The following is a 72,089-nucleotide window of genomic DNA, read 5'->3' on the forward strand; positions in this document are numbered from 1 at the left end:
CAGTTCTATCATACTATGATCACTGGTCCCTAAGGGTTCTGTTACCTAAATTCCCTAATCAATTCCAGTTCATTGCGCAACACCCAATCCAGAATAGGGTAAACAACAGGAATTCTGCAGATGCTGGAAATTCAAGCAACACACATCAAAGTTGCTGGTGAACGCAGCAGGCCAGGCAGCATCTATAGGAAGAGGCGCAGTCGACGTTTCAGGCCGAAACCCTTCGTCAGGACTAACTGAAGGAAGAGTGAGTAAGGGATTTGAAAGCTGGAGGGGGAGGGGGAGATGCAAAATGATAGGAGAAGACAGGAGGGGGAGGGATAGAGCCGAGAGCTGGACAGGTGATAGGCAAAAGGGGATACGAGAGGATCATGGGACAGGAGGTCCGGGAAGAAAGACCGGGGGGGGGGGGTGACCCAGAGGATGGGCAAGAGGTATATTCAGAGGGACAGGGAGAAAAAGGAGAGTGAGAGAAAGAATGTGTGCATAAAAATGAGGAACAGATGGGGTACGAGGGGGAGGTGGGGCCTAGCGGAAGTTAGAGAAGTCAATGTTCATGCCATCAGGTTGGAGGCTACCCAGACGGAATATAAGGTGTTGTTCCTCCAGCCTGAGTGTGGCTTCATCTTTACAGTAGAGGAGGCCGTGGATAGACATGTCAGAATGGGAATGGGATGTGGAATTAAAATGTGTGGCCACTGGGAGATCCTGCTTTCTCTGGCGGACAGAGCGTAGATGTTCAGCAAAGCGGTCTGCCAGTCTGCGTCGGGTCTCACCAATATATAAAAGGCCACATTGGGAGCACCGGACGCAGTATATCACCCCAGTCGACTCACAGGTGAAGTGATGCCTCACCTGGAAGGACTGTTTGGGGCCCTGAATGGTGGTAAGGGAGGAAGTGTAAGGGCATGTGTAGCACTTGTTCTGCTTACACGGATAAGTGCCAGGAGGGAGATCAGTGGGGAGGGATGGGGGGGACGAATGGACAAGGGAGTTGTGTAGGGAGCGATCCCTGCGGAATGCAGAGGAGGGGGGAGGGAAAGATGTGCTTAGTGGTGGGATCCCGTTGGAGGTGGCGGAAGTTACGGAGAATAATATGTTGGACCCGGAGGCTGGTGGGGTGGTAGGTGAGGACCAGGGGAACCCTATTCCTAGTGGGGTGGTGGGAGGATGGAGTGAGAGCAGATGTACGTGAAATGAGGGAGATGAGTTTAAGAGCAGAGTTGATAGTGGAGGAAGGGAAGCCCCTTTCTTTAAAAAATGAAGACACCCAGAATAGGGTGATCCCCTAGTGGGCTCACCCATGAGCTTCTCCAAAAAGCCATTGCATAGACATTCTACAAATTCTCCTTCTTAAGATCAGCACCAATCTAATTTTCCCAATCTACATGCATATTGAAATCCCCCATGACTATCGTAACATTGCACATTTGACATGTATTTTCTATCTCTTACTATAGTTTGTTCATCTTTATTGCTGTTTGAAGTTCTGTACACAACTTGCTTCAGCGTCTTTTACAATTGCAATTTCTTAGTTCACACCCACAGTAATTCTACACCTTCCAATCCTATATCACCTCTTTCTAATGATTTGATTACATTTTTTATTAACAGAGCCACACAGCCCTACTGCCTCCCCTTTCGATACAATATGTATCTTTGGTTGTTAAGCTCCCAGCTATAATCTTATTTCAGGCATGATTCAGTGTTGCCCACAACATCATACATACCAATCTGTAACTATGCTACAAGTTCATCTACCTTATTCCATACGCTGTGTTCCAATATAGCACCCTTCAGTCCTGTAATCATCACCCTTTTTGATTTGCCCCCCCCCTTTTATATTGCAACTTATCCCGTTCACTGGCCTTTTTGCTCTGTCATCAACTTCTCCTTGATAGCAGTCTCACGAAACACTGTCTCTGCTTGTAAACTAACTACCCCATCCTCAGTCCTATCACTTTGGTTCCCATCCTCCTGACAAATTAGTGCAAACCCTCCCCAGCACCTCTAGCAAACCTGCCAACAAGGATACTGGACCCCTCAGGTTCAGGTGTAACTTGTCCCTTTTCAGTATTCATTAAAATTCAGAAGAATGCGGGGTGACCTCTTTGAAACCTATCAAATGGTGAAAGGTCTTGATAGAGTGGATGTGGAAAGTATGTTTAGTATGGTGGGAAAATTTAAGACTGGGGAAACAGCCTCAGATTTGAGGGGCATCCTTTTAGAACAGAGATGAAGAGGAATTTCTTTAGCCAGAGTGGTGAATCTGTGAAATTCTTTGCCACAGGCTACTTTGGAGACCAAGTCGTTATGTATAATTAAGGCAGAGTTGTTAGATTTTTGATTGGTCAATGCATGAAGGGGTATGGGGAGAAGGCAAGAAATTGAGCCTGAGTGGAAAATTGGATCAGCCGTGATGAAAAGGCAGAGCTGACTCGACGGGCCAAATGACCTAATTCTGCTCCTATATCTTATTGTCTTGTGGTATTGTGGTCTTTTATACAGGTCATGCCTTCTCCAGAAGAGATCACAATGATCCAGAAATCTGAACCCCATCACCTGCACCAGTCCCTTAGCCATGCATTCATCTGCCAACTCATCCTATTCTTACCCTCACTGGTGCATGGCACTGGCAGAAATCCTGAGATTGCTCCCTTGGGGTGTCCTGCTTTTCAGTTCTCTACCTAGCTCCCTAAAATCTCTCTTCAGAACTTTCTCACCTTTCCTACTCCAATAACCTTTCTTCTAACAAAAATTGTTCTGATTCCTTTCTAGGGTTTTTGTTCTTATTCTCTGGCTTTCCTAATTTCCCCTGAGCAGCCTTTCAAATCTCTCAAATCTCACCATCATTTGTACGATCTCCGCCCCCCCCCCCCCACCAAACCTGACCCAAATTTTGCTGGTCTCCCAATTTCATTACTTTACTGAACTCTGACTAGTTTGACGTCCAACACCTCTCTAACCCTCCTGATCCTTTTGATTTCACTTCTTGTGATTAATGGTTTCACTAATACCTTTTTGTCTCTCTAATCTCCCTCTTACCTTAACCCTAAAGATCTCTCCACCTTCCCTACTTTCTGTCTTGCTCCCTTCTACCATTGTCCCTCCATTCTCTGAATCTGGTTTTCCATTTTCCTCACCATATCATCTCTCCATAATCTTCATCCCTTCCTGCTTTCAGCAGAGGTTCAGTTTTGCTTGCCACAAGTAGAAAATGGAGACAACATTGCATATTTATGTCCCCTGTTAACTATCACTCAGATATGCCACTAAACTTGATATAACCTATTTCAGATTTCCCTCACATAAAACATTTCCCTTCTTCCTTCTCTGCCTCCCCTTGAGTATTGATAATACTGTCTACCTATTAGGCAATTTTCCATTGCATTTCAAATAGTTCCTCAGGTACAAAGTGTGGAAGCAATGAGTTCGAGAGACAGGATGTTTTGTTTCAGTTTTATAAAACTCTAGTTAGGCCATGTCTAGAGTATAGAATTAAATTCTGATCATCCTATTATAGGGAGAAAATGAAGGTTTTGCAGAGGGGACAGAAGAGATTTACCACGATGCTCACTGGATTAGAGACCAGAGGCTATCAGGAAAGTCTGGACAAAATTGGGTTGTTTTCTGTGCAGCAGGAGAAGCTAAGTGGAGCCCTGATAGGAATTTATAGGATGATGAGAGACATAGATAGAGAAGTGGTATCTTTCCTCGGGGTTGAAATGTCTAACACTGGATGGAATACATTTTAATTGAGTGGGGTTAAGTTTAAATGAGATCTGCCAAGCAAATGCTTTTACATAGAGAGTGATAAGTGTCTGGAATGTGCTGCCAGGGGTGGCAGTGGAGAGAAAGACAACAGAGGTGTTTAAGAAGCTCTGAAATAGGCAAATGAATGTTTAGAGAATGGAGAGATAATTACATTGTGCAGACAAAAATGATGAATTTGGTTATGCATTTAATTACTAGTTTAATTAGTCCAACAAACACTGCACACCATGGGCTTGTTCCTGTGCTGTACCTCTCTATGGTCTAGATTCTTAATGCACAGAGATTCTGGTGAAGGAGAAGAGTCTAACCATAGAAGGCATGCATTTAATGTGAGAGGCGTTAAGTTCAAAAGAGATGTGCGAGGCAAGTTTATTCCACGCAGAGAGCAGTGTATGCCTGGAATTATGCTACCAGGGGTGGCAGCAAAGAAAATATGATAGAGGAGTGTAAGAGTCTCTTAGATAGGGAATGGAGGGATAATGACATTGTGTAGGGATTCATTTAGGCATTAATTACTAGTTTAGTTTGGCACAATACCATGGTCCACAGGGCCATTCCTACGCTGTACTGCTCAGTGCTCTATGTTCTAGATTCATTCTTGTTCAAACCTTGTTCAAATTTCAAAGTTCAAAGTAAATTTATTATCAAAGTAGATATATGTCACCATATACAACCCTGAGATTCATTTTCTTGTGGGCATAGTCAATAAATCTACAGAATAATAACCATCACAGAGTCAATGAAAGACGTCCATCTTGGGTGTTCAACCAGAGTGCAGAAGAAAACAAACTGGGGAAATACAAAAAGAAAGAAAAAATAAATAAATACATACATACATACATACACACACACCCAGAACATGAGATGAAGGGTCCCTTAAAGTGGATCTGTTGGTTGTGTTGGGTGAGGGGTAATAGCTGTACCTGAACCTGATGGTATGAGTCCTGGGGCTCATGTACCCTCTTGCTGATGGCAGCAGTGAGAAGAGAGCAAGTCCTGTGTGGTGGCCGTCCCTGATGATGATCATGGTGGTTTGTACGTAAAATTAAATATTCACATTCAAACTTATGTTTCTTATTTGGTTATTAGAAAAATGCATGGAAGAGAGAAAGAGCAATGAGGAATATTTATTAAAGCGTTTCCAGCCCATTTGAAGGCTAGGAGGAGCCTGAAGTGGGTTTTGTTTTTCATTGACATTATTACATATGTGTTAATACCTACTGTGTTTCAACAAACAACTCACATATTTTACATTGGTGAACAAGTTCTGTTTATCCCATTGGACAGGCCTTGGGTAGGGTAGGGCTACGCCAGAACAATCATAAGACTTTACTATGAATGTTTCTGCATCTGTAAGCTCAATGGAGATATTTTTCAAAGGGTTGTTTATAAAATGCTGAGTTTAGTTGGGCATGCTGATTCAGAGCCAAGTTTTCTGTGGCAATCTAAAATAGCCATTACCAACCTCTCCCCTCCTGGTTGCAAATGTAGGACACCTAATGTTATTTTTGACAGCCACCAGAGAGCGTTTGAAATGGTCTGATTAAATTTTGGATTGAATATTGTTCCAGTGTCATTTACATCCATCTCTGAAACTAGACCTTGTATAAAATAGGCACAAAGATATCTATTTTCTTTTCCTTATACTGTACTGCTTAAATATTAAGCTGCTTTAATATATGTCACAGTTCTAACCTCAAAGAACAATCCTCTTCTCTGCAGAATTCGAAACAAATTAGAATTGTTTTGAGTTATGTAGGTACAGATGAAAAAGAAGAGTACATCAAGATAAAGTGAAGTATGAAAGCAAGGACAAAGTATCAGGAACAAGTCTTAAAATAGCCACAGGTACTGTACATGAGTGAAAGATGATGCAGAACTCGAGAGTTGAGGTTACTGAGCCAAACTAAGCTTATCCTGCCTAGCTCTATCTCAATAAGATCAGTATTCTCCACTCTGGCAGTAGCTGCTATCTCACAGTGCCAGACATCTGAGTTCAATCATAGCCATAAGAGCAATAGACATGGGAGCAGAATGAGACCATTCGTATGACTGAGTCTGCTCTGCCACTTCATCATAGTTGATCTTTGTTCCCTCTCAACCCCATTCTTCTGCCTTCTCCTCATAACCTTTCATGTCCTAACTTAACAAGAATATATCAAATTCCTCTTTAAATATACCCAAACAGTTGGCCTCCACAGCCACATGTGGCAACAAATCCCACAGATTCACTGCTCTCTAGCTAAAGTAATTCCTCCTCATCTCCATTCTAAAGAGAAGTCCCTCTAGCCTGAGGCTGTGAGCTCTGGTCCTACACTCCTCACTATTGGAAACATCTTCTCCGCATCCACTCTACCTAAGCTTTTCAACATTTGATGTTTGAATGAGATTTCTCCTTTATTCTTCTAAATTTGAGTGCGCACCGACCCAGAGCCATCAAACTTTTTTCTATGATAACCCTTAAATTCCCAGAAACGTTCTTGTGGACTCCCTCTGAACCCACTCCAATGTCAGTACATCCTTTGTCAGATAAGGAGCCCAAAACTGCTCACAATACTTCAAGAGAGACCTCACCAGTGCCTTATAAAGCCTCAACATTACATCCTTGCTTTTATTTATCAAGTCTCCTTGCACCTCGGATTTTTAAAATTTTCTCCCTATATAGAAAATAGTGTGTGCTTATATTCCTTCTACAAATGTGCATAACCATAAATTTCCTGAAGATGTACTTCATCTGGAACTTCATTGCCTCTTCTCCTAATCTCTCTGGGTCCTTCTGCAGCTTTCTTGTTTTCTTGACACTACCTATCCCTCCAGCTTTCTTCATATCATTTGCAAACTTGGCCACAAAGCCATGAACTCTGTCATCCAAATCATTGACATATAACATAAAAAGAAGCGCTTCCAACATTGATCCAAATAGCACACCACTAGTCACTGGAAGCCAGTCAGAAAAATCTCCCTTTATTCCCGCTCTTGCCAATCAGCCAATCCCCTACCCATGCCAATACCTTTTTTGTCATACCACGGGCTGTTATCTTGTTCAGCAGCCTTATATGTGACAGCTTATCAAAGGCCTTCTGAAAATCCAAGTACACAATATCAACCGATTCTCCTTTGTCTATCCTGCTTGTTATTTCCTTAAAGAATTTCAACAGATTTGTCAGGCAATATTTTCCTTTATCACGTGTCCCCAAGTACCCCTAAACCACATGTTTAACAGTGGACTCCAATACTTTCCAAACAACTGAGGTTAGGCTAACTGGCCTATAATTTCCTTCCTTCTGCCTCCCTCCCTTCTTAAAAAGTGGAGTGACATATGCAATTTTCTAGAACCATATCAGAATCTAGTGATTCTTGAAAGACCATTACTAATTTCTCCTCAGTCTCTTCGGCTACCTGTTTCAGAACCTTGGGGAATAGTCATCTGGTCCAGGTGACTTTTTTACTTTCAGGGCTTTTAGCTTCCCAGGCACCTTCTCCCCAGTAATAGCATCTGCACTCACTTCTGTCCCTTGACTTCCAGCTTACCGCTAGTGTCTTCCACAGTGAAGACTGACTAATGCAAGACACTTATTCAGTTTGTCCATAATTTTATTGTCCCCATTATTACCTCTCCATCATTTTCCAGCAGTCCAATATCTACTCTCGCCTCTCTTTTACTCTTTATATAGTATATCGAAAAAAACTTGTAGCATTATCTTTGATATTATTGGGCAGCTTACCTTCATGTTTCATCTTTTCCCTCCTTATGGCTTTTAATAGCCTTCTGTTGATTTTTAAAGAGCACTATTTTTTGCTCTATTTTATGCTTTCTCTTTTGCTTTTATATAGGCTTTGACTTCCAATGTCAGTCATCCTGACTTTAAAATATTACTTCTTTGGGATGTACTGTATCTATTTTGCTCCCAGAAACTTTAGCCATTGCTGTCCTGCTGCCATGCCTGCTAGTGTCTCCTTCCAATCAAGTTCGGCCAGCTCCTGTCATGCCTCTTTAATTCCCTTTGCTCCATTGTAATACTGATAAATCTGACTCTAGCTTTTCCCTCTCAAATTGCAGGGTGAATTCTATATTATGATCACTGTCTCCGAGGAGTTGTTTTACCTTAAGCTTCCTAATTACAAGCTACTCCAAAAAGCCATCTTGTAGACATTCTAAAAATTGTCCCTCTTGGGATCCAGCATCAACCTAACTTTCCCAATCTACCCGTATATTGAAATCCCCAATGACCTGTAACATTGCCCTTTTGACATGCCTTTTCTATCTTCCTTTATAATTTGTAGTCCACATCCTGGCTACTGTTCAGAGGCCTGTATATAACTCCCATTCAGGGTCTTTTTACCCTTGCTGTTTCTTAACTCTACCCACAAGGATTCTACATTTTCTGATCCAATGTCACATCTTTCTGTGGATTTGATTTTATTTTTTACCGACGGAGCCATGCCATCTGCTTTGCTTACCCGCCCATCCTTTAGATACAATATGTATCCTTGGATTTTAAACTCCCAACTATGATCTTCTTTCAGCCACGACTCAAAGATACCCACAACATCATACCTGCCAGTCTCTAATTGCACTGCAAGATCATCTACCATATTCCACATACTGCATACATACAAATATAACACCGTCAGTCATGTATTTGTCATCCTTTTTGATTTTGTCCTCATGTACCTCATCCCACTGATTGTAATTTTGCTCTATCAACTGCCTATCATTCCTGACAGTCTTGCCACACACTGCCTCCATCCACTTATATACTAACTAACCGATCCACAGCCTTATCACTTTGGTTCCCGGTCCCCTGCCATATTAATTAAAATCCTCCCCAACAGCTCTAGGAAACCCATCCGCAAAGATATTACTCCCCCTTGCGTTCAAGTGTAACCCGCCCCTTTTGAATGGGTCATACTTTCCCCAGAAAAGATTCCATTGATCCAGAAATTTGAAGACCTACCTCCTGCACCAGTTCCTCAGCCATGCTTTCATCTGCCAAATCATAATATTCTTATCCTCACTGGCACATGCCACAGGTAGCAATCCAGAGGTTATTAGCCTGGATTTCCCCCCCACCTTTTAGCTTTCTACCTAACTCCTTAAATTATTTCTTCAGGATTTCCTCCCTTTCGCACCTATGTCATTGATGCCAATATATACCAGGACTTCTGGCTGATCACCCTTCCCCTTTAGAGTGCTGTGGACCTGACCTGAGACATCCCTGACCCTAGCACCCAGGAGGCAATGTACCACACTGGTGTCCCTTTCATTTCCACAGAATCTCATGTCTCCTCATTGAACTATAGAATCCCTTATCACTACTGGAGTCCTCTTCTCCCCTCTTACTTTTTAAGCCCCACCAGCCTCAGTACTGGAGACCCAGTCGCTGCGGCTTCTCCCTGTTAGGTTAACCCCTTGAGCAGTATCCAAAGCAATATACTTATTATTAAGGGGAATAACTACATGGGTACTCTGTACTAACTACTGGTGAAGAGGTTGTATTGGACCAAATAATAGGGAATATAGATGAGCATATGAATGAAGTGTTAGTGGAAGAGCCTGTTGGAGATAGTTTGTTTACTCATTTGTAGATACAGCATGTAACAGACTCTTCCAGTCCATAGTGATGGTAACTCTGTAAGTTTCAGGTGAAAGGTATGGACAACAAGGACCTTGATGCCAAAGCTTATTAATGCTAGGATTGAAATAAACGTAGAACATAGAACATAGTTATCTACAGCACATTACAGGCCCTTCAGTCCTCAATGTTGTACCGGCTATGTAACCAACTCTAGAAACTTCCTGGAATTTCCCTACTGCGCAGCCCTCTATTTTTTTAAGCTCCATGTACCTATTTAAGAGTCTCTTAAAATACTCTATAATATCCACCTCTACCACCTTCGCTGGCAGTGCATTCCATGAACCACCACTCTCTGTGTGAAAAACTTAGCTCTGACATCCCCCTTGTACCTACTTTCCAGCACCTTAAAACCATGCCCCCTCATGTTAGCCATTTCAGCCCTGGGAAAATGCCTCTGGCTATCCACATGATCGGTGCCTCTTATTGTCTTATGTACCTCTATCAGGTCACCCTCGTCCTATGTTGCTCCAATGAGAAAAGGCCAAGTTCACTCAACTTATTCTCATAAGGCTTGCTCTCCAATCCAGGCAACATCCTTCTAAATCTCCTTTGCATTCTCTCTATAGTAGTCACATCCTTCCTGATGTGACCAGAACTGAACAAGTCTAACTAAGGTTTTGTATAGCTGTAACATTACCTCACGGCTTTTGAACTCAATCCCATGGTTGATGAAGGCCAACACACCATGTGCCTTCTTAACAACACTGTCAAACCTGCGCATCAGCTTTGGGTGTCCTGTGGATGCAGACCCCAAGACCTCACTGATCCTCCACATTGCCAAGAGTCTTAACATTAATGTTATATTTTCAGATTTGACCTACTGAAGTGAACCACTTCACACTTATCTGGATTGAGCTCCATCTGCCACTTCCCAGCCCAATTCTTCAGCCTATCGATGTTGCACTGTAACCCTGCAGACTATTCACAATTCCCCCAAATTTTGTGTCATCAGAAAACTTACTAACCCACCCTTCTACTTCCTCATCCAGGTCATTTATAAAAATCATAAAGAGGAGGGGTCCCAGAACAGATCCCTGCAGAACACCACTGGTCACCATCCTCCACGCAGAATACGAATCATCTACAACCACCCTTTGCCTTCTGTGAGCAAGCCAATTCTGGATCAAAAAGGAAATATAGAGGAAGTACAGAGAACTGAAAATAGGAGGCGTTTTAGGAATAGAGAAAGTGAAAGACGTCAGAAGGGTATTTAAACAAATCAGAAATTAGAAGGGCAAAGCATGGCAAGATTAAGCCTTATTTCCCAACATTTTAGACATATATAATGCAGAAAGTGTAAACGAAAAGAAATAGGGCCCATTAGGGAACAAAGTGGCGATTGGTGCTTGGAGCCAGAGGATATAGATGATGCTTTAATTGAATGCTTCTCATCTGTATTCACCAAAGGTAAGAAATTTGTAGTCAGATAATTCAGGGAGAGGTCAGTGAAATTCTAGAACACGTGATTTAATTTAATTCGGAATTGTGTTTGGTGCAGACACCATGGGCCAAAGAGTCTGTTCCTGTGGTATATTGTTCTGTGTTACCTTTAAAACGCAGGTGTTAGACGTCATAGTGAGATTAAAGTATATACATCCTCAGCACGGAATGTCATCGGCTGGTGCCTTGACCAAGATGCTTAAATCTTCACTTTTCACACGTAAGGTGCCAGATGACTGGAGGAGACAAATGTGGTACTCTTAATAAAGAAAGAGAAGAAGGATAAGCCAAGTACTACTGGACTTGAAGACCAACATTATGGGAGGGAAGTTCTGCTCCATCCCAGAAAAAAAATTCTGAAGGACGTGATCAAGCTGAATTTGAACAAATAAGGAATTCATCAAAGGTAATCAGCATGATTTTGTTAGGGATAGGTCCTGTCTGACAAATTTGAATGCTTTTGAAAAGGTAACAAAATGTATTGATGAGGGCAGTGCAGTTTATATAGACTTAAGAAAGACCTTTCGAAAGTCCTACATGCAAGCCTTGTCAAAAAAGGTTAGAACCCAAGGGATTTAGAGCAAATTGGCAAATTGAATCGAAAATTAGGGATGATGGAAGGTAGAGGGTGATGGTACAGGGTTAGGTTTGTTATTTGGAAGCCTGTGACCATCAATGCTAAAACCCTTACATTTAATTTTATGTATTAAAATTTTGGCAGAAATGTAGAAGCAATGGTTCGTAAAGTTGCAGATGACACAAAAATAGGTAATATTGTTGATTGTCATAGATTTCAGAATTATATGGATTAGTGAGTAAAACGGGCATAACAATAGCAGATAGAATTTAATCCTGGTAAGCGCAAGGTACTGTACTCTGGTAAGATTAATAAAGGTAGGGCATATATAATGACTGATAGGCCCTTAGGTGGTAATGATGAACGGAGTTTGCAAGTGTTTTGAAGATGGCTGCACGTACGGTGGTGAAGAAGACATATGGCATACTTGTCTTAGCCTGGGATGGAATATAAGCCCAGGAAGGACAATTGGTACAGTTTTATACAAATGTTGATTAAGCCACAATTAGAGTATTATGTACAGTTCTGGTTTCAACATGATAGTAAGCATGTAATTGCACAGGAGAGTCACCATAATGCTGTTTGGGATGTAGCATTTCAGTTATGAGGAGAGACTAGATAGGCTGGACTCGTTTACTTCAGAACTGAGGAAACCAATGGGGATTGGTGATAGAAGTATACAAAATGACAAGGGCCATAGATTGAGTAGATAGTTAAAAACCTTTCCTGCAGAAGAGGTGTCTCAAACCAGAGGGTATAGGTTTGGTAAGGAGTAAGAAGCTTAGAAGGGAATTGAGGGAGGATATTTTCACCCAGAGAGCGATTAGAATCTGCAGCTGGGTGGTTAAGGCAATACTCTCATAAGATTTAAGATGTATATGAGCCCATGAATTGAAAATGCGTGGAAGGCTAGTGACCATGTGATCAGTTTAGGCACTTGATAATCAGCAGAAACATGAAAGGTCAAAGGACCTACCTCTATGCTGCATGACTCGATAGATTTTGAGGGTTTTCTGAAAAGAGAGCTGTAATGTTTGACAAGTGCATTAATTTGGTCTAAGTAATTCTAAAGATGAGAGAATAGTAACCTAAGTTCTCAATTTATAACAAGAAAATTTAGAGCATGCCATCCGATAACAATGATCCTCACAGGTCTTCAAAATGTTCGTATTAGACTTCTGGGAATCCTTCCGACATAATTATCATCAAAAAGAGTGAACCTCTTGGCTCTGCTCAAATTTTAAGCTCCACGAGTATGAAATCAATCTTGAGGAATTCCGCAGATGCTGGAAATTCAAGCAACACACATCAAAGTTGCTGGTGAACGCAGCAGGCCAGGCAGCATCTCTAGGAAGAGGTACAGTCGACATTTCAGTTGGTCCTGACGTAGGGTCTCGGCCCGAAACATCGACTGCGCCTCTTCCTAGAGATGCTGCCTGGCCTGCTGCGTTCACCAGCAACTTTGATGTGTGTTGCATGAAATCAATCTTGATCTGTTTCACCAGTTACTCCTTATTATATAACTTTCTTGTCAAACGATGTATAACTTGTGAATAATTGACGTATGTCCAGATTGATCTTTTCCAGTGGTGCAGTGACTAGTTCTTGGTCAGTTGCACCATCTAGTGACCAAATAATAGACTTACTTCCAGTATCCAGCTTGAATTTGCTCAGAAATGAGATGATGCCTTACTTCCTAAGGAAACCAGCTGACAGATGGGGATGAATTTACATTTGCAAACCTTTCATGGTATGGGATCTAACTTATTGTACCCCATTACTGAAGGACTAAGAACTTAAATAGAATCCAATTGGCTTCTTTTCTTCTCACAGCTCCTCCATCTTCAATGCAGCCAATTTAAAACTATCAGAAGCTTGGTCCACATAATTCTCTTCTAACTCAAGTACACACTTCAACCAAGACCCTCAGATGCCAAGAAGCTTTTAGTGTAGGGAGTTCCTTCAACCCTTGTGTCAGGTGCCTTATTTTGTGTAGCTGAGAGGCTTTCATTGTAAAGCCATAGTAAAACCTCATCACCTATCCAGATTCTGATAAGATGAGGATGAGGAATCAAAATAAGTAATGAAAGATTTTATTAACAAAATATAGGCAACCCCTCCATTGCAGAGTGCTTGTGTTCCTAGATAACATCCATTTTACAACTTCCCATTATGCAAAACTGCAGTACCTGAGGATATGCCAAGAAATGTGAGTTGAAAAAGAATTACTTGTTTTGGCCAAAGACTTTCATAAGAGCAAACTGTATTCTAGACATTCTTTGGTAGTAATTAGTGAATTCCGCAAGGAATCGTCTCCATTACTGCTGTAATGCTGAGGTTGCTTGCAAATTTAACATAGTGCCTGCAAAGCAAAATTGGGTGATTTAGATTGTCTAATTTTAAACCTCCAAAGCCAAGTGGAGCAGTCTGTTAGAAAAGCATGAGATCTTTGAGTTACTTCACAAAATAAACCATGAAAAGTCAGTGAGACGTAAGTGGAACCAATCTTTAGGAAAGTTAAAGGCCTGTTCAAAATAATTCTTCAGTTAGTCAGCTAACCCAGGACAGCTAAAATGCTGCAGTTATCTCTCAGTGTTTATCTGAGATAAATAAAAAGCTGTAGAGATCTTATTTGTCATTGATATTTAATAAATCAGTAATTTTTTTCAACTTTTTAGTACATTAATAGGATCACAGAATATAATAGAATTGATAAGACACAAAAACTTAGATTGAGTGGTTAAAAAGGCAGATGCAGTATAAAGTAGATAAATATGATGTTACTTATTCATCTGGGTGTGAGAAATAGACACTCTATTTTATTTAAATACTCTTGTGTTTGGAAGTGCTGATGTACAAGTAGGCCTGAGTACCTCATGCACCAGCCAAGAAGGCAAAAAAAAATGGATCTCCAACCAGGAGTTAAGATGGCAAATGGTGTTTTAACCTTCATAGCAAGAGGACTCAAGTACAGAAGCAAGGATGTCTTGAAAAATTAAACTAGGCCAAAGTTAGTTTACAGTCGGAGTACCAACAACACAATGCTACACCAGTTCACCTCATGGAAATTCACCCTTAAAGAATTCATAAATACTTAAAATAAAAGTATTCACTCCAAACAGACACAGAACAAGTATTCCATCCCATTAAATTTGTCAAAAATTAAATAAGTGCAAAATTTATCTTTTCAACTTGTGTTTCTAGACAGAGGAGCAGATGAGTTTGTACTGCAGTACAGGAAATCACAATAAGGGCAGTTTTCTAGGAATGCAACCTCCTATGATATGGGGTGAGGAGGCAGCTGTGTTGTGTGAAACCTTACTCAAAAAAGGTATATAGTTGCTGTAGATGGTATTCAGTGAAAATTGACCAGAATGGCAGTATTACAATATGAAGGGCAATGAGGTTTACTAGGTTGGTATTTACTCGAGCTTACGAGAATGAGATGTGATATCATTCAAACTTACAAAATTCTGACAAGACCAGGGTTACTGCATGCAGGGAGGATGTTTCCTGTTACTGCAGTCTCCTTGCAGGGAGGCAAGACATTCAGGACTGAGATGAGAAATATTTTGAGGCAGATGGTGTTGAACCTGTGAAATTCACACAGAGCAGTAGAAGCAAAGTTGCTTAATATATTTAAGGAGGAGATAGGTAATTTCTAGAAGCAAAAAGGCATGACAGGGTATGGGGAGAAACTGGGAATGAGATCAACACACACAAAATGCTGGAGGAATGCAGCAGGCCACGCAGCTCTATGGAAAAAAAGTACAGTTGATGTTTCCAGCAGAGACCCATTGGCAGGACAAGAGAAAAAAGAAGATGAGGAGAAGATTTAAAAGGTGTGGGAGATGTGTCGTGATGTGGACACACTCAGGATGGAGGAGCACCACCTTATATTCCATCTGGGTAGCCTCCAACCTGATGACATGAATATCGGTTTCTCGAACTTGCGGTATGCCCCACCCCATCCCCCACCTTCACCATTCCTCATCCCCTTTCCCCTCTCTCACCTTATCTCCTTGGCTGCCCATTGCCTCCCTCTGGTACTCATCCTCCCTTTTCTTTCTTCCATGGCCTTTTGTTTTCTGCTATTGGTCTCCCCTTTCTCCAGCCCTGAATCTCTTTCACCAATCAACTTCCCAGCTCTTTACTTCATCCCACCCCTCCCAGTTTCATCTATCACCTTGTGTTTCTTTCTACTCTCCCCCACCTTTTAAATCTACTAATTTTTTTTTCCCAGTTCTGCTGAAGGGTCTCGGCCCAAAACATCAGCCATACTCTTTTTTTCCATAGATGCAGCCTGGCCTGCCGAGTTCCTCCAGTATTTTGTGTGTGTTTTGCTTGGATTTCCAGCATCTGAGAATTTTCTCTTGTTTGTGACTGGGAATGTGATATTTATTTGGATGATCAGCAACGATTGCCTTGAATGACATGCAGATTTGAAAGGTTGAACACTCTAGTCCTACTTTTAACAAACCTAGCTTTTGAAGGGTCGGAGTATGAAAAGCTGTAGATGAACTATTGGCTCAATTTTGAATCTCAGGCTCTCACTCTCTTTGACTCAATATTATTTTGAACAATGGTCACATTACTGAGTTAACCATAAGGCCAGTAATGTAGTTTATTAAAGATACAATTTACATCAGTATAAATGTCATCATTCTTACTTAACTAAACAAGGCTTACAAATTATCTCCAACGTTCCTCAATTTGAAATTTTATTGAAAGGCTTTCAAAAACAGCAGAAAGATTTTCATTACAATACTGAGTGGATTATTTCACTGATTACAAGGGCAGCATATAAATTCCATGGATAACATCTCGTGTGATGTATGAACAGGAAGCCATTCTGTTTTGCTAGCAGCATGTCATTAGCCTTTCAAAAATATGACAAATAAAACCAAAAGGTGCAATCATAGTAGTAGATTAAGCTACATTTTGGAGTATGGTTGATTCATTATTATGTGAGTAGTGCTGCTGTGGAGTATCTAAGAGAGGTTCATTCAGTTCACTGGCAGCCGGCTTTCTCCTCATCTTGCGTAAAACGATGGTCGAGAGGGTATAAACTACAGCAATCAGTACCAGAGCTGCCAGAATCCCCACCGTAATCATCTCCAACAATGAGAGGGGCTGATCTGCAGAAGATGTGTCAAAGACAAAGATTTTTCAAAACGGTCAGTCGCAATCAAACATATTCAGCTCTGAACGTATGGCTGACATTGCATTATTCAATGATACATCATAATTAATGAGCTTCAGTGTGGAACTGGTTCAGTACAAATGCTGCTTCTTCAATAATAACTCCTTTTTGAATTGCCATGATTTATGGACAGTAATACTTTGATAATCAACATCCAAGTCCACAGATATACCAAGGGTACAGCTTGTGGCTCACCAGATGTTTACCATGTTTTGCTTCCACTTATTGGACACCTGATTTCCATGGACCTTTCAATCCAGTGGGGCCTCAGTTTGCATGTTATTTTTTTAATTCACTGGGCTCCTCGTTTTAACCGACCAGCTTCATTGGAAAATCTACCATAATATTACCATAACACAAGTGTTGGGATAATAATAGGAATGATATCCAAAGTATAGGCAATCTGCCAGCCCCAAAACACTAAAGCCCCATGCTTGCCAGATTATCAGTTTTATTATAGGTGGTAAATTCACATTGTAGTTGTTAAGTTACTGGAATTTACTGGGCCTGACAGCATGTTACTCACTCAAAATTCTTCTTCTATGTGTTACTTGGCATTAAGTACATTTTTATCATATTAGCTTTTAAGGTTATATCTGTTGTTACTGCTTCATTATTTAACATATTCTGCTTGGAGATGTGTGGAAAGACAGACTACTGGAAGAGATTCTAATGAGTAGTAGTAGAAATTTCTCAATACAAGCCTATTCAATATTGGTTATCATTTTAAAGATAAAAAATATTGTCTGTGTATGAAAATGCTGAGCAAAATGTGATTAAGCATCAATCTAGAATGAAGACTGGCTCAGTGTAGTAATATGTGCTGGTTTCAAGGGAGACATGTACAGTACATCCTATAACCTCTGATGGAATTACTTTAGAGAGAATGACAAGAACAAAGTTATGAAATTATTGTCTATCTGTATACCTGGGCATGTTGCATTTCATTAGTTGAGGAGTACAGGCAACTTGCTTGGCCAGTTCATCACTGAATGAATAATGCTTAAGCTATTTCTCTATTGGGAAGACCATGTCATTTATACCAGGTGAAGTAAAATTCTAACTGAAAGGCTAACTGAAAGTAACTAGTAACTGGAAGCAACTTCAAGATTTGTAACAATCATATTCCTCATTGCCTTCCTTCTTTTGAGACCAAACTTAATCTAGATAGCCATCTTAAGACATTGATACAAATCAGTGACTTTCCATCTGGTTAAAAAAAAAGTCGCTCCTCCTCTCCTCTTCTATTCTCCACTCTGGTTTCTTGCCTCTTCTCGCCTGCCTATCACATTTCACTCCCCCCCCCTACCAAGTGCCCTCCTCCTTCTCTTTATCCCAAGGTCCACTCTTGTCTTCCATCAGATTCCTTCCCCCCCCCCCCCGCCAGTCCTTTCACCTTCCCCACCTATCTGGCTTCACCTATCACCTTCTAGCTCTCCTCCTTCCTCTCCCCCCACATTTCTATTCTGCTATCTTCCCCCTTTCTTTCCAATCCAGAAGGAGGATCTTGGCCCGAAACATTCACTTCCATAGATGCTGCCTGACTTGCTGAGTTCCTCCAGCATTTTGTATGTGATGCAGTGAATTTCCTTTTATTGGTTTCTTAGATTCTGGACTTTCACAAGTAAATGCACCAAATGCTCAAAAAAAGCTGCAATATCTTCATTAAAATAAAGAAACCTTTTAATTAAACCATTATGCAGACACTAATCTTCTGTAATTTTAAAGATTATGTTTGATTGGAAAGTGAATTAGTTATTTGAATTGAATGCTCAGATTCTTCCCATTACCCCATAGCAGCAGATTTGTCAATGGTTTCAAAAATCAGCTTACTTGGCCATTCAACTTCGTAGCTGTAACCAAGGTATTCAGATGCTGGCACAAACATTTCCAGATTTGTAACAGGAGGCCAGAAAGGAACCATATTGTATGCTCCATTATGGCCGATGGGAGCAAGTTCAACCGGAAAGATGGATATATCTGTAAGGGAAAGCAGTTTAACTTCATGAATACAAAGACATAAATAATGCACAACTTTGGAGTGGGTACAGGTTTATTAGGATGCTGCCTGGATTAGAGGGTTTTGGTTATAAGGAAAGGTTGGATGTACTTGGTTTGATTTTCCTGGTAAGCCAAAGGCTGTGGGGGTGGGGAGGGGTAGGCCTGATGGACGTTTATAACATTATGAGAGGCATAGGTAAATTAGCCAGTTAGAAACTTTCTTCCCCAGGGTAGGAAGGTTAAATACTAGGGGAACACATATTTAAGGTGAGAGGGAAAAAGTTTAAAAAGATGTGCCAGGAAAGTTTATATTTTATGTAGAGAGGGTAGATGCCGAAATGGGTTGCCAGGGGCAGTGGTGGACACAGATATGACAGTGACACTCAAGTGTTTAAACAGACACATGAATATATGGAGAATGGAGAAATATGGGTCATGTACAAGCAGAAAAAGAATTTGTGAAACAGAGATTGTGGGCTGTAGGACCTGCTCCTGTGCTGTAACATGCTACATATTAAACTCAAATTTCACAGTATATAAAAAAAACTGCACCAAGATGGTACAATGTTGAAGTTAGCTAAGAGGCTATTATTTCTTGGTGTAGTGCTGGATGGGATAAAAATGATTTACATTTTGTATAAAGTGAAACGGAAGTGACTGAACTGGGTGCAAGTGGACTGTGGTGAGTGGGAGAGTGGGTGAGTGGCCCAGGATGGGGCTGCATTCCAGAAACAAATACAGGAAAATTGGTTAGATGTCAGCCATCAAGTGCCTGTGGATAAAGAAGTCAATCAATGTTTTGGGTCAGCATCTTCCTCAGATAGTGTACCAATGAGCAAATGATCACAGCAGTTCTGGTTCAGAGGGCCATCAGAGATAGCTGGTAAACCAAGTCTGATGAACGTGCAGACAGAGAAGCTTATGGTAGTGTCCAACCTTTCTGAAAGTCCCATGAAATAAAGAGTCTTAGAGAAATACAACAGACACAGGCCCTTCAGCCCCCAGGTGCACGTGGACTTTCACACCCATTTACATTCAGTCCACTTGTTTTTATTCTCCTCGTGCTCCCATCAGCTGCCCCCACCCAACCCCACGGTTGACTACGCACCAATATATTAGGGGGGCAGTTAGTGGCCAATTAAACTAGCAGCCCACATCTTTGGGATGTGAAAAAAATATATAGGTGGCCACAGGGAAAATATACAAATCACCTCAACCCCCCCTACCCACAGACAGCACCTGAGGTGAGGATCGAACCAGGTCTCTCGCACTGTGGAGCAGCAACTCTATCAGATGTGGATGCTGGGAAATGCAGCTCCAAAAAAAAAGTCGATAAATCAATAAATCAATCGCATATTGTGTGATGGAAAGCCCTGGGGGGCACCTTACACAGGTAGAGGCAACATGATGAAGCAGCACATGAAGAGGAATCACTGATCAACACATAGCAAGAAATATTATCGTATGGATTATTAGAACTGAGGTTAAAACATTCTTATGTCAATGCCACAGATCTATTTAAGGTATGAGTAAATAAATAAAAGGCCTAGTTAACAGTAATTAAAACCAGTAATGTCATTTACCTGCTTTGCTTCTCTTCAACCACTCATCAAATATTGCATCAGTAAATGTATGCAATAACACAAAGATTGGGTCATTTGGGGACAGGTGAGTTTGTCCACCGGTTCCATTAAGAAACAAATGTGCCAGATTATGCAAACTGCGAACTGCTGGATTGTATGTTCCTGAAGGGTCACTATAACCTAGAAACAGAACACAATCCAGGGTAAAAAGATTTATAAAGATTGCACATTCCAGATCATTCTAACCAAGCACAAGAGATCTGGTATAAAAGAGCATTGACAATAAAAGATATAATTTCTCTAAATGCAATTGATTTGCAGATTTAAATTATTTATTTAAAGGGCTGCATAATATATATTGCCCTAAATGAGAGTCCCAAATGGATCTTTAGATTGTACACAACCCAAAATTAAAGAACCCCTTGGAATGACTGCCTAAACTACACCTTGAATCCCCTCTGCCATCTAATTTCTGAATGGATATTGAACCTACGAATACTACCTCACTGCTTTTTTTATTTTTGCACTACTCATTGAACTTTTATATACCTACTGTAATTCAGTTTTTCATCTCTATTATGTAATTGCATTCACTGTTGCCACAACGACAACATTTTTTTATGACATATGCCGGTGATATTAAGCCTGATTTTGATAAGTCTGGAGATGGCGAGGTTGCAGATGTAAACCAATATTATACAGTGATGCAAGCAATAAAAAACAATGATCATTGTATGGTATCTCCTCATTTCATTGACTACCTTCTTTCAGATAGCAGATACAAAAATATGTGAAATAAATTCTTAGCACAATTAGTTAATACAAATTGAATTAATAGTTCAAGTGTAGCTGGACAAACTTCTTTAGGACCAGTATGCAAGGTTATACAAGCAGATGTAGTTAAAATCACTTTAATTATCTCAGATATGGTTAATAGTTCTATTATCTGAGGAATACAGACAGCTACTAATATACTATAGAGACAAGAAAATTTTCAAATGGGTGGCAGGTCTGTTTTTTCAGAATCTCAAGTGATCTAATTTAGTTTGCAGATGTCAAATTCTATGTCAAAGTAGCACTTCAGATGGGTCACATGTGCATCGTTGTAAACAGAAATAACATCATAGTCGTTAAGTATAGCGCTCAGGTGCCAATCTGAACAATGGAAAATGAGAATGTGACCTCTAGATAAACGTATAAATATTTTAGTTAGCAATCATCAAACAGAAAGCATCAATGCCATCTGTTTACATGACCACCAGCACATACTGATGCACTGGAAGACTATACACTGGTACTTTATCACAACTTTATCAGCTGACTAATGAAAACACTCAGTTTTATCAGATAACTATGGAGGTGGCCATCCTTCTGGATCTTATGTCAATTACAATAAATCTATTTCTTTTGGTGGCACAACCTTTCAGCACTGGAAACAATTCCTCCTCTATCACTGTACACATTAGGAGTGTGTCACCCTGCCTAAAGTGAGGTGCCTAAAATTGGATACCAATAAAGGATTGGCACAACATTCTTGCTTTCATGCACCATGCCTTCATGAAGTTAAGAACTGTGAAGACATTTTTAAAAGTTTTCTCAATTTTTCTTTAGCATTGTGAAAAGACACTTATGTACAAGAGCTGCTTTTGTCCTTGATAGTGATAACATTTCAGGAGCTTAGATGTTTAATTTAAGTACCATTTCTACATAGGAGATTGCAGACACTATGTGCTGAAGTCAAAATGATGATTTCCTTCTTGAGGTTGGTGGGCTAACACTCAACCAGGCTATATTGTCCTGGGTACCTCACTGAAGCTTAACTGATCCAAGCAAGTGGAGTGTATTCAATCTCATGTCTGACTTTGAGTCACTCACCACAGGATATCTAACTTATCACCTTTTGGCCTTTTCAGCTTTGGTCCAAGACGTTAATGATGGGCAACTCTGATGCTAATGAAAATCAAGTACAGGAGCTTAAGCTCTCTCAGTGGAAATGCCTAGCACCAATGTGGCAGGAGTAACACCTTATATACCCAGGTTCAGGACACGAATACAAACCAATGTTGCAGTGGTCATTATGTAAATCATTCCAGTCTGAAAACCATTCAGCATTAAGTCCTAAACAACACACACAAGTTGCTGGCGAAACTCAGCAGGTCAGGCAGGGTTATAATCTGCTGCTTAATTCCGTATCCATGTTCTCACAACCCATTAAATAAAGAGATTTTAATTCAGCTAACAAATTTTATGTGGCAATTATTTAAACTGCACTAACTTTAATAATATCACTACCTACAACCAAGGTTATCACATGTTGTCTACTCCCTCCTGCTTTTGCTATACTTCGAAGCTACCAGAACAGGCACATACATTTTGTCCCACAATCTTCAGTCAAGAATTGTGGTGAGCAATTAAATAAATATTAGGAGGAGATGGCTCCAACAACCTCCATATTCAAATGATTTCAGAGCTGAGAGTGCCAAAGGCAAAACACTGAAGTGTTAGCAAACATCTTCAGTCAGATGTATTGGATGCTGACCCATCTCAGCCTCTCCCCAAGGTCCTCATTATACCGGAGAAAATTTCTGCTTGGCTACTTCTATTAATTGACTGTAAGAGGATCAACTGCTGTTTGTTCTTATTTCTGAATGTTTAGTTTAATGGAATTAGAACAAATTGTGTAGTGGTGAGCTTTCACTTGGATACTAAAGATAACTGTATCCCTTATATCTTTAATCATGCATGGAGAATAGCTTTGTAAGTTTATTTGGGAATGTGCCTGATCTGTATCCAAAATTTCTTCTCTTCAAAGTCACTAATTACACATTCATTAGTTAACCTGCCAATTTTCATTTCAAAGTATCTGGAAAAATTACCTTTAAAATTCACTGAAATTAGAACTCCAGGAAAAGTATTTTCACCTTCATTGTCCTTCTTTCCTCCAGCTAATCTGAACCTGCGGTTGATCTTTAACAGGTGCTTCCTCATTTTAAACAGGTCCTAATGCCCTGAACCAGACTGAGCACCATCTCTCCGATTACATTAAAAACATTGCAATCAAGGGATTTCTCCTAAATACACTTCAAGAATTCCACCTTTAAAAAAAACATTCACAATACTGTTTTACAGCATCTGCATTATTGTCGATGTTCTCCATTTTATGGATCCATAAATCTTGCATTTGTATGAAACTTGCTTACAAACTTGGCCAACTTTTCATCTCTTTCTCACAGTTTTGTAGTCAATTGTATACAGCATGTATCATGTGGCTCTATTATTCCACTTTCTTAATCAAATACATTCAGTGTTCAGGTGTATACACTTTGTTACCATGCTGTAACTGTGTGAAAGTACTGCCATTCACACTTTTTCCTTCATACTGGGACTTTAGATACAAGATTCCCAAACTTGCATTGTTTAAGCCCTATTTCTATAATTTGCCATATTAACATTGTTGCATAGGGAAATATCTTTAGCTTATTCCACTTTACTACCACACCATCCAATTCTGCTTGCTACAAATCCATCTAAAAATGCATCATATTGTGTTTTCTTCTATTCAGATCTCTCCTGTTACCGGCACCCAATCATTTAAACTTTCAATCTTGCCTATGGTCTGTAGTGACTAGTGCTCAAGTTCAGAAGCACTGTGCTCACCTCATCTGTAGGTGCTGGTTTTTGTGTATAGTTGAATGGATACCAACCAGCATGGGCTTGTTTATAAACTTAGGATAAACCTTTCTGTCATTGGGATAATTGTACAAATCACTATTCAAACATCCTTTAAATACACTTACCTTCAACTGAATTTCGGAAACTCTCAGTTGAATTGGAGTAGAAAGGCGGTGTGTCATAAGTTGATATGTCTAAACATTGTGCTATATCCTGGGAATTGGGTAGACGTTGCACCAGTGGTCTGGCAACATTCCCACCTGGATTCCGGCGAATTGGGCCACCTTCAGTGCCTGGATGAAACAACAACATGGCGGCATTAGGATTGATCTCCAATTTACTGTAACAAAGGTACTCTTTCTACTAAGCAAAGAGTGAGATTGTAAGGAACAAACATGGCAGCTTGTCATTAACACTTTGTTTCTTTAGCCATTTTGGGGAAAAAAAAAAGCAAAATAAATTATTGTCCAAAAGACATCGGAGCAGAATTAAGCCATTCAGCCCAACGAGTCTGCTCCACCACTCGATCATGGATCCTTCCCAACCCCATTCTCCTCATAATCTTTCATGCCCCGACTTATCAAGAACCTAATCAACCTTGTCTTTAAATATTTCCAATCACTTGGCCTCCACAGCCATGTATGACAACAAATTCCTCAGATTCACCACTCTCTGACTAAAGAATTTTCTCCTCATCTCTATTTTAAATAGGTGCCTCTCTATTCAAAAGCTGTGTCCCCTACTATAAGAAACATCCTCTCCATATCCACTCTACCCAGGCCTTTCAACATTCAATAGGTTTCAATGATTCCCCACTTATTCATCTAAATTCCAGTGAGTGCAGGCCCAGAACCATTAATGCTCCTCATATGATAAGCCTTAGATGATATGGAATCATTTTCGTGAATCTCCTTTTAACCCTTTCCAATGTCAGCACATCCTTTCTTAGATAATAATCCTGTCTTGGACTGCTTACTAGACTCCAAGTGAGGCCTCACCAATGCCTTATACAGATTTAGCATTACATCTTTGTTTTTATATTCTAGTCCTCTTGAAAAGAATGCTAACATTGCATTTACCATCCTCACCATTGTCTCAACCTGCAAGTTAACCTTTTGGGAATCCTGCACAAGGATTCAGTCCTTTGGCAACTCAGATTTTTGAATTTTCTACTTGTTTAGAGAATAGTCTACGCTTTTACTAAAGTAAATGACCATACACTTCCTAGCACTATTCCATCTGTCACTTCTTTGCCCATTCTCCTAATCTGTCTAATTCCTTCTCTTCACAAACAAGAGAAAATCTGGAGGCTAGAAATCTGAGCAACACACACAAAATGCTGGAGGAATTCAACGGACCAGGCAGCATCTAGGAAAAGAGTACCATCGCCCAAAACTTGGATTGTACTTTTTCCATAGATGCTACCTGGCCTGCTGAGTTCCTCTAGCATTTTGTGTTAATCAGAAAAGGCTCCCTTTATTCCCATTTTTTGCTTCCTGCCAATGCTCCAACCATGCTAGTATCTTTTTTTGTAATATCATGGGCTCTTACCTTGCTAAGCAAACTCCTTTGTGGCAGTTTGTCGAAGGCTTTTTGAAAACCCAATTACACAACATCCACCAATTTTCCTTTGTCTATGCTGCTTGTTATTTCTTTGAAGAATGCCAAGAAATTTGTTGGACAAGTTTTTCCCTCAAGGAAACTATGCTGACCTTGGCCTATGTTATCATGTGCCAAGTACCCCAAAACCACTTCCTTAAAAATTGACTTCAGCATCTTCCCAACCATTAAGGTCAGGCTAACTGATCTATAATTTCATTTCTTCTGCCTCCCTTCCTTCTTGAACTGGGGTGACATTTTCAATTCCTCAAATCTCTCGAACCATGCCAGACTCTTGATTTTTGAAATGTCATTGCTAATGCCTGAACAATCTCTTTCAGAATACTATGGAGTCGGCCATCTGGTCCAGGTGACTTATCAATCCTCAGACTTTACAGCTTCCCAAGCACCTTCTCCTTAGTAATAGCAACTGCATTCACTTATGCCCCCAGACACACTCAAATATCTGGCAAACTGCTAGTGCCTTCTCCACAGTGAATTCTGATTCAATTTACTTCTTCAGTTGGTTGGCCATTTCCTACCTCTCATCTCCCAGCGGTCCGATACCTACTCTCGCCCCTCTTTTACTCTTTATATCTCTGAGAAAAACTTTTGGTATCCTCTTTGATTATACTGGCGAGCTTACCTTCATATTGCATCTTTTTGCTCCTTATGGCTTTTTTTAGTTGCCTATTGTTAAGTTTTTAAAAGCTTCCTATTCCTCTAATTTCTCCACTAATTTTTGCACTATTATATGCCCTGTGTGTTGTTTTTATGTTGGCTTTGACTTCCCTTGTCAGCCAAGGTTCTGTTATCCTTTCTTTAGCACACTACTATTTCTTTGGAATCTACCTATACTGCACATTCCTAATTCCTCCCAGGAACTCCAGCTATTGCTAATCTGCATGATCCCTGCTACTGTCCCCCTTCAAATCAACTTTGGATAGTTCCTCTCTCATGTCTCTGTAATTCTCTTTACACCAATCTAATACCGATAATCTGACTTTAGCTTCCCCTGCTCAAATTGCAGGATGAATTCTACCATATTATGATTGCAGGTTCCTAAGGGCTCCTTTACTTTAAGCTCCCTAATCAAATCCCATTCATTGCACAATACCCAATCCAGAATAGCTGATCCCATATGGGCTCAACTGTTGTAAAATGCCATCTTGTAGCCATTTTACAAATTTTACAAATTTCTCTTGCGATCCTAAATCAGCATCAACCTGATTTTACCAATCTACCTGCATATTGAAATCCTGCCAGACTATCATAATATTGCCCTTTAACATGTATTTTTTTTTTATTTCCCTTTGTAATTGGTAGCCCATATCCTAGCTGCTGTATGCAACTCCCACCTGGGAATTTTTACCCTTGAAGTTCCCCCTACCCACAACAATTCAACACCTTCCAACCATATGTCACTTCTTTCTAAGAATTTGATTTCATACTTTTACCAAAAGAGACACATCAGTCCCTCTGCCTACCTGCCTGTCCACAAGACCATAAGACAAAGGAGCAGAATTATGCCATTCAGGCCATCAAGTCTGCTCTGCCATTCCATCATGGCTGCTCCCAGATCCCACTCAAACTCATACACCTGCCTCCTCGCCAAATACTTTGACAGTCTAATCAATCAGGAAATGATCAACTTCCGCCTTAAATAGATGCACATACTTGGCCTCCACCGCAGTCTGTAGCAGAGCACTCCACAGATTTCCTATGCTTTGGCTAAAAAAAAGTTCTCCCTTGCCTCTGTTCTAAAGGGTACAGCCTCAAATTTGAGGCTGTACCCCCATTTCAATGAGATTTCCCCCACACCCCTGCATTCTTCTAGATTCCAGTGAGTACAGGCCCAAAGCTGCCAAATGCTCTTCATATGTTAACCCATTCATTCCCAGAACCATCCTCATGAACCTCCACTGGACTCACTCCAATGACAACACGTCCTGAGATACGGGCCCCAAAACTGTTGACAATACTCCAAGTGCAGCCTGATTAGTGTCTTATAAAGGCTCAGGATTATCTCCTTGCTTTTATATTCTATTCTCCTTAAAATAAATGCCAACACTGCATTTACCTTCTTTACCACAGACTTAACCTGTAAATTAACTTTCTGGGAGTCTTGCACGAGGACTTCCAAGACCCCTACACTTCTAATGTGTGAACCTTCTCTTATTTAGATAATACTCCACACTACTGTTCCTTTTACCAAAATGCATTATCATACATTTCCCAGCACTGTATTCTATTTGCCACTTTTTTGCCCATTCTTTCAATTCGTCTACGTCCTGCTGTATTGCTTCCTCAGCACTACCTACCCCTCCACCTATCTTCATATTATCCACAAACTTTGCCACAAACCTATCAATTCCATTATCTAAATCATTGACAAACAATGTGAAAAGCAGTGGTCCCAACACTGACTGCTGAGGAGCACCACTATTTATTGGCTGCCAACCAGCAAAGACCCACTCACTGCCTGTCAGCCATTCTTCTATCCATACCAATATCTTTCCTGTAACACCACAGGATTTTATCTTGTTAAGCAGCCTCACGTGTGACACCTTATCAAACGCCTTCTGAAAATCCAAGTAAATGACATCCACTGCCTCCCCTTTGTCCATCCTGCTTGTTATTTCCTCCAAGAACTCTACCAGATTTGTCAGGCAAGATTTCCTTTGACAGAAACCATGATGACTGACTTATTTTATCCTTTTGATACAATGTGTAGCCTTGGATGTTAAGCTCCCATCTATAATCTTCTTTCAGCCATAACTCAGTGATATCCACAACGTCATACCTGCCAATGTCTAACTGTGCTACAAGATAACCTTATTTTGTATGGAGTTTGCATCAAATATAACACTTCCAGTGCTGTATCAGTCACCCTTTTTGATTTTGTCCCCGTGTTACACTACTCCACTGACTGCAATTCTTCCCTTCCCCGCCCTCCCCCCCCCCATCATCTGCCTGGCCTTCCTGACAGTTTCACTACACTCTACTCTTACTTGTATGCCAACTGCCCCATCCTTAGCTCTAACACTCCAGTTCCTATCCCATGCCAAATTAGTTGAAATCCTCCCCAATAGTTCTAGAAAACCTGCCCGCAAGGATATTAGACACCCTCAGGTTCAGATGTAACCCATTCTTTTTGTAGAGGTCATACCTTCCCCAGAAGGGATTGCAATGATCCAGAAATCTGAAACCCTGCCCCCTGGACCAGCTCCTCAGCCACAGATTAATCTGCCAAATCATCCTATTCTTACCCTCTTGTGCGTGGCACAGGTAGCAATCCAGAGATTACTACCCTGAGGTCCTGCTTTTTAGTTTTCTACCCAACTCCCTAAATTCACTCTTCAGGACCTCCTCCCATTTCCTACCTGTGTCATTGGTGCCAATATCTACTATGACTTCTGGCTGCTCATACTCCCCTTTTAGAATACTGTGGACCCAATCGGAGATGTCCCTGACCCTGGCACCTGAGAGGCAACATGCCACGCAGGAGTCTCTATAGTGTCCAAAGAATCTCATACCTAATCCTCTAATTACTGAATCCCCTATCACTACTGCAGTCCTCTTCGCTGCCTCTTCCTTCCCTTCTGAGCCACAGCACCAAACACAGTGCCAGAGACCCGATCACTGCAGTCGTCCCCACCTTATGAATTTAATACGCTCAATTGAGTCTTGTTAATTGTGTTATATTGTTTGTTTTTAACACCTTTGTTTCATTTATAAATTTCAGGTGCATTTCAATTATGTAAATATAGTACATTGAACAGACTTCCATTTACTCATGAGCATTGTTTCCTAATGCATTTATGCTATTTAATTACTGTACTTCTAAGAGTGCACTCATAGCTCAGAGTAAACGAAGCTTGAAGCTGACATCAAAATCTCGACTGAGACCCAAAGAAATTATTTTATTGTCATTTTGGGCCTTCATACCCAAATGAAGCTATAATTAGTATTTATGAGAAGGTTGAACTTGCATATCATATACTTGGGGAAAAAGAAATCACAGCATCTTTAAAGAAATGCAATTGATAACAACTAGTAAGGAACAACTTAGTCACTTAGGACCAGTTCCTGGAAAGTTTCATGTAATGACAGACAGTTAGCATTAAAAAGCCAATGCATCATGGGCAGATGTCAGGAGAATGCAAGCATACTCAATAAAGGAGTAAACATTTACTGAAAGAGAAACTGCTTGTTGAAGCTCATGCTTTGCATACGATCAAAACTGAAAATGTACACAGCAAAGTTATTGACATTACAATGTTTTCAAAGGTTTGATAAGATAGATGCAGAATTGTTTCCTTTCAGCAGTGCCTTGAGCCAGGGGGTCAGTATCTCCAAATAAGGTATATGCCATTCAGAAGAGCAATAAGAGGAAGATTCTTCATTCATTTATAATGTATGCTCATAGTCTCTGCTGAAGAGAGATGCAACTGCTAAATGTCTTTGAGACAGAATGATAGAAACGATTGATATTTGGACATGAAGGATATCAGGACATGAGATTACAAGTGAATAGCATTGAACTAAGATATCAGCCATGACCTTATTAAACGGCAGAGTACACAAGGGGACAAATAAACGACACCTGCTTCTACTTTTTATGAATAAGAGTTAAAGCAAGATATAATTGCCTAGAATTTGTCATGTACCTTAGAATCTGTAGAATAGTGTCTTTGTCCAACATACCAAGGAAGTGTTTTGGTTATGGGCCCCACTGAGGCAAACTTCAGTTAAGCCCGAGTCCCAAGGCTGACTGGGAAATTGGGACTTAGCCAGGGTTGGGGAGGTGGAAAACCTGGGACCTTAAAATTAGGATGACAAGTGCTGGGGTCATTTTGGTCTAAAGGCTTGGGCCGATCGGCCAAAGATCAAGAATGATGTTTTTAAATCACTGGGGCAATGTGGAACTAAGAGGATTTCATTGGGGTTGGGGTGCCATTGGTGTCCTACACTGCAGAGTAGATACTGTATTACGACTGATTTGTTCCAGCAATGCACCATAATATGTGCCCTTAAAACTACATCCTAGTTTCTCTGGAAATGCTTTTGAGTATTTTTGCATTGAGAATACACCAATTGAGCACAAATGAAGCAGACATATAGTCAGATGCAAAATGGTAAATTCATAGGCAGATGTGCTTGGCTGAATTTCTAATATGACCAAAATGAATCCGGATATGGCCCCATCTAAATTCCATTCAAGAAACTCAAAATAATTTTCGAACACACAACTCTGATAAAATATGCTATACATCTAACTTTTCAAGCCAAGGAGGTAATATTCCTGACCGTGGGATGGAACTGCAGGAACGGTTATGGGAAAGCTGATGAGGGTTTGGTTCTGGTGTTTGTACAATGATAATCTCCAGCACGTAGATGAGATGCCTGTTCACTTCTCAATTTTACACTGTAACATGGCTGGGTGAAGATGCCTCCATTTCTACTCGTTAGTAATAACAAGCTAATACTTATTGATGGTAAGCATGCATTCCAGGATATCATCTAGATATGTCACCCATAATGTCATTAACAACACTTTAGTTTGAGAATTCATTGCTTTTCGACCAGCACATGCCAAACAGCAAAACTTTGGTTCTATATTCCTGGTCCCCTTGGGAACTGAGCTTATTTTATTCTATGGAAAATGCACTACTTATGGGATTTGAGAGCATCAAGACCACCCAATTTTGAAGGCTATACCTGGACTACCTCTCAGCCCAGTTTTAAAATTATAACTCTGATCTGAAGATAAATTGTCCCAACCTATTGCTAGTGGTGTAAGAGATTCACGAGAAATTGCATTCTGCAGGTGCTCTCTCCTGTAGTGGATTCAGTCATCAGGTATAACATTCATTCTAAAAATGCTACTGCTTGTAAAATGTGCTTATTTTCACAATTACCCAATTGAAATCTTACATGTTTTTAATAACAACAGTGACATATTCCTGGTAGCTTTCTTCATCACCCTCCATCACAAGTTCAGCAAGGACATGTACTGAATGGAGCCCATCTCCAGAATTTAATTCATCTAGATCCTTCACAATGGCCTTGGGGCCTCTCCAGATCCAACTGTTAAAATATTCTAGTGTAACAATGACCATCTTTATTATTTCATTCAATCAAACATACCCTCTTCTGAACTTACAGTATTCCATACAAGGATCAACATCAGTATCATCAAGGAGGTGCTATTGTGGTCAAGTGAACTGATATCACTCCCAGAGACCAAGTAGACACATCCACATACTTCCCATGACCCAACACTGAACATCAGGCTATTGTCTCCCAGATTATGAAGAATCATTGCTGGAGGGTGGAGAAGATGGCGGCGCGACGCAGCACATGCGGCTGTTCCGAATGATATTGTATGTGTTAACTAGGGGGCCGTGCACAATCCTGATTTGATGGAGACAGCCGTGAGGAGCATGGAAGAACACCTGGAGAAACTTCTGAAATGCCCGCTTCGCTGCCACTGGTACTGTGCAATCGAGAATCTCTGGAGGGGAAGGCCCCAAATCCTCGGCTTTGCCTGTTGCCGGGGCCGGGGTCGAAGCGCTCAGCAAAGATGGTGCTTGGTGCTCGGTGTCGGAGAACTGGTCGGACAGACTCGGAGTCAGACTGTGGTCGGATACTTCCAGGATGCTACATCAGCAAGTTTGCGGCGCTGGAGGTTCACCGTCTGCGTGAGATGATGGGACTTTCGAGAGACTTTGAGACTTTTACCGTGCCCATGGTCTGTTCTTATCAAATTACGGTATTGCTTTGCACTGTTGTAACTATATGTTATAATTATGTGGTTTTTTTTGTCAGTTTTTAAGTCGGTTTGTCATGTGTTTCTGTGATATCATTCTGGAAAACCATTGTATCATTTCTTAAAGCATGCATTACTAAATGACAAAGAGGACTGTGTGTCCTCATAATCTAAATCTCATGTCTTCAGGAGATCTTTCCTCCACAACTTATAGCTTTATAGTCTTGAAGTCATGCAAAACCACCTTCTCAAGATCCACAAGCAGGAATCTCCCGGGAAGACCCTTAGTTTCAGTACACTCCTATCCCACTAAACTTTCCCTACCTTAATTTCACTCTTTCTTGTGATCCTGCTTGTTCCTACTTGCATCTGTGGGAAATCTGTAGCCCTCCACCTTGTTGAGAATCCCTGATTTCCTAGTGCTAATTCACTCTCCAGTTACAGACAACACCTCTGTACCTTCATCCAATGGGTCATGCTTTGCAATTTCCACTAGCATCAGCAACATTTTGTCAGACACATTTTCCCTTTCTTTTTGGTATTCCATAGGAATGATAACTTGCACTATTCTTATGGCTCCCCTTTCTGCAGCACTTTTTTTTACATGACCACAGAAAACATACCTCCTTTTCCCTTTCCTCCCAAACAGTGCTTCTCGATGGAGAATGGTGTACTTACACTTCTAAGTGAGTGAGCTGCATTCAGTACTCACAATGGTCTCCTGTGCATGAGCAAAATTAAATGGAAATAGTATAGCATCTGCATTCAGTATGTTGTGGGGACCAGGACGTACCTGTTGCATTCTACTTTCATTGTCCATCCACCCCAACCTGAAGGATCTGTGACCTCCTACCTTCTATAATGAAATGCAATGCAGGCTTCAGCCTCAAATTTTAATCTTTTGTCCAGCATGAAGTTTTCCAGGCTAAATATTGAATTACACAATTTCAGGTAACTTGTATACTATCAATATTGAAACCTTTATAAAAAAAAATAAAGTCATCAATTTGTCTTACTGCCTCAAATTTAAAAAAAATATTTCCATTGGCACAGCTCAACTTGCTCAGCAGGTCACAGCTGCTCCAGTCCTTCATTTTCTTCCCACTCTGATGGTCTTCAGCTTAAACAGCTTTGGTTTGATTTCTCTCTGACCATCCCCTTTAATCCATCAAATAGGTGACCTCTACAGCTTACCCTTACCGCAAACCTGCTCTCACCCAATCAGACATCAAAGCTTTGTTCTATCGATCCCTACACCAAACTCTCTGAAACATAACATTAACTTCTTTTCTTTTGCCAGTTAGATAGGTAATCATCCTGAAGTATCAGGTCTCCTTTAACAGATGCTGCCTGACTTGTTGAGCATTTTCCTGTTTGTTATTTTTGATTTTCAGCCACATGATTTTTAATTGCTTTTGTCATGAGCTTTATCAGAATAAATATATTTTAGTTATGTGAGTGATTGCACATCACTTACTTTTAATCGACATACCTCAGTCAAGATACATTGTGAATTTATGTGGCATTTGGTTGTGATGGATATGAACACACAAATTCTATATATGATGATATGAACCAATCACAGAAGCCCCATCATCTCCCGTTTATATAAAAATATGTAATTGAATTTGAGTCCAGCCGCAAACAAACGTAATAGTGAACAGTTTCTCTAAACAGATTATTTACCCATCTTTATCTTAAATGAACCAGAGTTCAAGACTTGCTGGGATTGGATTTCAAACATTTAGGATCCCAACATATTTCTTATAGTTCAAATCCCTCAAATTACAATGAAAAGTCAAGCCTTCAAAAACCAAGGCCCTGACTCAATTTTGTGTATTGAACTTGTAATTTTAAGACTTTCAAAGTGGTTCTCCAGTACCTCAGTGTTTGTTTGGGGAAAAGAAAGTGATGATAAGGATGATGTAGGAATACTTACAGCAGAAGAAAGCAGCAATTGGATTTGGATTAAAAGGAAAGACCACAACTGGGCTGCAAGATGAAGACAGGAGTGTATGGAACTGAGGGGGGTGTATCTGGGATGCCTGGTAGCACTGTTGAGCCCTCCGGAGACACTGTGGGCTTATCAATGAAACGTCAAAGAAGGAGGGTGCCCACCTGATGACCCTGATGACATACCTACCCTCCCTCCTTGTCACCACTCCAAGCCCACTGCCAACATCAAGAGTGCCGATTTACCATAGGGATTGAAACATCAAGTCCTAGTACCGCTACTGTGAATTTCCCCTTAAGGGGCAACAAATTCATTCTCTAATCCAAAAGACAGATATTCGGGATTTCTTTTAGACCAATTTAATTCCATTATATTATTAAAGTTGTTACCATTGCAAATAGTTCCCAATGTATCATAATCTTCTAAACTTTCACACAGATTACGCCACAGGGAGAAGACAGAGTTAGAACTTATAAGATTAGGGTCAAAGTTGCTTCGGGCTCCCATTAAGTCATCTGTACAGATGTCACAGGTGTTTCTTCCAGTAGCAAAATTCCAGTATGGAAGAGCAAAGTTCGGATCTCCCAACATAACCTATAATGACAAAAAAAATCCAGAAAATCAGACATTAAAAAAGTAAACTTGAAAATACAATACATCATTCACTTAGAAATTATGATTTCCAACCAACTGTTTCAGCATTGATTTTACAGTAAGAGTGGTTCTACTAAACCCAACTTCTACAAGATTCCTATCCAATTATTATGTAGGTTAAGACAGAACAGCATCTATACAAGTCCACTTCCATTTTTATATTCTCACACATATCCATCCACACATTGCTGAAATAGTCCTGCATCCTCCATGAAGCTATTTTTATTTTTGCAGCCCTTCTCTTAGCTACAACTGAAATCATGTACTCAGAGTATTAAATCACTATTTGCTTGTCACAAAAAAGCAGGTACTTTTCCTTCTACCAAATTATATACAAAAATAAAATGGTGCACAAGGTCACACAACCCTTAAGCCTGTCCCACTACTCAAGATGATCATAGCTGATCTGCCCCAGCTCTCAACTCCTAATTCCTGTGCATGTCAACCTTGTTTTACAGTGCTATAAAGATGTTTATAATATTTCTAGCACTCCAATCACATTACACAGGCTAATTCAATTATTGTATCTTAGATTATCCTTATGCACAGGCAAGTCCAAACTCCCTCCTGGATCATTTAACCTTGGTTACAATACACACCATAATCTACTACAAATCTTTATGCTTTCCACTAAATCAAAATCTTTAATATTATAGTCTTAGATACTCTTGTGTTCAAGAACTTTGGCCACTAAATTTACCAGACCAGATAGCTTTCACTTAAATATTTACTAATGCTAATCTATGAGTAAATTTATAGTAAGAACACAATAAAATTCTGAAATAGAAGCAGGTGTAGGCCATTGGGCCTGTCAAGCCTGCTCTGCTATTCAATAAGATTATGGCTGATCTGGCCAAAGATTCAACTCCATCTACCTGTCTTTTCCCTGTAACCCTTAAATATCTGCTATGCAAAAATCTGTCTAACTGTGTCTTAAATACATTTAATAGGGTAGCCTCTACTGCTTCCCCGAGCACAAAATTCCACTGATTTACTATTCTCTAGGAAAATACTTTCTCCTACTAATCAATTGCCCAAACTTTCAGGTCATGTCTCCCAACTCTAGTCTCGCTTTCCAGTGGAAACAACTTTCCTGCCTGTAATCTTAATTATTCCTTTCATAATTTGTATGTTTCTGTTTCTGTGAGATCCCCTCTCATTTTTCTTAATCCAGCAAGTATAGCCCAGGCAACTCAATCCCTCCTCCTAGATTAACCCCCTCAACTTCAGAATCACCACTTCCCAAGCCAGTAAATCTTCTCTCAAATAAGGAGGCAAAAACTGCACACATTTCTCCAGGTGTAGCCTTGCCAGTACCCTGTACAGTTGCAGCATAACCTCCCTCCTCTTAATTTCAATTAATTTAGTACTGGAGGTGAATATTATATTTGCCTTCTTGATAAACTATTGCATCTACAATCTAACCTATTGTAATTTAAAGCACTCCCAAGTCCCTCCGTACAACATGTTGCAATCTTTCACCATTTAAATACTAATGTGAGCTTCCATTTTCCCTTCCAAAATAACATTCCCCACATTTACCAACATTGCACTCCATCTGCCAGACCCTTGTTTACTCACTTAACCTATCTATATCACTCTGCAGACTCTCCACAATTTGCTTTTCCATTCAGTGTTGTTTGCAAATTTAGATACACTATGCTTGATATTCTCTACCCAATCATTAATGTACATCATGAACAGTTGCAGGGCCCAGCACGGACACCTGCAGCACTGCTTTCACCACTGATGTCAACTACAGAAGGTTCAAGTTTTCAGGTACATTATCAAAGTATGTATGCAGTATACAACCGAGATTTGTCTTCTCCAGACAGCCACAAGACAAAAACCATGAAAACCATTCAAAAGGAAAACATCAACTCTCCCCCCACACAAAAGACAAAATAATTCAAACAGCAACATTAACATCCCCACCTGCAAAAATCTAACAAATCACACAAATATTAAGAAAAAACAGCCAAAAACATGAAATATATAAACATTAAAATTGAAGGAGTCCATACAGTCCAATTCATAAACTACAGACCCTGATCTTCAGTACCATCCTCCGACAAGACACAGAGACTATTTGAAAGCAAGGGCCTTCCTTTGGGAGCAGCCAGTGAGAGATAGTCACATGCAGACACCTTCACCCTGCAGCAGCGAGTGAGAGCAAGGCTGGCAGACAGTGCTGAACACTGGCTTTGATGTTTCAATCTTCCTCAATGTTTTAAGCACCCATTTATCCCAACTCTCTTCTTTTAACTAACCAATCCTTTATCCATGCTAACACATTACTTTCAACTCCAAGCATCCTCATTTTATAGGCAAGTCTTATACAGCACCTTATTCTGGAAGTCCAAGTATACAACTTCCACCTATTCCCCTGTATCCACTCGGCTCATTATATCCTCCAAGTACTCCAGCAAGTTTGTCAAATAGGACTTGCAATTAATGAATCCGTGCTGAACCTGCCTGATGGAATCACCTCTATCCAGATGTAACACGATTTCTTCCTTAATGATTGCTTTACACATTTTCCCCAACTGCCTGCTTTAAGCTACCTGACCCACTGTTACCTACCTTTTGCCTACCTCTTTTAAAAAAAAACACAGGGACATGATATTGTCTTCTAGTCTGCTGGCTCCTGCCCAGAATCCAGTCAGATTTGTTTGGTAAATTATCACAGATATGTCTACAATAACCTCTGCCACTTCTTTCAGTACTCTGGGATGCATCCCATCAAGTCCGGGGACTAGTCAAGCTTTAAGCCCATTTGTTTTCTCATTCGCTACCTCTTTAGTGACAGCAACTGTATTTAACTCCTCACCTTGCATCATGTCCATAACAACTCTTTCTCATGTTAGACATGTCCTCCACTGCAAAAAACAACACAAAATGGTCATTGAATGCCTTGGCCTTACATTACCCAATATTAATTTTTCACCTTCCAAGTGACCCATGTTCACTTTAGCCACTCTTTTCCACTCTTCATACAATTATAAAATTCTGATTGTAACCTCATTGCGGGCCCCAAATATTCCTTCCCAGTGAGGTGACTGTTCACCTGTGAGTGTTGGGGGTGATCTACTGTATCTGGTGCTCCTAATGTGCACTCATGTATATCAGTGAAACCCTGTGTAGGTTGGCAGATCAGTTCAGCAAGTACCTATGCTCTGTCTGCTAGATCCACTTTTTTTTTCTATCACTGGCCTCCCATTTCAATTCTTCTTCCCATCCAACATGTCAGTCCATGGCCTCCTCTACTGCTACAACAAGGCCACACTGAGGTTGGAGGAGCAACACCTCATATTCCATCTGGATGGCATCCAACCCGATGGCCTGAATATCCATTTTTTGAACTTCGGGTAAATGCCCTGCCTCCCCCTTCACCATTCCTGTTTCCCTCTCTCACTTCATCTCCTTACCTGCCCATCAACTTCCTCAGGTCTCCCCCTTCCCTTTCTTCCATGGTGTTCTACCCTCTTTTACTAGATTCCCCCTTCTCCAGCCCATTATCTCTTTCACCAACTCCTCAGCTCTTTACTTCACCCCTCTTTCCTCTCCCAATTTTCCCTATCACCTCCCACCTTGGAATTCTTCCTTTCCTACCCACACCTTCTTACTCTAGCTTCTCATCTTTTTTTCCCCAGTCCTGATAAAGGGTCTCAGCCTGAAATGTCAACTGTTTCCATAGATGCTACCTGGCTTGCTGAATTCCTCCAGCATTTTGTGCTTGTTACTTGGATTTCCAGCATCTGCTGATTTTCTCATCTTTGAAAGTCTTCCACTGTTCCTCAATTGCCCAGTCATATAGCATATGTTCCCAGTCTACACTAGCCAGCTCCTCCCTCATTCCATTGTAGTATCCCTTATTGGTATGATACCTCATTTTGGATTGAAGTACTGCACCCTCCATTTGTGTAAGAAATACAGTCATACTGTAGTCACTCTTTCCAAGAGGATATCTAACTACAAGACCATTAATTTTACTTGTTTTATTGCACAGGACCACATCTATGAAAGCATTTTCCCTGTAGGTTCATAAACATGCTGTTCAAGAAATCTATCAGATATCCTGTTGGATTAGATTGTTATTTTCTTTGCAGTTTAATTTTCTTATACCCATGTACAGTATATACAATTGTTCAGAGTGATTCCTAGTGGTTATAGTTTTGTATTATTCTGGAAGCTTCTTGTGTATCACATGATCTGAATGGGGGCTATTTGACTGGTTAACTCTTATTTACCAGTTTGATTCTATGGTAAAAAAGCGGAGCACATTGGCTCACCATCTTATTCTTTTCTTTGTCTTTTCCTGTCATTACATTTGTTCTCCTAGTAATTAATAAAATGATCATGAAGCAACAAGTTTTATGCCTCATTCATGACAAATAAAAGAACCTTGGATCAAAACAGAATCCAACAAACTCAATCAACTTGATAGGCCCAATCTATGTGCTAGTTAAAGGCCCCCATGACAACTGCCATGCCATTCTTACATGTATCAAATATTTCTTGGTTTGTCACCCATGCCACTGCAAAGTTATTATTCAATGGCCTATAAACAACATCCACCAGTGTTTCCCCCCCCCTCCCTTAACCATTCCTAATCTCTACCCAGATGGACTCAACATTCTTCTCCTTGGATCTTGCATCTTCTCTCACTATTACCGAGATTACATACTTAAGAGTGCTACCCCATTTCCTTCACCTTCCTGCCTATTGTTTCATTAATACCAAATACCCTGGGATATTTCATCCCCAATCATTTCTGCCCTGCAACCATGTTTCTGTAATGCCTAGTGAATAATACTCCTTTGTAATGATTTGTGCCACAAGTTCATTGACCTAGTTTTGAATACTACAGGCATTCAGATAAAGTGCCCTCACATTCATTGACCTTTTAGAATCTAGTAATCTTTGTGTCCTTTGATTTTTCTTGTTGACTTGAACATTTCATAAGTATTCTAGCTTGTATACCTCTATGTAGTACACTTATTCCCATCTTATCAAAGCATGGCCAAATACAAAAATCACAAACTAGACAGTTTGTCATGAACACAAATCTATACCATTCAATTGGGTCTGTGATAACTAAATCACAATACATAATTTTTCTCAGTTCATTTATAGGCACACTTCTTGGGAGAAATAATAAAAAGCTTCTACTCTGGATTTTACCAAAATTAAAGTATAGATCGATGTTAGTGACTGGATTAGGAAACTAGTTGGCTGTGGAAAATAGGGTATATAGTTTTTGGGACACATCAAGGACTGCACCTCAGTTTGCAGTTGATTCCCCTGCAACTACTCAAGCCACACCAAGTCCAGCATGATAGAACCTCCACATCAATCTCTGGAGAATATAGGCATGTGAAGATGACAACTGGAAACTCCCAGGAACCAAGAGTCAGCCCAGTGGGTATGCATACAGACAAGGTAGTAATGATTGATGCAGGTCTCAAATTTAGAAAATATTTATTACTGACTTAGGGGTAGTGTTGATTACAATAGTTAGAGACATAGTCAGTAATACACAAACGTAGTTGAGAACAAAATTTCAATGACATTGATAGGTTAAGTCAGCAAATTAAGCAGATGAACATCACCACAAGCATGATTTTAACAGGTTTGGACTAAGTTGAAAATCTAGCATTTGTAATCATTTTAACATGAGGAACCACTAAACTTAAAAACTTACTTTCCTAAGCCTTCAGGCTGATCAACACGTCCATCCATTAACACACCCCACCTCTATTACATACACATCATCTATCATCACTATATATGTATAATCAGTCTAAGCATACAAGTTACTTGTACATTGGGTTTTATAAGATTGTTTTTATATTTATAGTTTTGTGGGTTTTTTAGCGTTTTGTACAAAGTGCTTTTTAAAAAAAATACTGCATCGGATCCAAAGTAACAATCATTTTGTTCTCCTTTATACTTATGTATTGAAGAATGATAATAAACAATCTTGAAGTTTTTGAAATTGCGGAGGTTGAGATATATATACACACATGTGCAATTCAAAGATCATTAGTATTAGTGGCCAGGCGTCAAGAACAAAACGCTAATTGGAGTGCTAACCTCCAAAAATTAGAGGAAAAGAGAGAAGGTACACTCCATTCACTCCACTCAATCTGGAATATTGTGTAGTAACTTTGAAATGAAGTGGACTGCCAACTCACAAGGATGTTATCAGGACTACAATGAGGACACTGATCCTGTGCAGCTTTACCAAGTTATTAATGCCAATTAAGTGAAAGCTTTTAAAATGAGAGTTGGTACTAGATCTGGCTGAGGTTAAATTTTTCTCATGAAAGCCAGGTAACTTTAAATTTCCTGTATTAATTTTAATCACCCAGGCAAAGTGACAGAGGTTTTACAGATTCATTCTCTCTACTTATGATCATTACAGCAGTCCAGGGTCTACATAGGAACAGGATTATGCCATTAACTCACTCAATCTATTCTGCCCTGGCATGAAATCACAACTAATGTGCAGCTCAACTCCAATTTATTTTGGCTCCATTTCTCTAAATAGAGAAAATAGTAACAGGAAGCCAAGTTACATTATTTTATCCACTGTTGGGCATAAAAGTGTGGAATTCTTGCATGAATAGTCACTTTCAAACTTCTGTCATAATTGGCCAGGTTCAGATTTTTTAAAATTAGTTTCTTTTTGTTGATCATCTTTTTGTTTTGTATTTTCCCATCAGTTAAAATTGATGTACAAATTTATTTCACAATATGAAGATCAGAATTCCAGAGGAAAATACACACTGCTAATATCGCACACCATTTTGCCTTTATGGGTCTAATATAACTAGCGCAGTGCTTTCTTTACCATGCACTGAAGACTTGTTTCTTGAAAGCTTAGACAATCATGATGCACTACAGTTAGTTTATTTTCTGATCCTTACAGTTCTTCCAGAAGTCAAGAATGAATGTCAGTCTTAATTCTTAATGGTTTTAATGTTCAAACATACAAATACTAACCAAACTAAACAAAGAGCTGTGGAAAAAAATGGAAGTGAATGAACAGCAAAGAACGCAAAGATTAAAGAGAATAAAGATGGTGCCTCTGAAAAATCCATTCCTATTATAATTGAGATAACAATTCCTTAGATAAAATAAACCAATGATTACACAAATACATCTTGTGGGTAATACTTAGCCAAAGAAAAATTAGAAAGATGATAAGCTGTTAGTTTAACTGCTGTACTACTTTCTGCCAGTAAGTGGGGATGAACCACCACATTCTGTGAAAAATACACAAGTTTGTTAAAAAGTACAAATGATTAAAATACAACTTTAGCCTTACACCATTTTATGAAAAGTTTTTAAGAAAGTGGTAATTAGTTTATAGTCCTCTCCTCCAAATATCCAACATACAAATAGAACAAACATGTACAGCATTCTAGCTGTGACCACTTGTGTCTTTCCTTCTGTGCTGAATAGCCCTGTTATTACAGCCTAATGCGCTATTTACAGATCATTTTCTCACCCCCAAAATCTAGATTAATAAAAGTAGAAACAACCCAGGTATCAATTTCTGCACAGCATTTGTCAATATTCAAACAGATTTAAATTCACTTGTAACTTTTTTTCTGCCTTCATGGCTTCAGGCAATTACTCAATCAATTTCCATCAACCCATAACATCTTATCTTGCAGAAAAACCACTAATGTGGCATCTCATCTTGGAGCAGACATTTCCTTCCTGTTCCTCATCCACTATAACATTACGGTCACAGTTATGAGGAATGACTTGGCAATGCTAATTTAGCAAATTATATTAAAAAGGCATGACTGTACACAAAAGATGGCCAACATTTAAAGAATGAATACAGTTTACAACAAATTTATATCATAGTAAAAGGCCAAAAGAACTTCAATAGGAAGGGAAATCAAGCTGTGACTAACAAGTTAAACAAATCATTACATTGAAAGGCTAAGTGTTACCACAAAAACAGCGAACATGGGCATTGGACAATTTTAGAATTTGGCAAACAAAAACCAAGATTCCAAAAGAGGAAACAAAACATTGGTCATAGGGGAGTCAAAGAACACAACAGCATAGAAACAGGATCTTTGGCCCATTTAGTCCATGCTAAATTATTAATCTGCCAAATCCCATCGACCCAGACCATAGCCCTCCATACCTGTATCATCCAAATTTTTCCAAACTGTTGAAATCCAACTTGAATCCACCACTTCCACTGGCAACTTGTTCCACACTAACCACCTTGTGTGAAGAAGTTCCCCATCATGTTTTCCTTAACCATTTCACCTTTCACCCTTAATGCATGACCTCGTGGGTTCTAGTCTCACCCAAACTCAGTGGAAAAAGCCAGTTTGCATTAACCCTATCTATACCCCTGATATATATACTGGTATCAAATCTCCCTTCATTCTCCTATGTTGTAAGGCATAAAGTCCTAACTTCTTCAACCTTACCCTATAACTCAGTCTTCCAGTCCTGGCAACATCCTTGTAAATTTTCTTTGCACTCTTTTAATCTTACTACAATCTTTCCTGCAGGTAGGTGACCAAACCTGCACACAATACTCCAAATTAGGTCTTATACCATTTCAACTTAACATCCCAACTCCTGTATCAATACTTTGATTTATGAAAGACCAATGTGCAAAAAGTTTTCTTTATGAGCCTATTTACCTGTTAGGCCACATTCAAAGATTATGGGTCTGTATTCCAAGATCCCTTTGTTCTACCGCACTCCTCAGTACCCAACTGCCCATTGTTTATGTCCTACCGTGGTCTGACCTCTCAAAATGCGATACCTTATCTGCATTAAATTTCATCTGCCATTTTTCCAGCTGGTCCAGATCTCACTACATGCTCTGATAGTGTTCCTTTTTGTCCACTATACTCCCAACCTTTGTGTCACCGCAAATTTGTTTATCCAGTTTACCACATTATCATCCCAATTATTCACATAGATGACAGACAACAACAAACTCTACACCAAATCCCTGCGGTACGCCAGTAGTTACAGCCCTCCAGTTAGAAAAGCAACCATCTGGTACCACCCTCTAGCTTCACCCATGAAATCACAGTCTAATCCAATTAACTACCTCATCTTGAATGCCAAGTGACTGAACCTTCTTGTCTAACCTCCCATGCGGGACCTTATCAATGGCCTTCCTAAATTCCATGTAGACAACATCCACTGATTTGCGTTCATCAACTTTCCTGGTAAAATTCTCAAAAAACTCAATAAAATTGGTTAGACATGACTTACAATGTACAAAGCCATACTGACTATTTTTCATCAGACCCTGTTTATATATCTGGTCCTTTAGACTACCTTCCAATAACTCACCCACTACTGATATCAGGCTCATTTTCATTCAATCCCCTGTCTTATTCTTACAACCTTTCTTAAACAGCAGAATGACATAAGCTAGCCTCCAATCCTCTGGCATCTCACCTGTGGCTCAGACATTTTAAGAATCTCTGCAATTCCTGCATTAGCCTCCCACAGAGTCAGAGGGAACACCTTGTCAGTCTGTAGTGCATTTAATATTTCATTAATATTTGAGTAGTGGACACAGATTTTGCACAATAATTAGGGCAGTTAATGTGCTTGCAAGTGAGAGTGGAAGAACCAGAGAGGCACAGATTTAAGGACAGTTAACGGGTTTGTAAGACGGCGAGCAAGTCCACGGATGTTGCCCCAGGTGGGACGGGTTACCTGCATGTCTCGCTCCAGCTGCAGTAAGTGGTAACGGTGCCAGGTGAGGAAGGCGGGCCCCTCGTGGGAGAAATCGACGTCGCCAAAGGTGCGTCCGGCGCCCAGATAGGTCTTGCTTACCGAGTAATAGTGGGTCCAGACGAAGAGATTGTAGATGGAGATGTTGTCGAATTGTGGACTGTTGCCGTCGGCGCCCAGCAGCTCGGGCCGGCGGCGGGTAGCCACTACCAGCTCGGGGTGAGGGGTGAGCTTTGCCCTATGCAGAGCCGACACCAGCCTGGCCCTCTCATCTGGGCTCAAGCTCAGCACATTCTGGCGGAGGATCCGCAGAGGCTGGCCACAGTCAGAGCCAGTCCAGCCGAAGCGGCAGCTACTACAGTCGGGTCCGCCAAAGTTAGCCGCACAGCGGCAACTACGGTTGAAAAAGCGGAGCGGCCAGCGTTCGCGCTCGTCGACGCCGTCGTGTGGGTACTGGGGGCCGTGCGCTGCCAGGTCGACCTGTACGTCTGCACACACCCCCCGGCCCCGGCTGGATCCACAGCGATCTCCCGGCGCGCCGCTCGGCGCCGGGCAGCACTCGCCACTCCTCAGCACCTCTGGGCTCACGCACTCGCGGGGGAACTGAGCGCACACGGTGTTCAGCAAACCTGTCAACAGCAGCCAGTCACGTACCCTCTCCATCCGCAGCTTTAAAGTTGTTCTCAGTAACTGGCTGCTATCCTTCAAAGCTCCTGCTTCTTCTTCTTCTCATTAATTGCTCACTGATCCTTTGAAGCTCCTGATTCTTTGCCCGCCTCTTTCTAAACTCATCACTAATCCGTTTTCTTCGCACATCTTGGGGGAATCCTCTTTAAATACTAAATCATCCCATGTCAGGGGACAGTCTGCTGTTCACCTCGTGATTTCTTTTTCAAGCCAATAATGTGTAGGAAAATTGTTAACCTCTATTCATTTAAAAAGATATTTTCATTAGCGATCATTGCATTTCCACAGTGTTGTCATCTGCTCTTAAGGCAGGAGTTTCAGAAAGGTCATTATTAGACCCAATGGGCCATTCAATCCGTGTCTGGTAATCCTATCAATCACACCTTTCCTCCCACTTTCCACACCAGGTTGAGGGCTCATGCTTGTCATGGATGTTCATTTTAAGGTGGGGGGGGGGTTTAAAGAAGGGCGCGTCGTGTTTTTTTACAGTGAGAGTAGTGAATGTCTGGGAGGGCTATCACTGTAGTTGGGAACCAAATATACTAGCAGAGTTTAAGAGGATTTTGGATAGGCACATGAATATGCAGGGAACGGGATATGGATCATGTGCAGGTAGAAGAGATTTAATTTAATTTGGTATTGTGCTCAGTACAGACATTGTGGGGAGAATGGCTGTTAGTGGTGTGTTGCCCTATGTTCTACATGCTTCTGAGGCATGAATCTTACAGACATGATTTTTTTTGTATTGACACTAGGGACCATTTGATCCAAAGCCCATGTGTCATGGTCCGGTTGTGAAATCTGCATTCCAGTTCAGAGTCTGGTCCATGTGCCTTATTCCAGGTTTTCCGGCTTTCCCCAGTTGCTGTTGAGGCAGCTGATTCTCGTTTGTGCTGGCTTCATAAATAGCTTCAGGATTCAGCCTCTGGTTGCTGGATTGTTCCTGTCCAAACCCCCTGTCTGTATCCCTTCTCTGCTCCTACTTCCTGAAGCCTTGCCTCGCCTCGCCTCGCCTCATCTGAAGCCTTGCCTCACCTGTAACCCTTGTCAGCACTGCTGTCTAGTTCAATTGCCAGAGCAAGGTAAGGAACTGTCCGTCGTTGTTTTGAACTGTCTCTGTGTCCATGCCTTCACGAGGTAGGTCTGGCCGTTTGCTGCTACCTAGTGTTGGGCTCTGTCTTTGTGTCCTTGCCTTCACTAGGCAGGTCTGGCTGTTTGCCACTACCTAGTGTTGAGAACTGTCTGTATCCATGCCTTTGCTAGGTAGCTCTGGCTGTTTGCCACTACCTAGTGTTGAGAACTGTCTGTGTCCAGTCCTGTTACCTCTCCTCATCCTGTAGCCACGTCTTGCCCTTGCCTAGTTCTGGAGTCCAAGCCAGAGTCAAGTCCCAGGTTCTGGGTCCTTGCCCAGTCTCTGGCTCAGAGTCCATACCCAAGCCTCGAAGTACCCTTGCCTCAAAGAACCCAAGCCTTGTCATGTTGTCACCCAGATCTGCGGTCAGAGCTCAAGTCAAGACCCAGGTTTCAGGTCCTTGTCCAGTCTTTGGCTCGGAGACCAAGCTCAGGCTCCTAGTTCCAAGTTCCATGTCCTGGTTCCGCTATCCTAGTCAAGTCCTAGCCTAGTATCCTTGATTCGTCGGGGGCCTGTGTCATGTCCAGCGTCCTTCCTTCCCCAGTTCTCTTGCTCAACTCTAGTCCTAGTCCTGTTCCTTGTTCTTCAGTATCTGTGTCTTGCATTTGGGTCCGCTCCCAGCGCCCACCTTATGACACCATGTACAGCAATCTCATCAACCCCACTCTGCCACTCATTTAACTCTAAACCTTATACTTTTTGTTTTGCTTTTGCAGGCCCGTTATCTCCCTTCGATTCTTTTGTCAGTTATCTACTCTGAAGGGGCAGTTTACAATGGCCAGGTCACATGCAGAAACCCATCCATGAGAGAGAGAGCATGTAAGCTCTGGGCATATCTAATGTCAGTATGTAACATGGGTTGCTGTTGTTGTGAGGTTCTCTGCAATTCAAACCCAGCACTCCTCATGTTAATTCAGTGAAAAATGTCCTCTGGTATGGTAGAAATATTCTGACCGTCAAGTTCCGGGAGCTCCATGCTCTAGAGGTATGTGATCAGGAAGTTTGGTGCAGCTAGCACAAAGGTTCGCTAAAGAAAGTGTAAAGTAAATTTATTATCTAAGTACATATTTGTCACCATATACAACCCTGAGATTCATTTTCTTGCATCATACACAGTAAATCCAAGAAGCACAACAGAATCAATGAAAGACTGAACTCAACAGGACAGACAACCAGTGTGCAAAAGACAACAAACTGTGCAAATAAATAAATAAACAACATGTATTGAGAACATGAGATACAAAGCCCTTGAAAGTGAGTCCATAGGTTGTAGGAACAGTTCAGTGATGTGGCAAGTATAGTTGTGTGAAGTTATCCCCTCTGGTTCTTGAGCCTGATGGTTGAGGGGTAATAACTCTTACTGAATCTGGTGGTTGGAGTCCTAAGGCTCCTGTACCACCTTCTTGATCACAGCAGAGAGAAGTGAGCATAACCTGCATGCTGGGGGTTCTTAATGATCGGTCTTGGACTGAAACGTCAATGGTATATTCATATCCATAGATTCTGCTTGATGTGCTGAGTTCCTCTAGCATTTTATGTTTGTTGCTCAAGGATCGATGCTGCCTTTCTGTGACAGTGCTCCGTGTAGAAAGGCTCAATAGTGGGGAGGGCTTTACCTGATTGAAAGGGCAGTATCCAATTCTTTTTGTAGGATTTGCCATACTAGGGCATTGGTCAAGGCCAGACCTTTTGTTCAAGGCCCGAGTTTCCAACCCTATAGTCAGTACATATTTTGGGAGTGAGATGTGCATGAAGGTGCCTGTTTCTGTTTGTGCAATAGATATATACAATGCTGATATAATCTACATGGAGAGATCAAGCTAGTACTGTGGATGATAATACTGGACAGAACAGTACAAGATAATTTGCAGATTTTCTGAATAAAGTATTTTTGAAGTAAAAATGAATAAGGACTCAGCCCTCATGACCAATGTATTATGGATAAGACCATCTTTCATTGGGGATGTGTGTTTGTCTCGCAGGTGTGAAAAGGAGTGTACTCAGTCTCTGGAAAATAAAATTGAAGATCTCAGAACAAGACCACACTAGTACAAAGGGTCATCAGGAACTATTGTGTACTCTGCTTCACAGATTCATGGCTCATCCTAATCAATTCAACACAGCACTTTAGGCTAAGGGCTTCACCTTCTATCACAAGGACCAAATGGCAGCATCAGGTAAAGGCAGAGGTAATAGCATTTGCTTCATGATTAACTCATCAGGTTGCACAAACATGGCAACTCTGTCTCCGTTCTGTTCTCCTGACCTGGAACATCTGTTCTATATTCCCAGGGAGTTCTACACTGTCATCTTGGTAGCAGTGTAAATTCAGCTCTGGCAAACATCAAGTTGGCACTGGAGGAGCTGAGCATTATGATCAACAGTCAGAAGACTACACACCCTGGTGCCCTGCCAGTCATGTAGGGAATTTTAGCTAGGTTAAGTTGAAGAGGTCTCTGGCCAACCATGTCTCCTGCAGAACTAGAGAAGCCAACATACTCAATCACTTCCGATGTTCAGATTGGTGATTGGTTATTGGTCAAAAGAGCTTTGACTAGTGGCCAATCTGGACATCGGAGGCTTTGAGAGGAGGGGCCTTCAATCAGGTCCAGTGCCCAAGGATAAAAGGCAGCAGCAGGTTGCTACAGTGAAAAAGAGTTTTGACCAGCAACCAATAGGTGTTTGGAATTGATTAGCAAGAGCAAATTAAAGGAAGGCAGGAGTAAGCCGAGCGGCCATCATCTGAGTGAGTAGAATCAGAGTGGTGATCTTGAGGCTTTAGCTCTGAGGCTTTGTGAAGAGAGGCTTCAGTCAGAGAAAACAATGACCAGAAAAGCCCCAGGTTAAGATTTTTTTTCCTTCTTTATATCTCCTCAGCTAGGAGAGTTGAGATGCTAGGCAGGATGGTTGAATGCTCCTCTTGTCAGATGTGGGAGGGTAGGGAGACCTCTAGTGTCCCTGACAACTACAACTGTGAGAAGTGTATCCAGCTGCAGCTTCTAACAAATCTGTGTAAAGGAGTTGGAGCTGGAACTGGATCTCTGGAACATTTGGGAGGCTGACGTGGTGATAGATAGGACATATAGAGAGCTGGTTGCACCAAAGGTGTAGGACACAAAATTGGGTGACAGTCAGGAAGGGGAAAGGGTTTAGGAGCTAGTGCAAAGTACCCCTGTTGCCACCCCGCTCAACAACAGGTATACCGCTTTGGATACTGTTGGGGGGGTTGACCTAATAGATGAAAGGCACAGTGGTGGGTCTCTGCCTCTGTGTCTCTGAAAAGGGGGGGGAGAACAGGTACAGTGTGGTGTTGGGGGTTTCATTCATTAAGGGAAGGGACAAGTGGCTCTGTGGGTGAGAGTGGATTCCCAGATAGTATGTTGCCTTTTGGGTGCCAGGGTCTGGGATATGTCAGATCGAGTCTTCAGCATTCTTAGGTGTGAGGGTGAACAGCCAGAACTCGTTGTACATGTAGGTACCAATGACATGGGTAGGAAGAGTAATGAGATTCTGCTAGGGAGTTCAACGAGTTAGGTGCTAAGTTAAGGGCAGGACCTCCAGGGTTGTGACCTCAGGATTGCTGCCTGTGCCATGTGCTAGTGAGGCCAGAACTAGGAAGATTAAACAGTTTAATATGTGGCTAAGGAGTTGGTGTATGAGGGAAGGCATAAGATTTTTGGATCATTGGGCTCTCTTCCAAGGAAGGTGTGAGCTGTACAGATGGGATTGTTTGCACCTGAACTGGAGGGGGGACTTGTATCCTATTGGGAAGGTTTGTTAATACAGAATTGCTGTCAACAAGAAATGGGATGAATTGCAACATAAAAGACAGATAAAATCTTCTTTCTTTTTAAATCTTTTTATTGAATAAGTATACAAAAAGGTAAGCCATATCGGCACTAATACACTGTTAGAATATAATAAAATTACAGGAGATATTAATACAGAAAAAAAAGTGATACAAACAATGTAATTTAAACATAACATACTAAGGTAACATAATAGTATACTAATTTTTATATATCAATAGAGAAAAGGAAAAAAAACCCCCCAAAAAAAACCCACCGTGCAACTAAACTAAAAGCAAAGCAAAGCAATGGGCTAACTTGGAACCAAGTAGAGTTAAAGAACTTAAAATCACGTCCTCAAACCCGACCCCCATTAAAAACAGTAAAAAAAAAACAAGAAGGGTATATAAATATGGAGCAAAAAAAAGAAAAAAAATTATATTAAATAAAAATATTGAATAAAAGATCTCCAGGTCTGTTCAAATTTAAGTGAGGAATCATAAAGATTACTTCTAATTTTCTCCAAATTCAAGCATAATATCGTCTGAGAAAACCAAAAAAAGGTGGTTGGAGCGTTAAGCTTTTTCCAATGTTGTAAGATACATCTTTTCGCCATTAAAGTAAGAAATGCAATCATTCTACGGGCTGAAGGAGAAAGATTACTGGAAATTTTAGGTAGTCCAAAGATAGCAGTAATAGGATGAGGAGAGATATCTATATTCAATACCTTTGAGATAATATTAAAAATGTCTCTCCAAAAAGTTTCCAGAGTAGGACAAGACCAAAACATATGAGTTAAAGAGGCTATCTGCCCTGGACATCTATCACAAGAAGGATTAATATGAGAATAAAAGGGAGCTAATTTATCTTTGGACATATGTGCTCTATGAATAACTTTAAATTGAATTAGGGAATGTTTAGCACAGGTAGAGGAAGTATTGACTAATTGTAAAATCTGCCCCCAGTCATCCACGGAAATGATAGACCCCAATTCCTGTTCCCAATCTACCCTAATCTTATCAAATGGAGCTTTCCTAAGTTTCATAATAATATTATAAATCATAGCCGGTGCACCTTTCTGACATGGATTAAGGTTAATTATAGTATCTAAAATGTATGTAGGAGGAAGCATTGGAAAAGAAGAAAGTATAGTACCTAGGAAATTTCTAACTTGTAGATATCTAAAAAAATGTATTCTTGATAAATTATATTTATTAGATAATTGTTCAAAAGACATAAGGGAACCATCTAAAAATAAATCCAAAAACCGTGAAATTCCCTTAGTCTTCCAAATTTGAAAAGCACGATCCGTAAAAGAGGGAGGAAAAAATGTTACCTAAAATAGGAATCGCTAGCCCAAATTGGTTAAGATCAAAAAATTTTCTGAATTGGAACCAAATACATAAGGTATATTTAACTATCAGGTTAGATACCTGTTTAAGGCGTTTCAAATCAAAAGGAAGAGAGGAACCTAAAATAGAGCCAAGTGTATAGCCCTGAACAGATTGTAATTCCAATGCTACCCATTTAGGAATGGATAGTATATCCTGGTCAAGTAATCAAAATTTCATATGTTGAATATTGATTGCCCAATAATAGAATCTAAAGTTAGGTAATGCTAAACCTCCATCTCTCTTAGCTTTCTGTAAATGTATTTTACCCAGTCTGGGGTTTTTATTTTGCCAAATAAATGAGGAAATTTTTGAGTCAACTTTATCAAAAAAAGATTTTGGAACAAAAATCAGTAATGCCTGAAATATATATAGAAATTTTGGCAGAAAAAACATCTTAACTGCATTAATACGACCAATCAAAGTTAAATATAAAGGAAACCATTTAGATGAAAGTTGAATAATATGGTCAATTAAGGGTTAAAAGTTAATCTTAAATAAATCTTTGTGTTTACAAGTAATTTTAATCCCAAGATATGAAAAATAATTATTAATCAATTTAAATGGAAAGTTATGATATAAGGGAAGTTGTTTATTAATCGGGAAAAGTTCACTCTTACTAAGATTTAATTTATAACCTGAAAAGAGACTAAATTGTGCTAATAACTCTAAAACAGCAGGGATGGATTTTTGAGGATTAGAAATATATAAAAGTAAGTCATCAGCATAGAGTCATATTTTATGGGACTTTAAGCCCCGAGTTATCCCAGTAATATTTGGAGATTCTCGAATGGCAATTGCAAGAGGTTCTAATGCAATATCAAATAATAAAGGACTAAGAGGACAACCTTGTCGAGTACCTCGAAAAAGAGGGAAAAAAGGTGAGCTTAGAGAGTTAGTAGACAGATAAAATCGAAAAGAGTGAATATAGGCTTGAAGGTGCTTTTGAATACTTGCAACATACAGAATAAGGTAAGTGAACTTGCAGTACAGTTGCAGATTGGCAGGTATGTTGTAGGCATTACTGAATCATGGCTGAGAGAAAATTATAGCTGGGAGATTAATATCCAAGGATACACATTGTATCAATAGGACAGGCAGAAAGGCAGAGGTGGTGGCATTGCTCAGTCAGTAAAAACTGAAATCAAATCATTAGAAAGAAATGACATAAGGTCAGAAGGTGTTCATTCATTGTGGATAGAGCCAAGGAACTGCATGGGTAAAAACACTCAGATGGGAGTTGTGACCTCCAAACAGTAGTAAGGATGTAGCCTACAAATTACAATGGGAGATAGAAAATGCATGCCAAAAGGGGAACGTTACAATAGTCATTCTCATTGTTACCCTTTTCTCATTGTTACTGTCGGGAAGGAGGTACAGAAGCCTGAAGGTGTACACACAGCCACTCAGGAATAGCTTCTTTCCCCTCATCCATACGATTCCTAAATTGACATTGAAGCCACGAGCACTACCTTACCTTTTCTTTTGTATATCATTTCTGTTTTGCACTATTTTTAATCTAGAATATATATACATACACACACACACACACACACACACACACACACACTTTTTTCTTTCTATTTTATCATATATTGCATTGTGCTGATGCAAAGTTAACAAATTTCACAACACATGCCAGTGAGCTTCTAATTCATGGGGCAGTACAATATGCAAGTAGATTGGGAAAATCAGTTTGGTGTAGGATTGCAGGATGGGGAATTTCTCAAATGCCTACGAGATGACTTTTTAGAGCAGCTCGTGGTTGAGCCTACCAGAGGATCAACTATTCTGGATTAGGTGTTGTGCAATGAGCCAGAGTTGATTAGTGAGTTTAAGGTTAAAGAAGACTTAGGAGAAAGTGATCGTAATGTGATTGAATTCACTCTAAAATTTGAGAAGGAGAAACTAAGGTCAGATGCAACATATTACGGTGGATTAAAGGGAATTAGAGGCATGAGACAGGAGTTAGCCAGAATTGATTGGAAAACAAGACTGGCAGGGATGACAGCAGAACAGCAATGGTTGGAATTTCTGAAGGCAATTCAGAAGGCACGGGATATATACATCCCAAAGTGGAATAAGTATTCTAAAGGAAAGAGGGCATTACCATGGCTAACAAGAGAAGTCAAAGCCAACATAAAAGCCAATGAGAGGACATAAAAGAGCAAAAATTGGTGGGAAGCTAGTGGATTGGGAAGCTTTTAAAAACCAATAGAAGGCAACTAGAAAAAAGTCATTAAGAAGATAAAGGTGGAATAGGAAAGTGAATCAGCCAATAATATTAAAGAGGATACAAAAAGCTTCAGATACATAAAGTGTAAAAGAGAGCCAAGAGTGGATATTGGAATGGAATGCTGGCAAATGATGCTGAAGAGGTAGTAATGGGTACAATGAAATGGTGAACAAACAGAATAAGTATTTTGTGTCTGTATTTACTATGGAAGACACCAGCAGTATGATGGAAGTTCCAGGTGCCAGTGGTCATGAAGTGTGTGAAATTATCATAATTAGAGAGAAGGTTCTTGGGAAAATGATAGGTCTGAAGTATAGAAGCCACCTGGACTAGATAGTGTACACCACCATGTTCTAAAATAGGTGGCTGAAGAGATAGTGGAGGCATTAGTAATGATGTTTTTTAAAAAATCACTAGATTCTAGAATGGTTCTGGAAGACTGGAAAATTGCAAATGTCACTATACTCTCCAAGAAGAGAGAGAGGCAGAAAAAAGGAAATATAGTCTGCTTAGTGGCTGGGAAGATGTTGGAGTCGATGATAAAGGATGAGGTTTAGGATACTTGGAGGCACATGATAAAATAAGACCATAAGATATAGGAGCAGAATTAGGTCATTTGGCCCATGGAGTCTGCTCCACCATTTAATCATGGCTGATCATTTTTTCCACTCCTCAGTCCCACTCCCCAGCCTTCTCCCCATAACCTTTGATGCCATGTCCAATCAAGAACCTATCAAGCTCTGCCATAAATACCCCCAATGACTTGGTCTCCACAGTTGCCTGTGGTAATAAGTTCCACAAATTTACCACCCTATGGTGAAAGAAATTTCTCTACATCTGTTTTAAATGGACACCCTTCTATCCAGAGGAGTTAAAAATAGGCTGTAGGCAGTATGGTTTCCTCAAGCAAAAATCTTGACTGACAAATCTGTTGGAATTCATTGAAGAAAATACAAGCAGGATAGACAAAGGAAATTTAGTTGATGTTATGTACTTGAATTTTGACAAGGTGCCACACACGAGGCTGCTTAACAAGCTATAAGCCCAAGGTATTACAGGAAAGATTCTAGCATGGATAAAGCAGTGACTGATTGGCAGGAGACAAAGAATGGGAATAAAGGGAGTCTTTTCTGGTTAACTGCTGGTTACTGGTAGTGTTCCACAGGGGTCTCTGTTGGGACTGATACTTTTGACGTTATATGTAATGATTGGATAATGGAATTGATGGCTTTGTTGCAAAGTTTGATGATGATATGAGGATAGGTGGAGGAGCAATAGTTTTGAGGAAGTAGAGAGGCTACAGAAGGACTTAGACATGGACAGATTAGGAGAATGGGTAACAAAATGGCAGATGAAATACACTGTGAGGAATTGTATGGTATGCACTTTGGTAGAAGAAATGAAAGTGTCATACAGCGGGGCGCTGGGAGCGGACCCAAATGCAAGACACAGACACTGAAGTACTAGGAACAGGACTAGGTGTATCAAGCAAGCAAGGGAAGTGGGGAAGAAATGATGCTGGACAAGACACAGGCCCTGGACGAGGATAGGATACAGGGCTTGGGCTAGGACTAGACTAGGAAAGCGAGACCTGGACAAGGAACTAGGAACTTGGAACCTGGACAAGGACTCCAAGCCAGAGACTGGATAGGGACCTGGAACCTGGGTCTTGACTCGGGCTCGGACCCCGGATCTAGGCCAGGACAAAACGTGGCTACAGGATGAGGGAACCCCAACACCAGGCTGGGCAACGTACTCCTGGGCTGGGCGAGACACATGGACAGGATGAGAACACGAAGCCTTGCCTTGGTCGAGGGAGAAAAGGAACGCAGAGCCTTGGTCGAGGGAGAACAGGAACATGGAACACAGAGCCAGGATCCTTTCTTGGGAACAGGACTTGGAGCCGGGCTCTACACAGAGTCAGGACCCCTCCGAGGGAGCAGGACATAGGGCCGGGACTCATACACAGAACACAGAGACAGAACTCCACTCAAGGTAGTGGCAAATGGCCAGACCTACCTAGCAGAGGCGAGGGCACAAAGGGATGGTTCTGAACACAAGATAGTGGCAAACAGCCAGACCTACCTAGTGAAGGCATGGACACAGAGACAGGTCCCAACACAAGGTAGCGGAAAACGGCTGGACCCACCTAGCGAAGGCATGGACACAGACAGTTCCCAACCCAAGGTAGCAGCAAATGGCCGGACCTACCTAGTGAAGGCATGGACACAGAGACGGTTCCCAATACAAGGTAGCGGAAAATGGCTGGACCCACCTAGTGAAGGTATGGACACAGAGACGGTTCCCAACTCAAGGTAGCGGCAAACAGCCAGACCTACCTAGCGAAGGTGTGGACACAAAGAGACAGTTCCAAACAACAAAAGATAGTTCCTTATCTAGACACAGCAAGGCTCCAATCTTGCTCCGGCGGTAGAACTTGATGGCGAGAATAGGCAAGGATGCAGGTGAGGCTTCAGGCAAAAGGTAGCAGGCAAGGTTTCAGCCAAGGGCTAAAGAAGGGAGGGGAACAGTGCAGCAACTGAAGCTGACCACAGGAGCTATTTATGTAGCCAGCCCAAAATGGGAATCATGTGTCTTAATTAAGGCACACAACAGGACAAGGGAAAACTGGAAAACCTAGAATAAGGATCGCTGGACCGGACCGTGAACCGGAATGCGGACTTTACGGACCGGACCATGACAGAAAGGGGTGACTATTTTCTAAATGGAGAGAAAATACTAATGAATGAGGTGCAAAGGATCTTGGGAGTACTTGTGCAGGATCCCATGAAGGTTAATTTCAAGGTTGAGTCTGTGGTGAAAAAGGCAAATGCTATGCCAGCATTCATTTCAAGAGAACTAGAATATAAAAGAAAGGATGCAATGTTGAGACTTTCTAAAGCACTAGTGAGGTCTCACGAGTATTGTGAACAGTTTTGGGTCCCTTTTCTTAGAAAGAATGTGCTGAAACTGGAGAGGGTTCAAAAGAGGTTTATGGAAATGATTTCAGAATTGAATGGCTTGTTATGTGAAGAGCGTTTGATTGTTCCAAGCCTGTATTCACACAAATTCAGAGGAATGAGGGATGACCTCATTGAAATCTATCAACTGGTGAAAAGTGTTGATAGAGTGGATGTGGAGAAGATGTTTCCTATGGCGGGAGAGTCGAAGACCAGAGAACATAGCTTCTTAGAACGGAGATGAGGGGAGAATTTCTTTAGCCAGATGGTGGTGAATCTATGGAATTCTTTGCACAGGCAGCTGTAGAGGCCAAGTCTTTGTGTACATTTAAGGCAGAGGTTCATAGATGTTTGTTCGGTAAGGGCATGAAAAGATACGGGGAGATGGCAGGAGACTGGGGCAGAGAAGGAAACTGGATCAGTCATGATGAAATGGCAGAGTCGACTCAATGGGTCAAATAGTCTAATTCTTTTCCAACTTCTTACCACCATCAGGAATGTTTAATGTGTCATCCCATGCCTGTAGTTTTGCAAGTCCAATCATCTGGCTGAACTTCAACCCCTGGTGTACAGGAAGGGACTGAGGATTGCAGCACCAGTGGTGAAGACCTCTAAGGTGTGGCTGAGGGAGGTAGAGGAGCATTTACAGGACTGATTTGTATTAGTGGACTGGATGTTATTCGGAGATTCATCTTTGGTTCTAAATAAATATGCCACTGCTGTCACTGACTTCATCAAGACCTGCATGGATGTGTGTGCCTTCAAGAACATGCCAAATTTTCACAAACCAGAGGCCCTGGATGAATTAGGAGATTTGCAGTTGAGGGCTAGATCTGTTGCAGGGACCCATAAATCTACTTGAAATTTAGTTACTACGATATGCCTCAATGAATATTGCCTGGTAGCCTTCACATTTACAGTAATGTCAAGAGTTCTTTGAGAGGTTAGTTATGGTTGGAATGAATTCGCTATGACAGGCCCTCCACTTGGTTTTTATGTGCACCTAAACAATAGCAAAACATTCAACAGGCTGCTGTTTGTCAATGAGACTCAGCATTTAACAGTATTATCTCCTCAGTATTCATCAGCAAGCTTAAAATCTGGACCTCTGTACCTCCCTCTGCAAGTCTATCTTTGACTCTTTTTATCCACAAACCACAGTTAGTGCAGTTGGTTATAATATCTCCTCCAAGCCAACAATCAATACTGGCGCACCTCAAGGGTGGGTGCTTAGCCCACTGCTTTACTCTCTCTACACTCATGACTGTGTGGTTAGGCACAGCTAAAACAGCATCTATAGGGTCACCAGTGACAACACTGTCATCAGCAAAATCTCAAGTGACAATAAGGAGGCATACAGGAATGAGATAGATTGGCTGGTTGAGTGGTATTGCAACAACAACCTTGTACTCAGTGCCAGCAAGGCCAAGTAAATGAGTGTGAACTTCAGGAAGGGGAAGTCAGGAGACTACATGCCAGTCCTCATTGAGGGTCAATAGTACAAACGGTGAACGGCTTCAAATTCCTGAGCATCAAAATCTCAGAAGATCTGTCATGGCCAAACATTGCAATCATGAAGAAAGCATAACAATGACTCTGCATTGTTAAGAGATTGATGAGATTTGGTTTGTCACCGAAGACTCTTGTAAATTTCTAGAGATGAATGGTGGAGAGCATTCTAACTGGTTACATCACAGTCTGGTATGGAGGCTCCAATCGCTGGAGTTCCCAACATGGGCTCTACGGACACCTTGCTTAATGGTATTGATCCATGGCATAAAAAATGTTGGGAACTCCTGCTCCAATGCATAGAATCACAAGAATCTGTAGCAGTTGCAGTTTCATCATGAAACAATCTCCTAGGATTGAGGACATCTTCAAGAGGCAGTATCTAAAAAGGCAGCATCTGTCAGCAAGGGTCCTCATTATCTGATGCAGGCCCTCTTCTCATTTCTCCCACCAGGGAGGAGGTACTGCAGCCTGAATTCCCAAACTCAACAATTTAGGAAGAATATCCTCCTTGCCACAATCAGAGTTCTAAACCCTTCATGAACCTATGAGAAGTCCCTCATTATTTCTTTATTTTGCATTTTTTGTAGCTTATAGTATTCTTTCTGTTTCTGCACTGTACTGCTGTTGTAAAATAACACACTTTACAAATATGAGTCTGTCATAATAAACCTGATTCTGACTCTTTAGAGGCATAATACATTACAGATGCTGGAATATGGAGCAGCTAAAGCCTACTAGAAAGACTTTGTGGGTCAAGCTGTATCTGTGGATGGAAAGGAATTGTCTGTGTTTCAGCTCCATATCCTGTATTAAGACTGTGAGTGGAGAGGAGAGACAGCCAGTATAAACTAGAGAGGAGGAGCAGAGGCCAGGGAAGATTAATAGACTAAGAGATGGGGACAGTCATCTCAAATAGCTGCATAGCACAGAAGAGTGCTTTAAATATTACCCCCTAGGGATACACACGTAGACTCCTGCTAGATGATTATTAACTGAATAAAGATACATTATGGGCAGCCTTGAACCATTTGGCCTTCGGACACAAGGAACTGTTCATGATAATGTTACAGACTGACACATTCCAAGGTGCAGAAATACATGCAGAGAAGCACACAGATGCTTGGTGGTGTCACCACAAAAGTTCTATGGGGAAGTGCCATAGTTTACATTTGCACAGGAATGGACTTGAAGTTTTGGGCAGCTTGGTCATGGGTATTATGTCACTGGGGTGAAAAAATGTCATGTTATTGTAATGTTTCTGTCTTATATAGGGATTTTGTGGGTTACAGCAGACCCAATGCCACTTTACAGAAATTCTCTCATAAATATTTAAATAATTTTTCAAGCTAGTAGTAGTAATAATAATAAGTTTTTTTTGGTATTCATGAACAACTGGATACTAAACATATTCCATTTGTTTAAATAAAGTTCGTGTTAGGTTGAATAAAAGAATAATAGCGAGCTTATGCAGTACAATAGAGCATTAACTTTCTATGGCTACATGGGTAACTTAGAAAATGGATGTTTCTGACTTCAGAAAAGATTGATTTGTAAATACCTCTCTGGAATGTAGCCCTTACCAGTCATGTGGAATACCCAGACATTGACAGTTCCTTCCCTGCTCACTGATGCTGCTCAACCCACTGAAATGTTTGTTGCTTCACATTCCAGCATCTGCAGTCTCTTGTGTCACTACCTATCAGTCATGTTGAAAACTCAGATTGAAGTTCAAAATTTTCTCTGAAGAATACCAGGATTAAACAAAAATTGGATTATGCCTTTTTCTCATTGTCCTTTTTTTAAACAAAGGCAGCATAATTGTTTTTTTTTTTGGAGATACTTTATTTGCAGGGATAATTGAAATGTGAAAAATACCTGAGAAATAGAGACTGACACAGTTGGTTTCTTAACAGGGGCCCCATACCTGATAATTACTCCTTGTTATGATCATGTGGTTATTCTTCATGATTCAAGCTTCATTAAGAATGTTGGCAGGTTAGTCAAAAGCAGAGTGCAAGTGCCAAATCGTATTACTAGTGTGCACTTTTAGCTGCACATGCTGGTTAATGTGCTGGAGGGTGGAAAACCTGGCTAATTTTGTCCTGCGGGCATAAGATGTATTGATATTGCAATAGGGTGCATATTCAATCTGTGCGAAACAAATGCTGTAACATGAGCATCTCCCCTTCCTTTTGACATTCACTGGCTTTGCAGTCCGCTTAGTTAGGGCCAGAATTGTAACTGGTCTAGCCATATCCTCAAAAGAAGGTAAGTGCTTGAGCATTTTTTTTTTTACTAACGTTTAGATTTTCCAATGTGTTTTCAACCAGCCAGAAGTGTAATGATTTCTCTCTCATTCCCTGCATGTCCGTACCTTCAATAAGTTTGACCCCATCCGGGACAGAGCACCCTCTTGAACAGTATTTAATTCACCATATTATTATTCATGTCTTCCAAAATCAAGACATTGTGTACCATCTCAAGAAAGTACTGCGGCCACTCATCGAAGTTGGTTAGACATTACTTGCCACTGAGACATCACTGGCACATTCTTCCTCACCATCAGCTGTATCTATCAGACCATGCAATCTTTTCACAGGTATTGGGCAAAGAGGTACAGAAACCTGAAGTCTCATGCTACCAGGTTCAAGTACAGCTGCTTCCCTTCAACCGTTTGGTTCTTAAACTAACTAGCACAGCTCTAATCACTACAGTATAGCAACACTATGACCATTTGATCATTTGGAACTAAAATGGCCTTTGATTTTTTTTCGTTCTAGATGTGCTCTTTCTTGTAAAAACTGTGTATTTTTCTTCTGAATGATGGTTACATGATATTATGTCCCAGTGGTGCTGCTGTTAGTAAGCTTTTCATTTGTGTATATATATATACATGTGCATGTGACAATAAACATGACTTTGACCTTTGACTTTGAGAATTTCAACGCCAGCACATGCACAAGAACAGAACTTTCAAGATTATATTGGAAATATTTTGCCAACACTTGTTTGTTTCTCAGTCAAATTCCTTGAACACATTGGCAAACAGAACTGTGGGAACCCTCACATAATAGCAATGGTGACATAGGCTTTAAAGAAAGTGGATCACTATCAAAGTTTTATGAGCTTTTAGGCTGGATGATAAATGCTGACCTTGAACATTGTGTGAACATCCTCTAATTACTAATATTAAACAGGAATGGGAAGATCAAATGGAATATTTAAATGACTCTATTATTTTAAATCAAGCCCATTATATGTTGTCTCTGTTTAGGTCCCTCGTGACGAAGGCCCGTCACTAACTACGGACGGCACATGGCGCACTCGGTAAAGCACTCATCCCCAGCAGTAATAGTGACTGGGTCTGAATCAGAGCTGCTGCATGGAGCTGTCTGGTATAGAGGCAGCAGCAACTTGCACAGGTGTGCTGATGGTGGAGGATACCATCCTTTAATTGGATTATTGAGTTAATTAGCTTTTGGTTGGTCTAGGGGGAGGGGCTTAGCAGTTATAAGCCTCAGGTTAGCTTTGTCAAGTCCTAGGTGCAATCAATCTGGCAGAACTTGCATTCAATCTGCAGAAATGTGAGTGGACCAAGTAGGAAACCTGGTACCTGGGGTATCAGTTGGGGAGAGGAGAAGTCTGGCCTCAGGTGGGTAAAGTTGAGGCCATTCTGAACAGCCCCAGGCCCTGTACCAAGACCCAGGTCCGATCTTTTCTTGGCCTAGTGGGCTGGTACCAATGGTTCATCCCTCACTTTTCAACCCTGGCAGCCCCATTGACCAACCTCACCTACAAGTTGGCCTGTAATCCTATGGAATGGAGTGAGGAGTGTGAAAGTGCTTTCCAGGGCCTGAAGGAGAAATGATGCTCTTCCCCTGTGTTGCGGAGTCCTGACTTTGAATGCCGCTTCCTGGTGTAGGTGTAGGTGTAGGCATCGGGGCAGTACTGGCTCAGGGAGAGCCAGGTGAGGAATGTCCTGTGTTATATCTAAGCAGGAAACTTCTGCCCCGTGAAACCCAGTACTCCACAATTGAGAAGGAGTGTCTAGCAATCAAGTGGGTGTTGGACAGCCTCAGGTACTACCTTCTTGGGAGGGAGTTTGACCTCCAGACGGACCACAGAGCCCTGACCTGGATCCAGACAATGAAGGACCCGAATGCCAGGGTGACTAGGTGGTACCTGGAACTTCAACCTTTCAGGTTCTGTGTGCGGCACAAAGCAGGCAAGGAGAACATCACAGCGGACTTCCTGTCAAGACTGCCAAACATTGCAGCTGCAGGAGAGGAGGGTGATAATGTGATGAAGGCCCGTCACTAACTACGGACGGCACATGGTGCACTCGGGGAAGACGCTCATCCCCAGCAGTAATAGTGACTGGGTCTGAACCAGAGCTGCTGTATGGAGCTGTTTCATAGAGGCAGCAGCAACCTGCACAGGTGTGCTGATGGTGGAGGATACCATCTTTAATTGGATAATTGAGTTAATTAGCTTTTGGTTGGTCTAGGGGGAGGGCCTTAGCAGTTATAAGCCTCAGGTTACCAAGGCTTTGGGGTTGATTGAGCAGGGAAGACTTCCAGTGTCTGAGAAGGGAGTGGCTGAGTTGGCTCGACTGGAAGCTGGCTGTGTTTTACTTGATGCATGAATGTGGTTTGGAACCTGCTGAGCGAAAGAGAGTGGGGAAGGAATGGAAATTGCTGGGAGGGGGTCGTGTGGGTCCGGTAATGGTGGACAAGATAAGAGGTGGGGTTGAGGGAAAGAAAGTGGAGAAGGAGAGGGATAGAGACTTGGGACCAGAGGTAGGCAGCTGGGGAGAGGTGGATTATTGTGAAGGGAGAAATAAAGGGAATGAGGAGGTAGTGAGGGGTCGGATGAATAAAAACCAAGACAAAGGGAATAAAAGAATAAGAAATGATAGTGGAGAAAACTCAAAGTGAGGAAGATGAACAAGCTCAGAGAGGAGGTGTTGTCATAATTGGGTTTAATGAGAAGGCTCAGGGACATATGAAGAAAATTAACCCTTTTGTGCTAACAACAACTCTGACAAATAAGATAGGGGAAATAGTATTTGCAAAAGTCCTTAATGGTGGCAACTTATTGGTAAGATGTGCGAATGAGGAACAACTTGAGAAAGCACTCAAGCTAAAAGAGATAGGAAAATGCAAGGTGGAATACACTGGGAGGGTGGGAGCACAAAACAGTGGTTGTAAAGGAGTGATCACGGGGATACCAATGAGTATAAATATGGAGGAGATAAAGAGGAATATCAAAGGGGGGAAAGTAATGAATGTTCAAAGACTGAAAACAACAAAGGAGGGAGTGAAAAAGGAAAGTGAATCTGTATTGATTGAATTTGAAGAAGGAGTGCCAAGGAAGGTGTTCCTGGGTTTCATGAGTTACCCGGTAAGGGTGTATGTGCCAAAGCCATTGAGGTGTTATAATTGTCAAAGGTTTGGATACGTGGCTAAAAACTGTAAAAGGCAGAGGAGATGTGCTAGATGTGGGGGTGATCATGAATATGGAAAGTGCGGAACAGGAGTTCAACCAAAATGCTGCAATTGTGGAGGAGCTCATAATGTTGCATATAGTGGGTGTGAGGTTGTGAGACGGGAGACTAAAATTCAAGAAATAAGAGTGAAAAGAAAGATCACTTATGCAGAAGCTGTAAGAATGTCAAGAGAACAGAATAATGCTCCTAATGAACAGGGAGCAATAGGGATACAAGAGATGCAACAAAGAACAAATGACAGGATTTATGTAGACAAAAAAGCTCTAGTAACATTCATTGCAGGAGTGATTAATAGTACGGTTGAGGTAAAGTCAAAAAGTGACAAAGTTCAGCTGGTGGTAAAAGCAGCAGTAAACCATTTAGGGTTAGTAGGACTGACATGGGAGGAAGTGAGGGAGAACCTCAGTAATCAGTCAAGCCAGGAAGTGTCATGTGTTGGTTAATACTAATTATGGTGATTCTTTTACAATGGAATGCAAGGAGCTTACTGGCCAATAGCCAGGAATTCAAGCACTTTATTAAAGAAATGGTTGTAAAACCGGATGTAGTGTGTATTCAGGAAACTTGGTTGAAACCAACTTTAGACTTTGTGATATATGGGTATACAATAATAAGGAAAGATAGAAATCTAGGGGGAGGAGGGGGTTGTGCTATGTTAATCAAGCAAGGTATACCATATAGGGTACTGGAAAAAGGAGATGATCAGGAATACATAGTGGTGGAAGTGTGGGAGAGAGAGGAGGGAGTGGTTATAATTAACTACTACAATCCATGTAAAAGGTTGGATTTGGACAGCCTATTAAAGATACGAGGACAAAACAGACATAAAGTAGTGTGGTGTGCAGATTTCAATGCTCATAGCACAATATCGGGGGATCAGATTACAGATCCAAATGGAAAGGTAATTGGAGATTTGATGGAAGAAAGGGATTTGGTGTGTATGAATGATGGTAGTGGCACAAGGATAGATATAACAACAGGAACTGAGTCAGTGTTAGATATTACGTTGGTGTCTAATACCTTGGCTGGCATTAGTAACTGGGGAGTTTGGACTGCTTCAACAGTAGGCAGTGATCACTACCCAGTTTTGTGTTCAGTGGATGAAAGATTTGAAGACCAGGTGGCGGAACTCCAAAGTGGGTGTTTGAAAAAGCTGATTGGCGTAAGTTCCAGAAGTTGAGTGAAGAAGGGTTGACAAAGATTGATATTTCTGGAAATGTAGATGAATTAAACAGTCAGGTGACTTCAGCAATTATCATGGCAGCAGAAGGATCTATACCTAGGAGTAAAAATAGGATGAATAGAAAACTGGTACCATGGTGGACAGAGGAATGTTGTCAGGCTGTAAAAAAACAGAAATAGAGCATTCAGGCTAGTTAAAAGAACCCATAATATGCAGCATTTGGTTCAACATAAGAAAGCACAGGCAGTGGTGAGAAGAACTATACGTCAAGCTAAAAGGGCAAGTTGGAGGAGTTTTTGCGACAAGGTAGGAAGAACAACACCTGTGGGAGAGGTGGGGAATGATTAAGAGGATGGGAGGAGATGGAAGGGAACGGGAATATCCAGTAATGATATCTGAGGAGGAAACTGCAGTCTCCAGTAGGAATAAGGCTGAGGTCATGGCCAAGTCATTTGTACTGATACACAGTTCAGAAAATTTGTCTGAAGAAGGGAAAGAATAATGAGCCAACACCCAGGTGTGTTAAGCAGGAGGGAAGGAACAGATGATATAATTGATGATCCATTTACATTAGCAGAAATGGTGAAAGCAATAAAGAGATCGAGACCAATCTCCCCAGGGAAAGATCTGATATGCTCTGTGATGCTAAAAAATCTAGGAGAAGGAGCGCTCTTGAAGTTGCTGCATTTCTATAACAGTGTGGGAGGAGGGAAGATTACCAAGTGCATGGAAAGAAGCAGTAGTAATTCCAATAAGGAAGCCTGGCAAGGATCTGTCAAAACCCACTAGCTACAGACCAATTGCATTAACATCAAGTGTATGTAAGATAATGGAAAGGATGATAACAGAAAGGTTATCATATGAGCTTGAGAAAAGGGGAATGCTGGCAAGTTATCAGAGTGGTTTTAGAAAGGGAAGGAATTCCATGGACTCAGTGACTATGTTAGAGACTGAAATAAGGAAGGCCCAGGCAAATAGAGAGTCAGTAGTGGCAGTGTTCTTTGACATTGAAAAAGCCTATGATATGATGTGGAAGGAAGGATTATTAATTAAACTGCACAAGATGGGGGTTGGTGGGAGAGTTTTTAATTGGATTAAAGATTTTTTGTTTGGTAGAAAAATTCAAGTTTGGATTGGATCAGAATTATCAAAACAGTACATAGTGGAAAATGGCACACCTCAAGGTAGTGTGATTAGCCCGTTACTTTTCATCATTATGATCAATGATGTCTTCACAAAGGTACCAGTGGATATAGGTAGGTCACTGTTTGCGGATGATGGGGCCTTGTGGAAAAGAGGCAGGAACATGGACCATATAATCAGGAAACTACAAGAAGCAATTGATGAAGTGGTGGAGTGGGGTTATAATTGGGGATGTAGATTTTCAGTAGATAAAACTCAAACTTTTTTTTTAACCAGGAAAAGGGTTGAGGTAGGGAAGAAGTTAAGAATGTATGGGGTTGAATTAGAAAGGGTTGCATCATTTAAATTTCTGGGAGTTGTATTTGATTCACGATTAACATGGGCAGATCATATCAGGAAAGTTGAGGAGAAATGTAAAAAAGTAATAAATGTGATGAGATGTTTGACTGGTAGGGAATGGGGAGCAAGTTGTTTAGCTTTGAAGAGAATGTATGTGGCTTTAGTGAGATCTGTTTTGGATTATGGAAATATAGTATATGGATCAGCAGCTAGGTCTCTTATAAGGAAACTGGATGTGATTCAGGCTCAGGCCTTGATAGTGTCCAGTGGGGCTTTTAAAATGTCACCAGTGTCAGCCCTACAGGTAGAAATAGGAATAATGCCTTTGGAACTAAGAAGGATGCAACTGATGGCAAACTACTGGGCTAACTTGCAGGGGCACAATGATTCTCACCCTACTAAAGGAGTGTTGCAGGAGTGTTGGGAAAATGGGAGGTTTCAGAGATACCTTTAGTCGGGTAGGGAATGATATCGCGAAAGAATGTGGAGTATTTGATCTGAGGATAAGTCCTTCAGTGGTTTATCCGGTTGTAGCTCCGTGGAAGCTTGTATGGCCTGACATAGACTGGCATTTGTTAGAGGTAAAAAGGAAAGAAAAATATAAAACAGATTTGGTAAATGCATTTAACTGTCATGTGCTGGAAAAGTATAGTGATCATACTCACATTTATACGGATGGTGCGAAGGAACCTGAAACAGGAGTGACAGGGCTTGGGGTGGTAATACCAGCAAAAGAAATTGGAATCAGCAGAAGAACATCTAATAAGTTAGGGGTGTTTACAGTGGAGATGCTGGCAGTGTTGGTTGCGTTGCAATGGGTGCAGAAAGCCAGACAAGCCAAAGCATTGATATGTTCAGATTCATCCTCAGTTCTAGCAAGTTTAAGGTCTTTTCACACAAACAGTGGGCAAGATGTACTTTATGAAGTCCTTCAGTTAGTTACAAGAGTTGCAAATCAGGGAGGTCAGGTAAAATTTCTATGGGTTCCAGCACATGTAGGGGTGAAGGGGAATGAGAGGGTGGATGAGTTGGCAGAGGGCGTTAAAGAAAGAAAATGTGGAAATGCACATTAGTATCAGTAAAACAGAGGTTAAGTGTGTAATCTGGGGAAAAGTCAACCGAATGTGGCAAGAAAGATGGGACAGGAAGGGGAAAGGGAGGCATTTATATCAAATACAAAAGAGTGTTGCAGTTACTAGGATAGATAATGGAAACAGAAGACAGGAAGTTGTGTGGACTAGGTTAAGGCTGGGGCATTGTGCATTAAACAAAACATTGAAAATGATAGGGAAACATCAGACAGGATTGTGTGAGGAATGTCAGGAAGAGGAGTCAGTAGAACATGTAGTTCTGAGTTGCAGGAAGTATGGGATACAGAGAGATGATGAGAAATAAATTAAGGGAGTTGGATGCAGGAATTCACATTCAAAGGGTTGCTGGGCATGGGTGAGAGAGCACAAGTCTGGGTGTTTTAGCGTTTTTAAGGGGAACAGGGTTTTTTTTATAGAATATGACGAATAAACAGGTATAGGATACTAGGATGGTCAAAGATGGGAGGGTGAAGTGTTTGTACATATGTGTGTATGTGCATGCGCGTGCGCGATTGGGTGAAGGGATTTAGAATATGTCTAGTGCACATTCTGGAGCAGAGGGTGGTGGTAATGTACCATTAAGCTGGGTGCCAACCGCCGTAAAACAAGATACAGACAGGCTTTGGGGTTAGTTTTCTTTTGTGTTTAGTCTGAGGGTGGCTATATTTTTTTTTCCCCAGTTTTTGTCTTGGTTTGAGGTAAATAAAAGCACCTCAGTTCATTTTTGCGACTCAAGCCATCTGGTTATTTTTCTTAAACAATTGACCCACAGTTTTTTGTGACATCCATGCAGCTGATTCTAGGCCAATATCTTACCCATTGACTTTACCAACTTCAGCTACTGTAGGGCTTACCATGAATACCATCCTCTTTGTACATGGTCAGATTACTCTGAAGTACTCAATCAAATTTACATGAGCAACTGGCATTTAGTACTGCTTTAACAGAGTAAAATGTTCCAAGGTTTTTCAGGTGCTTGCTATTGTCATTGAGTTTTACAGTATAGAAACAGACCCTTCCTTCATCCCCAAATGGGACTGCTTCATCAAGTACTTCCTCTCCAACCACCAAAAGCAAAAATTCCTGGTGGCCAAACACTTTAATTCCAGTTTCCATTCTCATTCTGACATGTCAGTCCATGGCCTCCTCTTGTGTCAAAATGAAGCCATGTGCATAGGGGAGGAGCAACATCTTGTATTCCAGAGCAACACTCACAAAATGCTGGAGGAAATCAGCAGGTCAGGCAGCATCTATGGAAAAGAGTAAATAATCAACGTTTTGGACTGAGACCCTTCTTTAGGACTGAGAAGGAAGAGGGGAGATGCCTGAATTAAATATTGGTAGGAGGAGAAAGAGGCTGGCTTGAAGGTGATTGGTGAAACCAGGTGGGTAGAAAAGGTCAAGGGCTGGAGAAGAAAGAGAAAGGGGAGGAGGGGACCCAAGGGGAAGTAATAGGCAAGCAAGAAGAAGTCAAAAGTCAGAATGAGGAATGTAATGGATGGGGGGGGGGGGGGGTTGGAGATTTTGTTCACTGGAAGGGGAAATCAATATTCTAGTTGGCTGATAGTGAATAGTGATGTTTCACAGGAGTAGGTGTTGGGATTGCTTCTTTTCACATTATATGTCAATGATCTGAAAATTTGTGGAATTCATTGCCACAGACAGCTGTCAAGGCCAAGTCATTTGGTATATTTAAAGTGGAGATTGTCAGTTTCTTGATTAGAAAGGGCATCAAAGGTTATGGGGATGAGGTAGGAGAATAGAGTTGAGAGGGATAATAAATCAGCCATGATGGAATGGCAGAGCAGACTCAATGGACCAAATACCCTAATTCTGCTCCAATGTTTTAATCTCTTGATGATAATCAAATATACCTATGGGACAAAAAGATCTATCAGGAAAAACGGACAGCAAAAACAGGAATTTTGAAATGAATATGAAGTAATCTACTGTCAAATATGCTAAAATGGAACAGCCCATCATATGCAGAACCAAATCATCATGGAAAGTCCCTGGTATAAAGGAATTATTGCTCCACTGCACTCTAAAGATTACTTGTGTGCAGATTCACACTTGAAAAATAAGACAGCAATCAAATTTTGCTTGTAATTACAATAATTTTATACAGTATAAAAGCAGAGAAGGCATCTCCAACAAGCAACAATGTAGAAGGTGGAATAAGAGAATGAGAGCAATCATCTGTTTCGCTGTGAATAGTTTGCTCTTGACATTCCAAGCAGATTACACATAGTCTGATTTTGATGTTCCAAAAAGTAACTTTATTGGATCAGTGAAATGCTGATGAAATGAAATCAGCAGCAAACAACTACAACAGTGTGAGTTCTATGGCTTTGATTTAAAGTAATTCACATTTGTTTTGGCAGAGATTGTAAGTGGGAAAGGAAAATACACTTCTAAAAAGCTGATGTCTTTCTTGTTGTGTTTCTCTTTTGTGACCATGTTAGATTGGTTTGGGGATTAGTCAATCACTGTTTCCTTTTCTGCTTCAGAAAGATCTTGAGTCTCTGAGGTTTCCAGAGGATTATTTGTTCTAAAATAAAACAATGGTTAATGTTAGATAAAACAAATCTGTCAACCGAAGACAAATATAGGAGCAGAATTAGGCCACTCAGCCCATCGAGTCTGCTATGCATGTATAACAAAAATCTTAGTTTACCTTTTTAAGCAAGAAATATGCCTGTCAGAATATTAATTTATAGTTAGTTTGCTTTTTTTCCTAAATAAATAACAGGATGGTATTGTTATGAACAGAATATTTAATGGTGCTTTGACAAGGTGGAAATAATGGATGTACTGGTTGTCATCTTTCAAAATTCTATAGATTTTACCACAGTTACCACAATCTGCAAAGTAGCTAATGTAATTTTTTTTTCTAAAAGGAGGGATTAGGAAATCAGAGAAATATAGGCAGTCTAACATCAGTTCTTGATTCTGGGGCTTCAGTTGTTCTTAATCTGTATAAGTGATATACTGTATATTTGTAAATAAGCCTCGATGGGAATTATGCATCCAAAATGGCCAACCTAACATTGTGACTATAAATTGCAAAAGTATCATCAGTGTAACCTTTATATTTCCTGTATAGCAATATTTTTTTCTCATTCCATAAATAATGCCATTGAAAAATGATCAGGGTACAATGCCAATTTAAAACCAATTAAGAAGATGTTGTCATTTGAGCAATGAAATGCACACAGTTTCTAAGAGATTAAATAGTTTGTGTTATTCTTAATTAATTTGTGCTCTACTAGCATTGTCAACAAAAGAGGAAGGTATTGCTGGTGTACACACTGTGGGAGTGATGTGTTGTTCACTGTTACTGTATTCTCATTGGATTCAGCATTAATTGTTTCAGCAGCTTCACTATTGTCACAGCTTTTGGTTGATATTGTTTTCCTGTTGAAAAAAGATATCAATATAACTATTGGTTGCACTTTTATTTAATATTAAGCCACGATTCTACAATATACAGTTTTTTTATATTTTTACTTTTTTAATTATAAACAAAAAAACAAAAAAAAGCACATTTACGAAAACCACAACCTTAACATAATCTAATTAAATATTGAGCAGAAAAAGTGAGAAAAATATAAAGGCAAAAGTAAACATACACAGCAGAGATGCATCACACCAAAAAACCTCAGTCCTCACCCCGTAAGAAAGTCCAATATAGGGCTCCATATCCTTTCAAAGATGCCCCCTCTGTCCTCATTACATAGTCTCAGTCTCTCCAAATGTAAAGTATTTGCCAGTTCTCTCAGCCACAGATCGTATGTAGGCACAGTGTCCATTTTCCATATTTGCAGGATTAACTTCTTAGCCATCACCATGCCAAACAATACACCCATTTTTTACAATATACAGTTAAATGAATTACTTTTTCTTTTATTTCTTTGCAAACTTTTGGTGAAATTTGCCAAATTAATGTTATCTCTAGCAAGATATTTATAGTTTTAAATTATGTGCTTTCTACTGCAGAACTTTAAAAAGCACACTAAAAAGTGCTGAAATTTTCAGTCCTTGTACAGTACTACATTATTTGATCTCAGTTGATATGAGGGGGCACTACAATTACTATTAATATACTTGAGGTTACACTATAGCAAGGAAATAGGCCATGGACCTCTGTGCTTGTTCGTATGGGGAAATAGATCAAGCTCGGGTTTATTATTGCCATCTCCATGAATTCAAAAGTTAAACAGCGTCTCGGAACTCATTAGTTAGATGACAGTAAGATGATAAGATGATGGTGCGCTCAGACACAGTGGCCTCTCTGGGTCCAAACAAATGCATGATTGTTTGTCCTTTACATCTTTTTCCTAATTACAAGACACTGCTTGTTATCAGTGACATCTACCCCACTAGCAAGTTGCTGGATAGTATTGAAGCTGGACTTGTTGCGCACTGGGTGGATGTTGCAGCCTGCTTCAGCCACCCAGGGAAGGAGACGTCAGCGGTGGCGCATGATCCAGTGGATAGGAGTGA

General features: G+C 40.7%; 1 protein-coding gene across 2 annotated transcripts; it reads right to left on the reverse strand.

The window, feature by feature from the left end:
• Positions 1 to 15,535: 15,535 nt before the first annotated feature.
• On the reverse strand, positions 15,536 to 45,313 carry LOC134346313 (5,6-dihydroxyindole-2-carboxylic acid oxidase-like). Of its 2 annotated transcripts, none has more exons than XM_063047663.1 (6): positions 44,715 to 45,313; positions 34,604 to 34,808; positions 24,015 to 24,182; positions 20,218 to 20,397; positions 18,467 to 18,613; positions 15,536 to 16,568 (listed from the first exon to the last, which is right to left on the reverse strand). In XM_063047663.1, exons 1-6 carry the CDS (start codon positions 45,273 to 45,275, stop codon positions 16,360 to 16,362), a joined length of 1,470 nt encoding a protein of 489 aa, XP_062903733.1. In that variant the 5' UTR covers positions 45,276 to 45,313; the 3' UTR covers positions 15,536 to 16,359. The 2 variants fall into 2 exon arrangements, with proteins under 2 accessions (XP_062903733.1, XP_062903732.1); XM_063047662.1 differs by having other exon boundaries at positions 15,537 to 16,568; positions 44,595 to 45,313.
• Between the last annotated feature and the right edge of the window lie 26,776 nt (positions 45,314 to 72,089).

The sequence above is a fragment of the Mobula hypostoma genome, chromosome 5 (assembly GCF_963921235.1).
Source record: "Mobula hypostoma chromosome 5, sMobHyp1.1, whole genome shotgun sequence".
NCBI lineage: Eukaryota > Metazoa > Chordata > Chondrichthyes > Myliobatiformes > Myliobatidae > Mobula > Mobula hypostoma.

Coding starts and splice junctions, on each gene's coding strand:
- LOC134346313 (XM_063047662.1), bottom strand. CDS start 45,275: ATGGAGAGGGTACGTGACTGGCTGCTGTTGACAGGTTTGCTGAACACC. Junction 34,809..44,594: donor AGCTGGAGCGAGACATGCAG/GTAACCCGTCCC, acceptor TTGTCATTATAG/GTTATGTTGGGAGATCCGAA. Junction 18,614..20,217: donor GTTGAAGAGAAGCAAAGCAG/GTAAATGACATT, acceptor TTTCCCTTACAG/ATATATCCATCTTTCCGGTT.